This window comes from Mangifera indica, unplaced genomic scaffold (genome assembly GCF_011075055.1).
Source record: "Mangifera indica cultivar Alphonso unplaced genomic scaffold, CATAS_Mindica_2.1 Un_0007, whole genome shotgun sequence".
Lineage (NCBI taxonomy): Eukaryota > Viridiplantae > Streptophyta > Magnoliopsida > Sapindales > Anacardiaceae > Mangifera > Mangifera indica.
Window position 1 is genome coordinate 255,888 of NW_025401099.1, and position 72,089 is coordinate 327,976.

At 33.1% G+C, this 72,089-nt stretch overlaps 3 protein-coding genes across 4 annotated transcripts; 2 read left to right on the forward strand and 1 right to left on the reverse strand.

Annotated features, from left to right (window-relative positions):
• The first annotated feature begins 3,936 nt into the window (after nt 1-3,936).
• Nucleotides 3,937-38,824, forward strand: LOC123205484 (ferredoxin-dependent glutamate synthase, chloroplastic). The gene is made up of 33 exons (XM_044622441.1): nt 3,937-4,445; nt 6,686-6,998; nt 9,309-9,751; nt 9,851-9,982; nt 11,761-11,859; nt 13,124-13,194; nt 13,980-14,076; nt 15,509-15,601; nt 17,205-17,350; nt 22,935-23,094; nt 24,034-24,144; nt 24,270-24,485; nt 25,122-25,279; nt 30,677-30,806; nt 31,460-31,518; nt 31,608-31,713; nt 32,091-32,187; nt 32,808-32,923; nt 33,041-33,238; nt 33,372-33,482; nt 33,773-34,012; nt 34,106-34,204; nt 34,570-34,665; nt 34,753-34,950; nt 35,032-35,106; nt 35,318-35,446; nt 35,546-35,644; nt 36,398-36,540; nt 36,637-36,730; nt 37,000-37,238; nt 37,326-37,404; nt 38,067-38,150; nt 38,227-38,824. The coding sequence occupies exons 1-33, from the start codon at nt 4,176-4,178 to the stop codon at nt 38,386-38,388; spliced, it is 4,863 nt and encodes a 1,620-aa protein (XP_044478376.1). The 5' UTR covers nt 3,937-4,175; the 3' UTR covers nt 38,389-38,824.
• Nucleotides 17,888-19,545, forward strand: LOC123205485. The gene is made up of 2 exons (XM_044622442.1): nt 17,888-19,134; nt 19,432-19,545. Exons 1-2 carry the CDS (start codon nt 18,171-18,173, stop codon nt 19,464-19,466), a joined length of 999 nt encoding a protein of 332 aa, XP_044478377.1. The 5' UTR covers nt 17,888-18,170; the 3' UTR covers nt 19,467-19,545.
• Nucleotides 38,825-52,516: 13,692 nt separating the features above from the next.
• Nucleotides 52,517-53,136, reverse strand: LOC123205469. 2 transcript variants are annotated; one of them, XM_044622418.1, is made up of 2 exons: nt 52,872-53,136; nt 52,517-52,785 (listed from the first exon to the last, which is right to left on the reverse strand). In XM_044622418.1, exon 1 carries the CDS (start codon nt 53,035-53,037, stop codon nt 52,891-52,893), a length of 147 nt encoding a protein of 48 aa, XP_044478353.1. In that variant the 5' UTR covers nt 53,038-53,136; the 3' UTR covers nt 52,517-52,785; nt 52,872-52,890. The 2 variants fall into 2 exon arrangements, with proteins under 2 accessions (XP_044478353.1, XP_044478352.1); XM_044622417.1 differs by having other exon boundaries at nt 52,517-52,792; nt 52,872-53,132.
• Nucleotides 53,137-72,089: the final 18,953 nt, after the last annotated feature.

Below are 72,089 nucleotides of genomic sequence, written 5' to 3' on the forward strand. Positions count from 1 at the left end.
AATAGTCATTTTATATGTTTACGAATGATGTCAAGTGAATTTAAAGTTAACATTTGTATTATAGGGGACACATGTGTATGAGAAGGTCATGTCTATGTGTCGTTGCCATGTCAGCCAAATAAGGTGTTTTCCATGTGAATTTAAATTAAGTGATACGTGACCATGTATATTTGATACACGCCCATGTATGACGTTACACGAATTTAGTTTTAAAAAGACATATAAAATGTGTTTTAAGGATTCCAATCCCTATCCAAATGCACACATATTTCCTTGTGAGACAGTAGGAATTAGAGTTTGACCTATCGACTACATTGTGGTAGCTCCGGTAACCAAGTTTTGGTGGTATGGTGATCAAGAGAGTAGAGAGAAAGAGGTATGTCAATCAACCCCCAAGTCTGCATTTTCACTAAGGTAAGTAAGACATGCTTTTCGTCATCATTTTTATTAAGGTGATTCTAATTATTATATTATCATATGAGGATGTTTGTTAGTGAAAACAAAACGTGATGATCGTGTATGGGTATTGATCATGTTTGTGTAAGTGTATGAATATTGATTGTTGTATGTTATTACCATTGACTGAGATAATGGGAGTAAATCATAGTCTGATTTGTTGATTAATACCTATAGGTATATACTAAAGGATCATTGATTAGGAAACTAAATGCTTATGAGTATGAATAGTTCACCATAGTTCAATATTAGGCCTTGTTTGGTTGATTGATGAACTTTGGATTTATGTGAAACATGATGAAAACATTTGATTACCATGTTGATTGGATCAAAAGTTGTGTTTAAGGAGACCTTATTATTGTTAGATACCCTTAAAAATGGTTGAGAAGGACTACAAATGCGTACATACCATGTTATGATGTGAATTAGGTTGATTATGTTGTCTTGGTTTCAATGGTATGGGACATGCCTATGTACACAAAACCTATAAATCGGAATAGGTTTCTTTAGTGTTTCAACAATCATTGGATGCCATTTATTGATGAGAGTCAACTAAAACATGTGGCCTACCCATGTATAGTTTTAACACTGCTATGTATAGGGTGAAATTGGTAGAATGCCCCTGAGAAGTAGTGTGGACGACAACGGTCATTTTATACTTTTGTAGCACAATTGTGTGTGGGGTGAAATGACTGTGTGATGGTTGCAAGACGAGAGGCAATAAAAAGATATAGAGTTGTGAGGGCATTATGTCATTTTACATTTCTATCAGTTTTTATACTTTTGTTGATTTTTATATATTTGGCTACACATATTATGAATTTTATATTATGTTTTACGTTTGAGACATATTTTGTATGCTTTAACACGTGTTTTAATAAGAGTATTTTCGTAATTTTCAATAATAAATAAATAAGTGTTTATTTAAAGATTTTATTAGTTTTATTATGTGTTTTGTAAAATAGAATAATTTTTCTGGAAAATGATTATTTTTACAGCACACACAACCAACACAAAAACAAATTTGATTTTCTTGTTGTCACTATTCACCTTTAATAATTGCTAATACTTTAAGTAGTAGAGATTTACTTGTAGAAAAAAGAAAAACATACATTAAAATAATTGTTAAATACATATTTATTTCACTCTAAATTAAAGTTAAATTAAGAGTTGGAGGTTAAGTTGCAAATAGAGTTACACGAAGAGGGAAATAGTTAGTAAAGTGGAATGTGATTTGAAAATTGAAAATACCAAATAAAAAAAAATGTTGTGAGATGAGAGTTGACTTTGTGACTTGCTTTAGGGAAATTGAAATTTTTAGTCTTATATTAATCCATGTATACATATATGTCACTCATTTCAAAACTTAAGCAAATATACCATAACAATAATCTACTTTCCTAAAATACCCTTCTTGAAATGACTCATGCAAAAATTCTCTCTTTTTCTCTATAACTTTTTCTCTCTTCTTCCTCAGCTTTCAAATGAAGAAAGAATCCTTGCAGCATGAAAAAAAATAAATTATTAATGGAAGAAGACACGTGATTGAACAATAAAACCCGTGAAAAAACCATTATAAAATATTCAATTTGGACACAAGAGAGGGAGAGATGAAAATTTAATTTTATTGTGATTTCATATTGTTAGATTGTTTAATGTTATTATTTCATATTGTTTTTATTATTTAAAGTTGTTATAATATTGTTTGATGTTATAGTGATGGTTATAAAATACCAAAATGCAAGCTAGGAAAAATTCCAAACGAAGAGGGGGTTGGTGTTAACGCTAAGGGTCGCCAACCTTTAGTGTTAACGTCAACCATTGGCGTTTCCGCCAATCCTTGGTGTTAACACCAACCCCCCGGACCCCAGTGAATTTATTTATTTTTTTCTGTTTTCTTCCATTGCACTCAATTCCTATATTTTTTTATGCTTGCGCATTCTAATCTGGTGCTCGTGTGTGTATTGTTTTCTTTGTCTTGACAGAGAGTTACATAAAAAATTACAAAATTACTACTGTCATTTTCTTCTGTTTTTTATTGCATTAATTTAAATTTGCACCAAATTTCAAATTAATCCAATCAAATCAAATTAATTTAATTTCGAACTAACTTAAAATTTAATTAAAAAAATTTTAAAAAGGGTGGGCGTTCAGACTTTTTAAACAAAAAAAAATTTAAAGAAATTAAAAAAAAATTTAAAAAGGGTTGGCGTTGGCGCACACCAACCCTTTTGCATATAAAAAGGGTTGGCGTGGCGTGACGCCAACCCTTGGTGCCAATTTCCATATAAAAAGGGTTGGCGTCCCCAACTCTTTTTATTTACAATAAGAGTTGACGTTTTTTCCAGTAACTTTTGTTTTTAGTGACGCCAACCTTTGTTTTTAATAATTAGTAATTTTTTTTCTAATTAAACGTCAGTCTTTCATTTCTTCTAATTAAAACCTTACTAAATGATCTTTTTTGATCATCCTAATAGCTAGAGTCTAATTTAAGGTATGAAGTAGATGTGGTCGAGTTTTAGTAGGTTGCTCTTTTTGTTTTATATCTTTACTTCGAAGAATTCTTAATCTGAAATCCATTTCACTTTTCACTTTTTTCCTTCTTTATTTTGTTTTTAAAGCACTGACTCCATTCTAAAGCACTTGTTCTATTTTTTAGAGTACAGTTCCAAAGTTGCAAAGAAAAAGAAAGAGGATCTCTCTACATAGGTCCTCATTTGAAAGCTAAGGAAGAAGAGAGAAAAAGTTACAAAGAAAAAGAGAGAATCTCTGCATGGAAAAACAGATTACTATTATGGTATATTTGTTTAAATTTTGAAATAAGTGATATATATATGTATACACAGATTAAAATAAGACTAAAAATTTTAATTTTCCTAAAATAAAATAATATAAATAGTATAATGACAACATAAGACTTTTCTTACATTGCAATCAAAATCCTTTACATTTTTTTTTTCTAAACTTTTTAATTACCAGGTTGAAACTTTAAACTTCAACAATTTTTTTTTTAATTTTCCCGAATGAACCTGTAGGTATCCACAAGTTTACCTGGCCCACCTATAAAAAACAATATTATAAGGTTATAAGTTCAAAAATCTATAACCCATACCCAGTTTATAGATGGATATCCGCAAATAATATAAGTCACCCGTTAGTTTTACTAGGTCTACTTATGGTTTTTTTTTTTTTATTTATGAATTTTTTAATCATTTATCCTTGCAGAATTAGCTTTTCTTGCTGGCCTACGAAATTAATCCAACGACAAAATCAACGATGAGATACATTCATAGAGGGATACATTGATGGATGTTGATATCGTATATTGTAGATTAGGGAGTATTGAATTTGCATGAGAGGATGACGGCGTTTCAGAATTGGACTGGCTTTGGTAGGTTGTGTATAAGACAAACGTAGTGACTGGAGACTTTCCAGTTTCTGCTTTAGTGACCGATTGCATTACCTCAGCCAAAATTAATAATAATAATAAAAAAATTAGCGAAGACGTGAGTGGTGGTAGTGATGGTAGAGGGGAGAAAATGAAACAAGAGAAGAGAAGAGGCGCGGGTGGCTGAGGTTTTGTGTTGGCGCTACCGGTCCTTTCCGCCCTTCCCATTTTATCTTCTTTCAAATCCACATTTTCTTTCATCCTCACATCTTTCCTTCTTCTTTCCTTTCTCCCTAAATTCACAATCTCTTCTCTTTCTCCTTCTCTTCTAATGGCTTCTTTACAATCTTCATTTTCTCCCATTCCTCATCTCACCACTAATATAAAACAAAAGCCTACCTCTCTCCTTTCCTCCAGCGGAAACCCTTTTTTTGTTGATTTCGTGGGATTGTATTGTAAATCTAAGAGAGTCAGACGAAGAATAGGTGTTTCCTCTAAACAAACTATAATTTCTCCAACCAACTCCTCAGTTGTTAAAGCTGTGCTCGATCTTCAACGTCATCGTTTTCACCAATCATTTCCTCCTCAACAAATCCAGCAGGTCTTTTTTCTTTTCTTTCTTTTTATTTATTTGATTTTGTAGTCTTTGACTTTTGTAATTTCGTTCCTTCTCCGTCACAGTTATGGCGATTTCGTTACTATTTAATTTTTCCTTTTTTGAAAGTCAAATTTGTTTTTTTGATTTTTGCTTTAGTTGTGACATTTTTTTATTTTTCGAAAACACTAAGCCACTGTTTTGTTAACGTTCTTTTCATTTTAAAAGATGGCTTGATGGCTCATGTAGTAAAGAAGTAGGCTAATGAAGGAGATCAAATTCAAGTAATTTTAGCTATTAGCGGCAAACAAGGTTTCAGTTCAAATAAGATTACGTTTCTTTTTTTTTTTCAATTTATGTCTACTCCTTTTTTCCTTGAAGTGGCAGTCAGAATTCTTGACTAGTAAATTAATTATAAATTATCAGAAGACAACTTAGTGTAATTTATCGTATAAATTAATTATAAATTCTCTTCCTGTTTGAAAAGAAAAAAAGCATATGAAGATAACCATAGGCTGATTGAAACGAGGGAATTGAGAATTAACATTCTAAACACAAAATGAAAACAGTTAATTGTTTGATTTGTATGTTAATGGAATGAAGAATCTAGGAACAAACTGTTTTTTGTAAGTCACTTTGGGTAGTTGGTTCATTGTTCTTTTTGGTGTTTTGTGGATCAAAGGAAATAAAAGGAAGTTCAAAGTTAGAATGATTGGTTTTAGAACTAGAAGCTAATAAATATATTATCAATGACTTGCATTTTATGCTTTTTTGTTTCTTTCTTTTTGGGTGTGAGGTGGCTTCTTTTGTATTTGTTTTGTTTACATGAGTTATGTCCCTTGCTACACTGTAGATTTGCTACCCAACAAATTCACTGTAGAAATTGTCATCCAAGGTCTTGCCATTTTTGCCCATTGTAAATCATATTTTGAATCCTTGCACTCTCTCTTCGTTGTATTTTAAAAATGGCTATGGGTATGTAACCTTAATTCAAAAATTTATTTTATAAAAAGTAGATTAGAAATTTGTTCTTTCATAGTATAATTTTTCTAGTGGATAATGTTTCACTAGCTTTGATTGATTGACCTTTTATCAAATTTTTTATCTAGAATTAAATCAGATAATTTGAGAAATAATGGTCCATTTCCTTTCATCAGTGTTGATTGATTGACCTTTAATAATTTTTCTTTCTGTATGGGTTATTGAGAAGCATTGCATTTTTCTTTATTCAGAAGGATTTGGAAGTAGGGGTGGCCTGGTTTTCTTTTCCTGAACTCTTGGTTGCACTAACTGCATTATTATTTTTTTAATTAATACAATTTATTAATTTTTCTATTTAAAAAAAATGATGTAATTGGTAAAAGATGGTTGAAGAAGAAAACATTTTGTTGTGTAATGGTGTTATATTTGTTGCAGAGAAGATTAGGTGGAATTCTGGTTGTTATTTGCCACAGTAGCTAACTCCAAGGACATCTTACTATTTAATTTTTCCTTTTTTGAAAGTCAAATTTGTTTTTTTGATTTTTGCTTTAGATGTGTTGGCAAGTTGTACATAGGATTTATGTGGGATGAGAATTTACATTGCTATTATGTGTTGTTTGTTTGGAGGAGAGAAAAGAAGATAGCATTTGAAGGTTTGAAACAAATTTATATAAATATTTCTTTAGGACATGATTTTCTTGGATGCTATTTACTCCTTTATATTCTTGGATCATGAATATCATTGAATTTTTCTATTATTGGCTTTGACTGTATTGTCTTTTTCTTGCGTTGGGCTTTTATCTGTGTTTCTCTTTAAACAATTTTTGCAACTGCTGTTGTTCCTCTACATTTTTGACATAATTCTAGGTACATTGTTACTTATCAGATCTGAAAGATAAAAAAGTTGCCTACAAGAATCTCTGATGTTTTGCACTTAAAGTTGAACTAATCTTAACTAATGTATGCCAATGTGAAGCTTGATAGCTGATCTATGCTGTTACTTGTGGTTTTTTGCGAATTAATCCTTGACAAATCTTTTTAGTTGATGTAACATTGTGACCTGTTCTGCTGGGTGACAGTTCCGTATTTTTGTTTTTGCAATAAAAAAAATCTTGTAGTCTCAATTGCATATCATTGGCATCCCCTTTCTCCCATCTGCGTTGGAACTATGACATCTTGTCATTTAAATTCATTATCAGTGAATTTATTATAAATGTGAAATGATTTATAGAATGGTCTTTTCATTTGAATTTAATGCTTAGCAGGTTGCTAACTTGGAGGATATAATTTCTGAAAGAGGAGCATGTGGAGTTGGATTCATTGCCAATTTGGAAAATAAAGCATCTCATGAAATTGTTAAGGATGCTCTTTCAGCTCTTGGCTGCATGGAACATCGTGGTGGCTGTGGAGCAGATAATGATTCTGGTGATGGTTCAGGATTGATGACTTCAATTCCATGGGATCTGTTTAATAATTGGGCTGAAGAGCAAGGGATTGCTTCCTTTGATAGGTTGCACACTGGTGTTGGAATGGTTTTTCTCCCCAGAGGTGATGAACTTGTGAAAAAAGCCAAAGAAGGTGATTACTCATGGTTCTTTCTTTCAATTCATTTCAACATTGTTGCTTTGCATTTGCGATGATTAGAGAATGCATGTGTGAAGGGTTATTTGACTCCTCAATTTGTATTATTATCAAGTTTTACTTGATGGTTTATATATTCTGGTTGACATGAGCTTATTTTGATATGTGCATTTTCTATTAACCTAGTTTATGCATGGTTTATTATTTATAGGATGTTAGCATAAGTATCATAATGACATTGGTTTAAAGTTGATTTAAATATCCAGTGTTTGGTACCTTTTGCATGATAAGCAAGCAGTAGTTCTAAGATTGATGAAATGTTAAGCAACTATTGGTGTCAGAAGTTGCAACCTGTGGAGGCACAGTTTAAGTAAGGGGTAATCTTGTATAGGTAATTTTCATTTGTTTGTGTCAAGATAATCAATGTTGCTCCAGAGCTGACCTTAGTGTCAGAATTCCGAAGATCTGGCTCTATCAATTTACCTTGGGGTTGAAATTCTGACAAAGTTGAATGGGGGTTGAAGCAAAGAGATGTAGGACCTAAAGGTCATAGTCCCTTGATGGAGAAACTAATGAAATATTGTATTCCATGAGTGAAAGATGATACATAATTAGGTAAAGCTTTATGTAGGTCATAGATTTCTGTGAGAGATAAACTTGAATCTGGGTGTTGGCTAACGCATATTCTTAAGAGCAAGTGCAAAATGAGATCTATAGGAGAAGTAGAATTCTACAAAAAAGTGTTTACTTGGTTCAGTTTTTGTGTCTTTAACAGGTTGTCTTATTTTTTAATATAGCTTGAGTAATTTTAGATCCTGTTCACCAGATTTAGTTTCTAAATTAATGTTGTGGCTTATGTGTGATTAATTCAGTCACTGCATTAGATTTGGGTTCAAATTGGTTAATCAACATCATTGGTGAGTTGTGGAAGGACTTGGGAAATCCTACTTCTGTCCTCACTCTAAAATCATCTCTTGAAGCTAGGTAAAAGAAGTATAGATGATGTTTAAGGAATGTGTGATGCGAACCTTAGGAGAACTACACCTCAAAAACTAGTTATTGAGATGGGAGAGCCCAAGACTATATAAACCTCACACTAGTTGTCCATACTTTCCAATGTAGGATCCAAGTTCTATACCTTACACTTGAAATCTTAACATTCCACCATGCTTCGCAGTCCCAACATCCATTCAAGTTGGCTATACGCTAGCTCCCTACTAGCCTTAGGTTAACAGTGCAATATCGATATCATCACCTACGTTGCACGATTGCGACCAAGAGATGTGATGGAGACTCTGATATCAAATGATACAAACCTGGAGAAAATCACACTTTAAAAGTTAGCTATTGAGATAGGAGAGCACAAGACCATATAAACCCTATACTAGTTACCCATACTTTTCAATACGGGATCCAAGTCCTATACTTTGCACATGGAATCCTAACAATGTGAAATCCAATGGACATTAATTTTTAGTGGGCTGGTGGTAATTTATAACCTTTTCGGTAGGAGAATAGCTAAGAAAAAGACATCTAAGTTCCAGTTTGGTTCTACTGTTGCCAGGAATACAGAAAAATGGTGAACACACAAATCCATCTGGATGAAGTTGTTCCCAAAGCCTTTTGTAGTGAATTTCTCATTCTTATGGAATTAAAGTAACAGTCAGCATGACAACCCTACAACCTTTTAGCTGGACTTTAGTAAATTCAGTGATGTGCTAAAACCTTTTGTCTGATATTGGGCCAACACTCAGTAGGATATACTTTAGCTAGGAGCAGATGCTTGGAGCTCCTCAACTATTTGTTCTGGTTTTCTGCAACCATATTAGTGCCAGTACTTCGGTATAATGATGTATTGTCCAGTGCTGAAACAATTGATGATGTAAATTGTTTTCTGATGCATGGTTTACTTTGTATGACTGAAGTTGCTTGTAGCTCTTTTTTTTTTTTTGTGTGCTGTGTTGTGTTGGAAACTTGTACCATTATTCTTCAGTCATTTTGTTATTGTAAATCCTTTATTTTTGTTTGGTTAAGGTTGCTCTTTCTTTCTTGTCTTTAGGATATTGAACCTGTTCAGAAACTAGTGGCTGCTATCTTGTAGCTTATCTAAAAATAATTTTCCAGAGAGTTTCTCTTTATGATACTAATTGTAGACAGGGAAGACTGTATCTTAACAGCATAGATCTTTATCTTATCCTTGTGCTTTTATTTACTCTTATGCAATACATTAGGTTACTCCCACTGTGATCTATTATGTTCTTTTTATATTTAACCTCTCTTTTGACCATTAGTTCTTTTTTTCCATAGTCATTTTAAATACTTTTAAACAAGAGGGTCTTGAGGTGCTTGGATGGAGATCAGTTCCTGTAAATATGTCTGTAGTTGGTTACTATGCAAAAGAAACCATGCCAAATGTAGAACAGGTGTTTGTTAAAGTCATTAAAGAAGAGAATATTGAAGATATTGAGCGGGAACTGTACATCTGTCGTAAATTGATAGAAAGAGCAGCAACATTGGAAAATTGGGGAAATGAGCTCTATTTTTGTTCTCTGTCAAATCAAACAATTGTTTACAAGGGCATGCTTCGTTCAGAAGTTCTGGGGTTATTTTATACTGACCTTCAGAGTGACTTTTATAAAACCCCTTTTGCTATTTATCACCGAAGGTATAGCACAAATACTAGCCCCAGATGGCCTCTTGCTCAACCTATGCGGTTACTTGGTCATAATGGAGAGATAAATACCATACAGGTATTATTTGTATAAAGTAACTTGCCTGTATTGATATGATGTTCTTTGCATTTAGTTGCATGTAATCAATATGTACCAGTTGCTGAAATATTTATGCAGGGGAACTTGAACTGGATGCGATCTCGGGAGGCCTCATTGAAGTCTGCTGTTTGGCAAGGTCGTGAAAATGAAATTCGTCCTTTTGGAAACCCAAAGGTGTCAGACTCTGCAAATCTTGATAGTGCAGCAGAAGTATGTCTCACTTTCAATATTTACATGGTTTCCATTGTGTTTTTAGCAGGAGTCTATTTTTATTATTAATAATTTCATTTTTACAGATGATGCATTTGAAATGTATCACAGGAAAGCAAAAGGAAAAAGAAATTGAAATCCTTAATGATTTGAAATCTTTCTTGGCTGGAGTCTTAATTGCGTTCTTGTTGCTATATTAATGCCACATTTGTAAATTATTTCTTATAAAAACACAACAAAAAAGTTAACCCTATTTATATCTGTGAATGACGTTGGCAACGGTTGTTTTGACTTGTATGACTTTTTTATGAGTACTATCGGAGATTTGCAATTTTCTTAAAAAAGATGATTCAGCAAGCTTTCAGAGAGCTTTGATGGCAACTATGTTCTTGCTGCTGTCCTGATGTTTTAGTTCTTTGTCTTGTTTTATAGTTGATCTTTATTCCTATGCATGCATATGCATGTGTCTTAGAAAGATTCTTTTTGTCTTTATCTGCATCCAACTCTCTTATCGCCTGTTTTAGAAATTTCCCCTTTTGAGGACTCGCTTGAGGACTGCAAAGCATTGTTGTGGCCTTGTTAAATAAATTCTTTTGTACATTTTCAAGAACCTTTCTTCAAAGCACCAAGCTCATTAGGGACAAAGTTCTTGGATGGGATGTTTTCATATAGAATATTTAAGAGGTTTTGTGATAATGGTGAAAGAGGAATTTATAGCCTTTTAGTTTAATTTGAATACATCATAGTTTGAGTGTTCTATTGCTGTTTTATGTTTTATTTGCTTATGATTAATATGCGGAAGTTTTAAAGATTTAAATCAATTGGCTGGGTTGGATGTAAAAACAAGTTTATCTAGACATCTTTTTGAAAAGAATACATCATATCGTGAATTTAGACCCTGAATTAAATTTTTTTATGAAGCAACACTTCCATTTCTCTTTTGTTTATGGAGGAGTATTGCAACTCTTTTGCCACTTACTTTTTTTTCTATAATACAGCTCTTAGTTGGCTGTTTAATAAATTCTTGGCTTGAGATAGGTAGATTTGCTGTTTAATTTCATTTTGTGTCTTGTCTTGAAGACTATCAAGGTTTTCGCTATCTGATCAGTTTTGCATTCATATTAGCTTATAAATTAGTTTTCTTATTTTTCTTTGGGGAGGCTGGTATATCTCCTTTTTTTTTTTTTTTCTTTTTTGTTTGGACCAAGAGAGATAAGTTGAAGTGTTATAAAGTTGTAAGAGAATTTGAGAGAGTGCTACCATGGTAGTTGGTAAGGTAGCTGATCTGGTTGAAAGTGTCATGAACTTTAGGTTTTCCTTGTGTTGTAAGTTGAAACTTTGTAAGATATTGTCCCCGCAAGATTTGAAAAGTTTCTTGCATCTTAGAGCAGGACACTTTTATTGATAGAGTAAACAAACTGTTTTGACAAGAGGACTCTCTACTCCAATTTTAATCCTTTTTCAGTTTACAATTCAGTGAAATCAACGTCAAACATAATAAGGAATTTATTTTTCTACTTGAAAATAATTAATGTTCTTATAGGGGCACTTGGGCAGTGGAAATTGCTATGTGGTGGATATCGTAGTTACCACATTATGCTTGTTGGTGGATGACTTTAATTGCAGTCTGTTTTTTTTCATGAGTTATTCTTTTCTTTATGTCCTTTAAGTGAATCCTCTACCAGAAATGTTTCCATGATTCATCGGTTCGCTTGGTCACTTTTCAATCAATAGATTGTTCAGATAATTTGATTAATTTTCTTCCTTACTTTGTCCAGTTGTTACTAAGAAGTGGCCGAACTCCAGAGGAGGCTCTAATGATTCTTGTCCCAGAGGCATACAAAAACCACCCCACTTTGATGATTAAATATCCTGAGGTATTCTGTGTTAACAATTTTGTTGTGAGGAGCTTCTAAGATTTTTGTTTGAAAATTTTCTATTTTGCATATTAATTTCTCCTTCCATTTATCAAGATATATTGATTCTTTCTTCTTATTTTTAGAAGTGACTAATTATGGTGATTACAAATGATTCTGGTTCATTTCATATCTCTTTGTTGCTTCATCCTTGAAAAAACAAAAATTAAAAATAAACTGGTTGAAGTCAGCATACTGATTTTGGTTTCAGTCAATTAAAGTCTTCTGGCTCTATGCACTTTTTGGGTCTTAAATTCTTTTACAGCATAGGCCATTGTATTTGTGTTGTTGCTTTCAATCTATGATTTTCTTTGTTTGCTTTCCTACTTTTTGTTTCCATATAGTTCTTTTAACTTTTAATTAATGTGCACCATTCAATGTATATGATCAACACTCTTCCACTTGTTACTTTTAATGAATTTATTTGATAGATTGTAAATTAAGGTACAACTTAGTCATGAAATGTTAAAAAAAAGAACACAAGTATTTTTGTTCAGTTTGGAGATATTAAGTAGGAACTTGCAATTATGCTTTATAGACAAATTGGTATTATGCATTATATATGTTATAAAAAAATAAGAGCAAAAAATGCTGATATGTATCTTTAAAAAATAGAGAAACATCCTAATTAATAAATGATAAAATCAATATTTTGAAAACTAAAAGATAAAAAACAAAATTACTAAAAAAAAAAAAATTGAAAAGCTGACATCTTTTCTCTTTTTATTTCTATTTATTTGATTTGAATGTTTTTAAATTTATTTAATAAAAATGGTTGTCCTTTCTCTATTTTAAATATGCAATTTTTTGTATTTTTTAACAATTTTAAAAGTGGTTTTCTATTTTAATTTTATTGTATTATTTTATGGTTATTTTTGTTTTTATTGTTATTTTTAATATATAAACATTGAAATCAAACAAGTTTTCTTAATTTCTAACTTCTTTTTTCTTTTTGTTTCTCCAATCTTTTGTGATTTTCCTTAAGTTTTTTTTTTTTTTTTGAAAATTTGAAGATAAAAACCAAATAAATAACTTTGGGTTTTGAAGTATTTTTGTTATTTTCTGTTAAAGTTGACAGTAAATGAAGGCTAAATATCCCTAAATTTATCAAAATGAAACTTGTGTTCATCTTCTGTCATTTTATGAACAGGTTGTACCTAAATTTATTTAATTTAATTGATCATTGTGTGGCCAATACTGAAATTGTTTTTTTTTTTTCAATTAGGTAGTTGATTTTTATGACTATTACAAGGGTCAGATGGAAGCTTGGGATGGGCCTGCCTTACTTTTATTCAGGTAACAATATCAGTAGCATACTAATAGTTTTTTTCTGATATTATAAAATTGCAGAATACCAAAATCTGTGACAAGGATGGGATTTTTGTCATTCTTTTTTGGTAAAAAGTCATATTTGTTGAGAAAAAGGAAACAAAACTGGCCCTAATTGCAATTACAATTTTTGGTTGAGAAGAGCTGGAAAATTTGGAACTTGTGGTGAAAGGTGCCATCAGGATTAGTCAGTGGTTTAAGAGCAATGTAGTTATTGTCTGCTTTGATTAGTAACTAAATTTATTGAATGTACTTTAGTTGCAAAGTGAGACCTTTGGAATTAAGTATTGGCTAATTTTTTTTTTTAAATAATAAAACTATTTTAGAGTTTGACAGATCATGATACTGGCTCTTAGTTTAAGATGGCTGATTGAAATTAAAATAAACAATATTTGCTTTTGTTTATTTAATTTAACTAGTAAAAAAGGCAATATGATGAAACAACAAAATAACTTTATGATGAACTCCTCCTGGTGTGGTGTTATCTTCACATCCATGTGAAGTGAAATTGAATTTGTGGAAAATTGTAGCATGCTTTGGGCTGCCTTTAAGAATTTAAAAGTACATTTTATGTTACAAATAATCTGGAAAGTAGTTCATTCATAAAAGCATTTCTATTTCATATTTTTTGTGTCTCTGTTTCTTTTCTTTTCTCCCTGTTCTGATTATTGTTTTCTTTGAATCCTTGTTACTCCAATCCTTTTCAATTGATATCCTTTCTTCTGATACTTGTCTTTAATTCATCTGCACAGTGATGGAAAAACTGTTGGTGCTTGTCTCGATAGAAATGGACTTCGCCCTGCAAGATATTGGCGAACGATTGACAATGTTGTGTATGTTGCATCTGAGGTGTGTTATTTATCTTTAACTATTTGTTGTAACTCATCTTTAAAAAATCAGCATAGGGTTTTGAATAGTTGATGCACAACTTTCCCAAGCATATTATAACTAATTAATTGACTAAGTGAAACTTTTTTCCCTGACACTTTTGGGCTAATAGCTGAAAATCTCATTGGAAAAAATGCAGAATTGTATCCTCAGACAATCTGAAAACATGAAATTTGGTTGACTACTTAGAGATGGAAAACAAAAAATTATCATATATGAACAGATCAGATGGATCAAATCCCATAAGCTTGTTCAATTCAAGGTCAAGTAATTACATATTTATGGTATACACTACAGGAACAATCAAATATTAATAGGAGAGTCCCAGGACAGCACGATAAGTTTCACTACGGTAAATTTTAAATTATTTAAGTTATAATTTTAATAGCTTCAATCATAAGAGGAAAAAAATTTCTTGTGAAACAAAGCCAAATCAGCAAATTACCCCGGCTTGTTAGTTCATTTCTAAAGCATAAAAGTAGAGAAATGCGGAGAAACAGAAGGGAAGAAGAGAAGTTTGAAAGAGACAAGAACATAAATTAGATAGGAAATAATTAGAAGAAAAAGGAAGCAGCTAGAGAGAGATTGAGAAGAAAATTGTTCAAACATCATGTCATTTCAGTGGGCAATATATTCTCCAAGGGTGGTAAAAGAGACACCCTTTTTTAGTGTTCAAGTCCTGAACAAAAAGGGAATAAAGTCCCCTTCAAATAAGTAAAAATCTCATTAAAATAAGAAAAGTAATAGTTGGGAAACTAAATGTCTTCTAAAGTGGTAATGATCCAATTCAAATAAGTAGGAACCTTAAATCAAAAATTAAAATAATTAGATAGATAAATAATAAGCTTTTGGGTCTACTTTAAGTGGGAAATGGACTATGGAACTATTCAAATCTGGTTGTGGGTAGAGTTGAGAAAATATTGGAGTGTCTAAAGAGAGTCTGTCTGTCTACAGGTGGGAGACTTAGGTTGCATTTACTATATGTTAATTTATTGAAATTTGAAGATAATTGGATGGTTTAAAATCTGAATAAAAGAAAATGACTAGATCTGATATGTTTTTTTTTTTTTTTTTTGGGGGTAGGTTCTAGATCTGATATGTTTATTGTTTAGTTTTGATGATCTGATTAAAATTTAACATTTTGATATGTTCTTATTTCCTATGGGTAAAAAAATTAGTGATCTTTAGGTTTTGGGTTTTGCATTGTTTGTTCTGTACAATTCTAGTAAATTTTTATGTTAGTAGTATTTTTTTTAATCTCCTAATGGATTATTTCTTTATTTAATGTGGTTGATGAGGTTTCTGTATTCATGTCCTGTCTTGAACATCTTGAAGCTGTTGCTGTTCTATGTTTGTTTTGCATTATCTAACAGTAATTCCTTGTGCTATCTAGGTTGGTGTTGTACCAGTTGATGATGCAAAAGTTACCATGAAAGGCCGGCTAGGTCCTGGAATGATGATAGCTGTTGATTTACAGAGTGGTCAGGTTTGTGCAGCTATTTCTCTTGGTGTAACTAAGTGCATACTCTTCTGGGAAAATATTTTATATTCATTAATTTTCAACCATTAATATATCATTTACCTATTATCATTTGTCTTAAAATTATAAATACATATCATATAGGAATAAATTGTTACCATTAATCATGACAGAGAGTTCCTCTGTGTTGTTATGAATAATATTTTCATCATTTACATATTTCATTTTTTTAAAGTAGAAACATACTATATCATTGACTGAATTAATTACGAAAGAGTGAACAAGTTGTCAACAGAAGTAAAGAGCCATCTAAAGGAAACACAAATTAGTTAAAATTCTGTATTGTATAGATTGATCAACTTGAACATTAATGCCTGTAGTATGAAATTAACCCAAAACCCTTTCTAGTCTAAGTTTATAAAGAAAAAAGAAGTATCTTGAAAGTTTTTTGAGACTGATGCCCAAAAGGAAGTATGGCAATTTTATCCCACAAAATAATTTTGTTATTTACACATCCATCTTCAAAGATTGTTTTGTTATTTTCTTGCCAAAGCAGCCAAAAAGTAGCTAAAATAACAGAATTCCACAAGACTTTGGCCGTATCTCCCTATGAAAGTAAAAGTGTGTTACGAAAGAAAATCACTACTAGGGGCTGGAATGACTGACTTAAAATTTTCTGCCTGGAGAAGTTTTACTTGTAATAATTAAGAAAAGGATACAATGCAAAAAGAGTCAAATCAGAAGATGCCATATTCCTTTTGCACAAAACATAATCGGAAGGGAACAGATACCAATTAGGAAACCTTTGAACATCACGTTTAATCATTTTTACAAGAGAGATGGTTTGTCGTAAAAATCTTGACTTACAACGCACTGGGTTCCAAATCATGTGGGCCGGTTGAAAAGGCTGAGAATCTCATCACTGACTAACCGATTGAGGGAGGATTCACATGAAAACATTGTAGAAGGGTTGAGCTTTCAAACTGTTTCCTCTCTCAGCTCAATAAGGGATAATTGGTCCACCAAAGTGAAGAGGCTTATGATTCTTGATTGTCCTTCAATCTGCTCAGTCTTCTATCAGTTACTCATTTTATTCACTAGCTGGTTTGCAAAAATTCTAAAAAAGTTAACCATTCTGATGCAAATTTAATGCTGATTAGGATAGTTGACCTTTGTGGGCCTTTTTCTGTTGGCTTGAAACAAATTTCAGTGGTGTTTAAGTATTGTACATGTACTACCTTTCTTTGAAGTTCAGACAAGGTCTCTTGACTATATCTGAAATTGTCAATATTAACAATCTTTTGTCTATTGGTATGATATTTCGTTTACATTCCTGTTGTGTTTATGAGGTTGTTGTCTGCTTTCAGGATGAAAACAAGATGGAAGTGATTATTTATACATGCTCCTTTGATGTGAATTCTACCTTCTGAAATATACAAATAACAGATCATGTGATATTAGGGGTCTTTTGTTTGACTTTTTTTTGTTGTATTTAAATTCTCTTCTTGACTTCTTTTCTTAAAATGATGTTCTTTAGTTCAGAAAGGATGCAATCACTCCTGCGCTTGCATTAAATTTTTATTTTATGTCTAAAACTTGTTATATGAAGGTTTACGAGAATACTGAGGTTAAAAAGCGAGTAGCTGCATTAAATCCCTATGGAAAGTGGCTCAGTGAAAAGATGCGATCCTTGAAGCCTGTAAACTTCCTTTCAATGACAGTTTTGGACAATGAATCAATCTTAAGACATCAACAGTAAGTATTTTTATTTGTATTGAATTTTAATTGAATGGGTTCTGCGCACTGGTGAATCTGGATGGTTTCTTTCTTTATAATTTTTATTTATTTTTTTTATAAGCAGTAGAAAAGATGAAACATAATAGGAAAGAAGGAAAAAGTTATAAGTTTTGGTGTCCACAGCTTAAGCAAAAAATTTTATTAAGATCAGTATCTTGTTTATGTGAAAATCAATCTACACAATCTGTAACTCTGTGTAGATTGATAATGAGAACACTTTTCTGACTGCTGCAAAAGCAGCTGTCTGGACCTATAGTTTAAGAAACAACCCATTCCCAGTTCAGATGAAGTAAGAAAAATGATGTATCTTGAAACTCTTTAAGACATACTCTAGAAAATTCAGTGTTTTGAAATTAAATTTCAACCCTTTTGACAATGGAAGTCTTAAGATGCACAAATCAAAATTTATTCTACAAGCACTAACAAACTCTCTCTTTTTCTTTTAAAAACATGTTTGTTTTTTCTTATCAACTCATTCAAATGATATCTGTTGAAGAAGATAGTTGACCAGATCTCATGTTTTTAGGAAAAGATATGACAGAAATTTACTTGCTATTTTAGTTCTTTCCATAATAGAATAGATTAGCATAAATTGTGTAATTAGCCTTTTATACACCTAGAAGTTAGGCATCTAGTTTTCTATTTAAACCAGATTGTAAAATGTAAACAGAGTATATACAATTTTACTTTACCTTTCTCCAAGTTAACATGGTATCAGAGCTAGGTTCTCAACTCTGAGATCTAGGCTGTTTGTTCTTTTATTTTTTGAGACCCCACAATGACAACCAACCCAGAAAACCAGTCAAATCAAACCGATCAACATACTGTCCGAATCTCCAATTTAAAACTTAATGGAGACAATTTTCATCGCTGGTCACTATCTGTCCGCTTGTATATTCGCGGAAGGGGAAAGATTGGGTATTTGACCGGTGAAAAGAAGGAACCAGACAGGAAGGATGCAGAATATGCAACTTGGGAGGCAGAAAACTCAATGGTTATGGCGTGGCTTACCAACTCTATGGAGGAAGATATAAGCGCAACCTACTTAGGATATTCAACAGCCAAAGAGTTGTGGGATAACTTGACAGAAATGTACTCAGATCTGGGAAATCAATCTCAGATCTATGAGTTGCAGCTGAAACTTGGAGAATTAAAGCAAGGAAATGAGACTGTGACAAAGTATTTCTCAGCAATGAAGAGGTTATGGCAGGAGCTGGATATTTTTAAAGACTATACTTGGAAGGATCCTTCTGATGCAGCTCATTATCAGAAGGAAGTGGATAATTCTAGAGTATATTCCTTTTTGGCAGGTTTGAATGTAGAGTTTGATGAAGTTAGGAGTCGCATTATAGGCAGACGTCCCTTATCTTCTCTAAATGAGGTGTTTGCAGAAGTTAGAAGGGAGGAGAGTAGACGGTCTGTTATGTTAGGGAAAAAGGAGCCAGTACCTGCTTCTATTGAAACTTCAGCCCTGGTTTCACAAGAAAATACGGCTCTTAAAGCTGCTGCTCGCAAACCAGAAGATAAGAAGAAAGTCTGGTGTGACTACTGTCACCGTCCTCGCCATACAAGAGAGACATGCTGGAAATTAAATGGCAAACCAGAAAATTGGAAGGCGAGGGAGAGGAGTTTCCCTAATGCAAATTCAGCAGAACAAGTGTCTCTCACAAAGGAACAGATAGATCAGCTCCTGAAACTAGTAAACCATTCATCAACTCCTAACTGCTCTCTTGTCCACACAGGTAATTTATCTACCAGTTTTTTGAGTCTCACCGATCACACACCTTGGATCATTGATTCAGGTGCTTCCGATCACATGACAAGCATGTCTTCTCTATTCCACACATACATTCCATGTCCTGGTAACAAAAAGGTCAGACTTGCTGATGGTAGCTTCACTCCTATAGCAGGGAAAGGATCTGTTAAAATCTCTAACGCTATCACCTTAGAATCTGTCTTGTAATTTACTGTCAGTCAGCAAGCTATCAAGAAACTCCAATTGTTTAGTCATTTTCTCACCTCAAAAATGTGTTTTTCAGGACAGGAACTTGGGGAAGGAGATTGGCAGTGCTAGAGAAGATGGTGGGCTCTATTATTTTGGAGGAAAAGATCAAGCAGTAGGGTTATCTTCTGATGTAAACTCTCTCTCAATTAGAGAACAAATAATGACTTGGCATTATAGGTTAGGTCACCCTAGTTTTCCTTATTTAAAGCATTTATTTCCTGTTTTGTTCCAGAAATTAAAAAATCAGTACTTGCATTGTGATATATGTTCATTCTCTAAGAGTACCCGACAGTTATACAACTCAAAACCATATAGGGCTTCAAAACCTTTCTATTTGATTCATAGTGATGTTTGGGGGCCTTGTAACATCACTTCTTTATCTGGCAAAAGGTGGTTTGTGACTTTTATTGATGACCACACTAGACTATGTTGGGTGTATCTAATGAAACAAAAATCAGAAGTTCAACAATTGTTCAAAATATTTTATAATATGGTTGAAACACAATTTCAAACCAAAATTAGTATTCTAAGAACCGATAATGGTAAAGAATACTTCAATCAAATTTTAGGACAATTTTTACTTGAAAAAGGCATTCAACATCAATCTTCATGTGGTCATACACCTCAACAGAATGGGGTTGCAGAAAGAAAAAACAAACACCTTCTTGAGGTTAGTAGGGCCCTCATGCTAGCTATGAATGTTCCACATTATTTATGGGGAGATGCAGTTCTAACAGCTGCATATTTGATTAATAGAGTTCCCTCTAGAGTCCTAAATCATAGAACTCCCTTGAGTTGTTTAAAGGAATTCTATCCAGACAATAGATTGCACTCAAATTTACCTCTAAAAGTTTTTGGTTGTACAGTGTTCGTGCATATTACAGATGTGGGTAGATCAAAACTTGCTCCTAAGGCTGAAAAATGTGTTTTCATAGGCTATGCAACTAACCAAAAAGGATACAAAGTGTTTAATCCTAAAACTAAGAAAATACAGGTTAGTATGGATGTTGTATTTCTTGAACAACAACCATTTTTTGAAAATCATCTTCAGGGGGAGAAGTATAACAGGGTGTTTGAAGATGAAGCTGCACAGATTGGAACAAGAAGTTTCCAGGATCAGACCAGTACTGGTGCTAGCTCACCTGTGCCTTATCTTCCTCATCTCCCTAGTGTTTTGGATAAACCCATAGAAATAAACCCTACAGATCAGACCATTTCTCTGAGTCAAAATTTGCCAACTACAGGGGGAGATACAACATCACAGGTACTAAACGAGGACCCTACAACCGAGATACAGGTTTACACCAGAAGGAGACATCAAAATAATAGAGACCATCCTTCAACTCAAGGCCAAAGTCAATCAGCTAACCCCATGGAACCTAGTCTGGAGCTACACAACACAGGTAATCCCTCTATTACTATTGAACCAAATTTTTCCTCTCAAACTAATTCTGGTCCAACAGTTACAGAGTCAAATACAGAGCACAATACCAGAGTTTTTGACACAGATCTGGACATTCCAATTGCTATTAGGAAAGGTGTTAGATCATGTACTAATCATCCTATAGCCAAATACATGTCATACCACAAACTGTCTAGTGAACATAAAGCATTTACCTCAAAAATTTCTCATCTTTCTATTCCTAGAAACATACAAGAGGCGTTAGAGTGTCCTAAGTGGAAAGAGGCAGTCATGGAGGAAATGAATGCACTAGTGAAGAATAACACATGGGAAAGTGTTGTATTGCCCAGAGAAAAAAAGGCAGTGGGATGCAAGTGGGTATTCACTGTCAAATGTAAAGCTGACGGGTCCATAGAGAGATATAAAGCACGTTTGGTAGCTAAAGGATTTACACAAACACATGGTCTTGATTATCAAGAGACTTTTGCACCTGTGGCTAAGGTAAACTCAATTCGAATCCTATTTTCTTTAGCTGCAAATTTTGGATGGTCATTGCATCAACTAGATGTAAAAAATGCCTTCCTAAATGGTTATCTAGATGAAGAGGTTTTTATGGAACCACCACCAGGTTTTGAGCATTTAGTTGGCAGGGGGAGAGTATGTAAACTAATCAAGTCCATATATGGACTAAAACAATCACCAAGGGCTTGGTTTGAGAGATTTGGAGAAGTAGTAAGAAAACTAGGGTATAGACAAAGTCAGGGAGATCATACCCTATTTGTTAAACACTCTAGTGAGGGAAAACGAGCTGTCTTGATTGTGTATGTTGACGATATTATCCTAACAGGGGATGATGACAGTGAAATAGACAGACTTAAGAAGTTGCTGGCAAAGGAATTTGAAGTTAAAGACTTAGGAGAGGCGAAGTACTTCCTTGGCATGGAAATTACCAGATCAGAACATGGGATTTCAGTATGCCAAAGGAAATATGTACTAGATCTTTTGGGTGAAACAGGAATGCTTGGTTGTAGGGCTGCTGAAACTCCTATGGAACCTAATCTGAAAGTGGAAGCATCTACACCTGAGGAACTAGTTGATAAGGAGCAATATCAAAAGTTGGTAGGGAAACTCATATACCTAGCTCATACACGACCTGACATTACCTTTGCTGTTGGAGTGGTAAGTCAGTTCATGCATTCACCAGGTCAGAAACACCATGAGGCAGTAGTGAGAATTTTGAGATACCTAAAGGGGACACCTGGTAAGGGTCTATTCTTTGCTAACAATGGACATTTTCAGGTTGACATCTACACAGATGCAGATTGGGCAGGAGACATAACAGATAGGAGATCAACATCTGGGTATTGCACCTTTGTGTGTGGGAATTTAGTTACATGGAGAAGCAAAAAACAGAATGTGGTGGCTAGGAGCAGTGCTGAAGCAGAATATAGAGCAGTAGCCCTAGGCATTTGTGAAGGTCTTTGGATGAGGCAGATATTAGAAGACCTAAATATCAAGTTAACTTCTCCAATTAAGCTATACTGCGACAACAAGTCTGCCATCGCTATAGCTCACAATCCAGTCCTGCATGACAGGACCAAACATGTGGAGATTGACAAGCACTTTATCAAGGAAAAAATTGACAAAGGGCAGATATGCATGACTTATTTGCCTACTGCACAACAAGTAGCAGACATTCTTACGAAGAGCCTTCCAAGAAGACAATTTGATGAGTTGGTGTCCAAGCTGGAAATGAGAGATATTTTCAAACCAGCTTGAGGGGGAGTGTTGAAGAAGATAGTTGACCAGATCTCATGTTTTTAGGAAAAGATATGACAGAAATTTACTTGCTATTTTAGTTCTTTCCATAATAGAATAGATTAGCATAAATTGTGTAATTAGCCTTTTATACACCTAGAAGTTAGACATCTAGTTTTCTATTTAAACCAGATTGTAAAATGTAAACAGAGTATATACAATTTTACTTTACCTTTCTCCAAGTTAACAATATCCAAGAATAATTACTTCCACCATGAGATGTGTTTCATTCATTTTTGCCTTGATGTACAAATTTGGTTTTGTTCTATTGAACTATCACATCTTGGTTCTCATTGTATGGAATATTGATGGATCAGGGCTTTTGGCTATTCTAGTGAGGATGTTCAAATGGTTATAGAGACTATGGCTTCCCAAGGGAAGGAGCCTACATTTTGCATGGGAGATGACATTCCATTGGCAGTGTTGTCTCAGAGGCCACATATGCTTTACGATTACTTTAAGCAACGATTTGCACAGGTTTGTTGAAATTATATTATCTTAAATGAAATTTTAGTGGATGTTATAATATTGGGCCTGGTTTTAAGTGGCATTATTTGAGTTTTGTTTGATTTTACTGGGTGCTTGATTTCCGCATTTTTTGAACTTTTACCTGTAATACCTTACATGACATTTTTTTCTTGCTTTGATTTCTGCACTCACTACTCTCTGATATAGTTAGTTACTGTGAAATGATGACAAGATCTAGGGTTGTGGAAGTCATAGTACTTAAACCTTTCCTAGTTTTCTTACTGAAAATGCCTCCTAACAAATAATGTGTCTGCAGAGTATACATGATTAATATGTAATTATTTATTTACTACTTATTTTAGTTATTATAGTTTGTAATGACTAAAGTTTACATTGACGTGCATTGTGTTATATGATATTGATAAACAATTCCTTGCAAGTCAACAAACTTAAATTTAATATCATTGGTATTATGTAGAATATAGGCACTACCGAGTTGTGCTAGCAAGTGAAACTTTGTTCTTCAACTCATGAGTTGCTTGCTTGGAAGCCCATTCCTAAATTTGCTTTGATAGGCTCCACTTAAGTGTCATTCAGTAATGAGATCATTGCATACAATACACTTGGCATCCTATGATCTGGAAAGACCAATAGCAATGTGAGATACATAAAATATGTGAAGCACTGGAGGTTGGATGTAGTAAGATTGCTTATGTATTAGCATTAGTGGACAATTAGATTTCCTTATGTTCTTCCAACAGGATATGCATTTGTTTGTGTACCTGCTGATTAGCAAGAAGACTTAATGAGTGAATTCTTTCAGAAAACTAGGTTGTGTTATTTGGGTGTTGTTATACTTTGAGAAAACTAGGTTGTGTTATTTGCTATTTCTTTTGTTTTATGAATAGGCTTGTTTTTTTTTAATGCCCATGCACTATGTGTGTTCAGGTTACAAATCCAGCCATTGACCCGCTTAGAGAAGGATTAGTTATGTCTCTTGAAGTTAATATTGGGAAACGAGGAAACATTTTGGAGGTTGGACCTGATAATGTTTGCCAGGTTCAATAGCATCTTCCTTTTCCTCTCAATCACATTTTCTGTTTATCATGCTTCTGATTGAAATCAATTAATGTCGTAGTTGGAATTATGTAATATTTATGGTTGCATTTCTTTAATCAAATCAGGTTAGTTTGTCTAGTCCCGTGCTAAATGAAGGAGAGCTTGAGTCGTTGCTGAAGGATCCTTTCTTGAAACCACGAGTCTTACCTATATTTTTTGATATACGAAAAGGAGTTGAGAATTCTTTGGTAAGGACACTCCACAGGCTTTGTGAAGCTGCTGATGAAGCTGTTCGAAACGGTTCCCAACTGCTTGTTCTGTCTGACCGTTCTGATGAGTTGGTAAGCTTCCTCTTAGTTTCTCAATATATTCATGTGGATTTTTTATGACATTCACTACTGAAACCTATTTAGAAATTGCTAATACTGTAAAAAGTAAGTTGCCTAGTTTTTGATTTCATAATCATAAAATGTCTCAGCGTTTGCTGCTGCATTTTTCATTACAACAAAATTTCTGTTTCCCGATCATTTTGCTGTATTAAGCTTTTTTCTGTCTTATTTCTAGTCAGTAGATTTGAGGATTTTGCTTTTATGTTCTTTTCTTGCATGTTGCTCCAAAAATTCAAATTAAATTGGTTAAATTTTTTAAATGTTAAATTTTATACTATTTTGAATGTGGTTAACATGCATCATTGTATAATTAAATCTGCTGCAGTAAATATATAAGCCTTACAAATGAAAGTTATAGTTTGGCTTAGTTCTTATTTCCACTCAAGTAGTGGCTTGTTGTTACACTTCTGGTTGCATTGATGGCTGCATACTTTAATTCTTCCTGTACAGGATGGAGTAAACAATTGTCCTTTTTACTTCCTTGGAAGCATGTGGATGATTGTTGAATTAAATTCTTGTACTCATATGTTCTTGAGGATGAACGTCTTGTTTCTCTGCTATTTCTTATTTATATTGTTTCTCTACCAGGAACCAACTCGACCTGCAATCCCTATTCTTCTTGCCGTAGGAGCTGTCCACCAGCATCTTATTCAGAATGGCCTGCGAATGTCAGCTTCGATTGTGGCAGACACTGCTCAGTGCTTCAGCACACATCAGTTTGCCTGTTTGATCGGATATGGGGCAAGGTTATTTCTTCATTCTAAAACTAATTAAACATTTGTTTCTCTTTGTTTGTTTTTATTCAAATTACCTCAAGTATTTAAATCATGCAGTGTGATCTTTATATCTCAAAATTTTGTATTAGGGTAATTTCATGTGACCTTCCATGAGGTTGGGGAAAGTTTTAATTAGATTCAAAAGTTTTTAAATTGGAAGGAGCCTCTCCTTAAATTCATTAAATAAGAAGTATTGGCATATATTATAGGAGTAACAATGTTATTAAGGATGAAAATTTTATATTATTAATGGCCTTGTGGGGAGGTCTCCTTGCTGTTTAAGTGGTTGTTTGTGAGAACCTAAAAAATCGGTATTAAAGTGCTCACGATTTTGAGGATGGAAAGAGTCGATAATGAAGGATGATCGTGGATTGTGGAGGTTCGTCCGACGATTGTGAAAGCAAGGAAGACTCAAACAATGACTATGAATGGAAGTCATAGATTGTTCTTATGGTGGAGAAAGATGATTTGGATGATAATGACATCCTAATCGTATTCGAAGAGGAAATAGAGGGTTGAGATAGAAAATTTCGATGACAAGGAGAAGAATAAATCAGATGTGTTTGACATTTAATTGACAAAAATGAAGATTGGTCTATACTGGACAAGAGAATGAGACGAGAAAGAAGAAGATTCAGAAACCCATTTACCTAATTCCAAGCCTAACTCATTAAACCCAAATATATTACAATTAAACCCACCACAAATATTATGCCCCTATCTAAACAACTGCTAACTCACTCTTTCTCATCTATTCAAGACAACCCAAACTCAATTAAATCCAATAATACCCACATTCAATCAAATCAACCCATACAATAATAATTCAAGCCCAAGCTAGAACCAAAACCCAATTGACTCACACCAGCCCACATATCACATACAACCACCCAAACCAATATCAACCCATCCCCCTTATCCCTAACTAGACCTATCCTAACCCGAACCCATACAATTCAACCCAACCTCATTACATAATTAACTCCAACCAAGCTAACCAAGCCCAACCCAAACACTTATTACCCAATACGACCCAAATTCAATTCAATTCAAGTCAAACCCAACTCACACTTACTTCGTTCAATTATTCTGAAATACTAGTTCAATACTCAAGCTTTCACTACTTCACCTCCACTCTCCACTCTGGTGGACAAGAAGGGAACATATTTAATTGGGATAGGAGTTTTTGACAAAAACGTAGTAGATTTTGATGATCAAAACGGGGACATTGGCCATGAGTCGACAACTTCTGATGATTCTATAAATTAGTTGGTACGCCAAAAGGGTGAATTGATAGAATTTGGTGACAATGAACTGCCAAAAATTATTTAGTCAACACAAATGATGAAAATTGAGATGATCATTGGAGGGGACCTTGGTGTGTTTCTTTTGTTGTGAGAAAAATGAGAAAAAAAATTAAATTAGGATTGAGTGCAATAGAAGCCGAAGGAAAAAATGGGAATATTTATGAGACCAAACTTGATTAGGAAACTCGACCCAATTAGAATTAGGAATGCAATTTTTTTTTACACCCTAGTCCATCTAAACACACCCTTTTTATTTCAAACAATTTGCCCACAAACCAAATAATTCATTCATCCAACCCAATTCACTCAAACAAACCCTAACCCAACAACCCAACCCAAATTTGAGTTTCTAAGCCCAATTTTTTTTTTTGAACATTCCAAACTAAAGCAGCCTAACTCAAATTCAATTAAATAAAACTCACTTGACCTAATTCACACACAAACCTGCATAGGCCAATTCCATAAACAAATCTAACCCATATTCCTTGAATCTCACATAACCTAGTTACAAAAATGATTCAAACTCACATTTACCTACCCAAACTGTTGAGTTGTATATAGTTATTGTTGAATTGTATACAACTATAAAAGGATTAAAATCAAACTATACTAAGATTAGAATCTGTAAAATAGGAAATTAGTTTATTGTGCTTCCAATTATAGCTTATTGTAACAGTGTATTAGGATGTATTCTATTAACTATCAAATATACAAGAATTATTCAAACCAATATTTCACATGGTATCAAAGCTAGAAAGTCAAAAACCCTAATTCTTTTTCGGCAAAGCTCAAACAAACCAAGCAAAATCATCCAAATAATTCTAATCCAACCTAGTCCAACACCTCAAATCATTTTAACTCAAATTGTTGGGTCTCGGGTTTATATTCCATGCAAGAGGAAGGCCTAAATGAACAACGAAAAGGGAGACAAGGAAATGAGTAAACCTAGCAGCTTGAAACTCAAATAGGTGGCAAGTTTACAAGAATCAGTACAGCCAACTATAGTGAAGCAATAAGACACTTTTGTGAGAGGTTTGTTAGTTGAGAGCAACAAAAAGGAGGAAACGTAGACTAAGGAGTCAGGTGAATTTTGGAAGAAAATAGAGCAGGTTAGAAGGGAGAGAAAGGGCCTCTCGAAGAGCTTAGGAACTGCTGCTGTGAGTTGTGTTGTTTTGGTGTACGATAGCTTTATCTGTTTTGGATATTACTGTGCAATTGTTGAATTTGAACTTTTGCAATTAGCTTCTACAGTGGTATGAACTTGTAAAGATGTAACTTTTGTAATATGATGAATGAATGAAGCCTTTTGTTGATATGTACTGATTGTTAATTCATAGTTAAACTTGGAAATGTTTGAATGAGTCGTGGAGAACGAAGAATAATGCAATAGCAGAAGATATACAATATTAAAAGTAAAACTTTGTTGCAGAAAGTTTGTTTACATTATCTTAGGATTGCAATACATTTACTGGAATCTTCATCATTTTAGAGAGCTGTTGCCGGATTCTACCCAGGTACCTAACACAAATCCCTTTGTGTACAATCCGTTTCCTTCTCCAAATCAACCGATTTTCTTTGCACTACTTAGGCAACCCTCACATCATTCTACCACGTCAGTCAAGTCCACATTCAAATCCTCAAAATCCCATAAACTCACCACCCCTCTCCATCACACTATCCTGAACAAACATCTATTTTCTTATCAACAACAATCATAATAGTTCCCAAAATTTTATTGTAACCTTAATGACAATCTAGACAAGCCATCACACAATGGTTGAAGGTCTTGTACTTTGGGGAGTCATACATATCCATATTGGCAAAATTGTCATTGCCTCATGTAACAATTTCAACATCTTGTGGTACTTCACTAAGGAAGAGACAACTTATTATGGCCCATGTCTTCGTCTTTTTGAACACCCACATTTGGATATCAGCTCCCGATCGGAATTTCATGAGTTCTACCCTTTTTGGAAAGAGAATATCCTTCCACACAAGGTTCTTTTGGTTGAACCAAAGTTTTCAAAAGCTGGTGGTCTTTGTTTGTATCGATTAAATCAAAATCAAGGCGAATCTTGTTATGGGTGACTTTAAGCATGAAGGTTATCCATTTTAGATTCTTGTCTTTGAGGAAGACAAAAGTTGGCAAGGTGCAACTTTAAAAAAGTTGGAGGATGAAAATGGTATAATTGTGTGATTTGTTATAGAAGCAGTGCAAATTATGGAAACATTTCAGACTCGGAGATTGACAATGAAAAGAGGTAGCATAATGACTTCATTGCTTTTGATGGTCATGTGGAGACACCAGGAATGCATCCAAGAAAGATAAAATCTTTCTATGTGCATTCTTTGGAGATTTTGAATGCTGAGTTTTATGTTAAGGTCATTGATGATGTATATGTTAACATTGTTGCCCTCGAAGCTATGTTTTCTTTGCAATTGCTGAACCTCATGTTTATATTGGATGCATGAAACCTAGTGAAGTCTTTTCTGAACCATTTAATTTTTTTAAGTTCAATTTTCTTAATATTGGTTATGCAAAATATCCAATTATTGTTAGGGGTTTAGTTGAAATTAGAAATAGTTAGTTTGACTTACTTATGGAATGGTGGGATGGTTGTTTGATGAGTTGCTATAATTCTCCTATTTTCACTTTGAGGACAAGGTGAAACTGAATGGGGAGGGTATCTATAGAACCTTGATCATTAGGATTTGGAATAGAGGGATCTAACCAACAAAGTGTGATAGAAAGGAGATGATTCAGGAAGATTTTAATGAGCACCTATAAGGGCCACATGGCTTTTGATTATTAGGGAAGTATGGCAAATAGTTAGAGGGAAGAGAGAATGAAAGGGAGAGAGTGTGTGGAGGGAAAAAGAAGGATTTTTGTGAAGGATATTTTGGGAGAAGGCTTCTGCTTTTTTGTGAGCGTACTAGCACTCTCAAATTAGCTAGATTATTGTTCTTAGTTTCCTCTCTTGTAATTTTATATCATTATCTTAGTTGAGTGCAAGGTTTGTTTGTGAGTAACAAAGAATTGTTTGAATATAACCTTGCAGTTTGTTCCTTTAGAGAAGATCTTAGACTAGGCTAACTGGTTGTTTGCGAGAACCTAACAAATATCTTACCAATAAAAAAAATAAGGAAACAGAGTTGAAAAGTAGGGTTGGATTTGAACCGAGTCGAGCATGCCTTAAAAGTGTTTAAACTTGGCTCATTTGAGAGGAACCGAACTCGAGTTCAAGCTTGAATCGAGTTTTAAGCTTGACTCAGTTCTGAAACGTTGTCATTTGAATACTTATTGATCAAAATGATATTGTTTTAGGCTATTTGTATCGAATTTTTCTGACTAGCGAGCTTGGTGGGTTGAACATCCCTAAAGTTCGAGTTTGAAAATATTTAACTATTGGGCTCGAACTTGGTCAAGCCGAACTCGTTCGAACTTGAACAAAATCTGCTCAAATCCAACCTTATGGGAAACAATATGTATTTTTTTTCTTGTTAATGTTTTAAGATCAGAGAGAAATACAAGCAATGTAACTGTTGGTATGGAAAAATATTTGGCCATGCAATAATTTAGCAACCTTTTTATGGAAAGAAAGTCATGCTTGAGGTACATGTAAAAGTGAAATGATTAACTTAAAACCTGGATAAATTGGCAACCTCTAACATGCATGATCAGAATTTTGAATAAACTTGCCAATTCGATCAGAATTTTTTCCTAGAGTAGATTACATTTATATAAGAGTTGGTGAGAAAATCCTTTTTGAATCACTGTTCCTCCTTTTTTTTTTTTTCAAAAAGAAATGCCATTTTATGCAAGTTGTGGAGCTTCATGTATGCCTATATTTTAATCAGTTTCAAACATGTTCAAAGCTACTCTATGGAATTGCCTTAGGAGGACATAGTGCCTAAACTGTGCCTATGTTCTTTCATTGTTTCCCGATTATAAATAACGTTGCTTCCTCTTCTACCCCAAGTTCTAATACATTTTAAAATTGTTCTTGTCTTTGTTATTCTAAATATGCATTGATTATATTTGCTGAAATCATCTCTCCAGTGCTGTATGTCCATACTTGGCACTGGAGACTTGCCGACAATGGCGTTTGAGTACTAAGACGGTGAATTTGATGCGGAACGGAAAGATGCCTACTGTGACTATTGAACAGGCACAAACCAACTTTTGCAAGGTCAGTTTGCCTGTGATAGAAACCCTTTATTTTTGGCTATCAACATTGACCTTTCGTGGTTTTATTGTCTTTGATTAATTGCAGTTAAGGAATATTTACTCTGTATATCTTTAGCTTATTTATTTCTTTTTCTAGGCAATATACAGGCTTAGTTTATTTATTTTCTAATATTGTAAATGCCTTGGTCTTCACTACTTATGGTCTTACCTTTCTAAGCCATGCAATTACCATATGAACAGCCTTCTAGAAAGGTAGCAATTTGACTGTCTCTTTTTTTTTTTCCCCTTGAAGATTCTAAAAATCAATTTGAAGCCACAATGCTATAACTGAGATGCAACTGAACGCTGTTACTATAAGAAAAGTGGTCTGAAAATATTCTGAAGTGTGTAAATGACATCAATGCGCAGAGGAGGTCGATAGAAAATGTTGAGAAGAATAAGAATGTTATTGTTAAACTTGTGAAAAGGATTATGCACACTCTAATGGCAGTTCTTTTATGCTTTCTTTCCAAAGCGTAGTCCCTATTTTTTTTTTCCTTTGATAAGTACAAAGCCTAGTTCACCTGCAACTTATCATTACTTCAATTGAATATGTTTTTGCTGATTATTCAATATATTTAAAGTAACTAAAATTTGTTCTTGTTTTACTTCCAGGCTGTTAAATCTGGTCTTCTCAAAATTCTTTCTAAGATGGGGATTTCATTGCTTTCCAGGTGTAAATTTAAACTAAATATGATTTGCTAAGTTTTGTATGCCATGTGAGTTACATTGACATATTGATTTACTTGCATTTTGTGTTTAGTTACTGTGGTGCACAGATATTTGAGATTTATGGATTGGGGAAAGAGGTTGTCAATCTTGCATTTACTGGGAGTGTATCAACTATTGGCGGATTAACTTTCGATGAGGTTAGAGCACAGCAGAATTAGCAATCTTTGTCTCTACGTTGAACAATTTCTAAGATATTATGCATGATATGCAAACTTTCATATGTAGAAATTTCTTATGCTGTTGCATATAAACTCATTGATGTCTGGTTAATTTAAGATATCATGAAAAGTTTGTGATTAATATGTTTAATTGCTTCATAGTTGGAAAAACTATGTAAACATTGGGACTGTTGTGCTAATTTTATCAACAGAATATTAATGAGCCTAGCTTAGACAAGTTACTTCCAAGTTTGTTGAACTAATATTTTATCTTAATCTTGAAGTTGTCACAACTCTTTACTCTTTTGATTTCATTGTTCTTTGACTTTGTTTTCTGAAATATTTATTTCCTTCAGCTGGCAAGGGAAACATTGTCTTTCTGGGTGAAGGCTTTTTCAGAGGATACAGCTAAAAGACTAGAAAACTATGGGTTTATACAGTTTAGACCTGGAGGTATTCATTTTTTTTTTTTTATTAACATGTGTACATTTTATGCCACTTATAACTTACAATAACATAACTATGTTTAGATGCTTTTACGAGTTAATTCCTAAAATAATGGGAATAATATCTTGTAAAAGATAAAAACTTTAGGAAAATTTATCAAACAGAAACTGGGTCAGCATTTGTGATACTATTGGTACGAACAGTAAATGATACTGCTGTGGAATAGAACTTATACTCTTGCTTCTTTGTGAACATGAGGGTGTAAATAATTTCAAGTTATTTTATTTATTTATTTTTTGCCTATTCAGAGAAAACTGTAAAGTTTTAGTGGCTTTATTTTCTATTTATTTTTGTTATTTTGATGGACCTCTGGTTTTGTCTAACTTTCCTGTATTTTATTTATTGATTTAATTTTCTTCTGTTTCATACATTAATAATGTTTTAAAAGAAAACTATCTATAGCTTAACTAAAATGTGTATAATCCAAATGAACCTTTGAATTTCTTCTATTGTTAACAATGTTTGGTTTAACTGTTTATTTGGTACTTTGTCCTATTTCATAACATTATGAGCAACATTTCATTTGTTTTTCCATTTTTTTATATGTTTTTCAATGTTCTTTGAAGGTGAGTATCATGGAAACAACCCAGAGATGTCAAAGTTGCTCCACAAAGCTGTTCGCCAAAAGAGTGAAAGTGCATTCTCAATTTATCAACAGCATCTGGCTAACCGGCCGGTAAATGTGAGTTCTGAAGTTACATTATGCATTGATCCTTTTATATTTGGCCAATCTAATTATCAACTATGAAAACATTTGTGATTTGCATTGTACTTTTTTGTTTTAAACTGTTAACTATAGGTTCTTCGTGACCTTCTTGAGTTTAAAAGTGATCGTGCTCCAATTCCGGTTGGGAAGGTTGAACCTGCTACAGCTATTGTTGAAAGGTTTTGCACTGGTGGCATGTCCCTTGGTGCAATTTCTAGAGAAACTCATGAAGCAATTGCCATTGCCATGAATAGATTAGGAGGAAAATCTAATTCAGGAGAAGGTGGTGAGGTAGTGTGTTCACTTTCTAGTAAATTGTGATGCAGAGCAATCTTTAAACCATCTTTCTTTTGTGATACAAAAGTTGTAGAATTTTTATCGTGAATCAAAATAATCTTGGATTTTAATATTACTTTGAATCCAGGACCCTATTCGCTGGAACCCACTTACAGATGTTGTTGATGGGTATTCTCCAACATTGCCACATCTCAAAGGTCTTCAAAATGGGGATACTGCTACAAGTGCTATTAAGCAGGTCATGTTACTCTGCTATTCTATGAAATGAGTATATTTAGTGTCCTAATTGATCTTTATAGGCTTTTGCTTTAGCTCTAAGAACCAGAACCTATTTGCTTGTTGTAAAATGTCCTTGTTACTCTCATGAAAGTGAATGCCTAAAAATTGAGGCCATTAACAGGAAGAAGTCTCTGGGTTGTTTTTTTTTTTTAAGTATAAGAAAAAAGTAATAGAGACATGGTCTTTGCTCATGTATTTATTAGATGCAAGCTTTATTGAAAGACTCCTACTCCAATGCACATTCTTCAGGTTGCATCTGGTCGGTTTGGTGTAACCCCAACATTTTTGGTCAATGCTGATCAGTTAGAAATTAAAATTGCGCAAGGTGCAAAGCCTGGTGAAGGTGGTCAATTGCCTGGGAAGAAAGTGAGTGCATACATTGCAAGGTTGAGAAATTCTAAACCGGGTGTTCCCCTTATATCTCCTCCACCACATCATGACATTTATTCTATAGAGGATCTTGCCCAGTTGATCTTTGACCTTCACCAGGTAGTCATCTGCTCCATCAGGAATCTCCTTAAATATTATCTGTATTTCCAGTGTATTGATAAGAATGACATCTGACATCTGTCTGACAAATAGGTCAATCCTAAAGCTAAGGTCTCAGTAAAGCTTGTAGCTGAAGCAGGTATCGGAACAGTTGCTTCTGGGGTTTCAAAGGGTAATGCTGATATCATACAGGTATTTAAACATGAATTTGTTTTATGTATGTCAAGTGTTGCAGTATCATCACCTTTTTGGCTATTTGGTGACACTTTCTCCGTTATTTGTCAATGTTTACACCCCTCTCAAGCAATAACTTTCGCCAGAAAATTTAGCTACAAATCTTTTGAATCATATGAATAATTGGACAATAATGTTACTGCATATAATTAGTGAATCCTTAAGCAAATAAATCATGGAAGGCTTTCTCTTCATTTATCCAGGATTCTCATTAATGTGTTCTTTCAACCATAGCAGTCTACTTTTTAATGCTCCGGTGATTTTATGTACTCCACTCTTGAGGAAGAACTCAAAGTTATTGAACAATATATCTAATTTTGTAGATATCAGGACATGATGGTGGAACTGGAGCCAGCCCTATAAGTTCTATAAAACATGCTGGTGGTCCTTGGGAACTTGGACTTACAGAAACGCACCAGGTGGTTATTCCTACAAATTGTATCACCACTATTTCTTCTGATTTTGATACACTCTAGTAGCTATTGGTTAACGAAATTCTTTTGCAGACTCTCATTGAAAATGGACTTAGAGAACGGGTCATTCTCAGAGTTGATGGTGGCTTCAAAAGTGGAGTTGATGTGTTAATGGCAGCAGCAATGGGTGCTGATGAATATGGGTTTGGTTCTGTGGCAATGATAGCTACTGGATGCATTATGGCCCGCATTTGCCACACTAACAATTGTCCTGTTGGTGTTGCCAGTCAAGTATGAAACGAAACCACATTGTTATTTAATATTCACATTTTCTTGAACCTTCTAAATGATTCCCAATTCATTTTCCTACAGAGAGAAGAACTGCGAGCGCGGTTTCCTGGTGTTCCTGGGGATCTTGTGAACTTTTTTCTATATGTAGCTGAGGAGGTAATTCTATCTCCGAGAAGATTTTGGGGATTTTGCATTCATGTTCTCTCCCTAAGTTTTTATGTCGACTTTAGTATCCATGTTTGCGGCCAACTTTTCCTTTTCAATTTCTGTGCATTTGCTCCTGTCCTATTACCTTAATGATTTGAGGCACCACTGTAGTTCATGTTTGCTATTTTCTCAAATGCCTTTCTCTATTATGTTTGCCTAGGTTAGAGGCATGTTGGCACAAATGGGTTACGAGAAGCTAGATGATATAATTGGAAGAACAGATTTATTGAGACCACGAGATATCTCACTAGTGAAAACTCAGCATCTTGATCTCAGTTTTATTCTCTCAGTATGTACAAACTACACTTATTTTCCTATCCTCTGTAATTCTATTATGGACATACCTATTTAATTTGCTTACATGTAACATCATTCCTACTTCTTTCAGAATGCTGGTTTACCAAAATGGAGCAGTACAGAAATCAGGAATCAGGATGTTCATACAAATGGTGCTGTTCTGGATGACGTTTTGCTTGCAGATCCAGAGGTAACAAATAACTGATTTATAATGCCCCTTGGCTTGTGTTTGTCTGCATTGAAGTTGTTTGCGTGAATTTTATAATGTTGATCCACTGCTATATGTTTTGCTTCCTTCCTTTATACATGTTTTGCTTGGATTGCTCTGCCAGCTGTTATGATTTCAACTTATATGTGGCTATGCCAATGAACATTTTGTTCTTTGGCTAGGATATTTGAACATGGTTTATCAGGTTCTAGATGAGAAGTTCCCAAAGTCCTGTCTTTTATTACATCTTTGTTCAGTTGAGTATACAAATAGCATGTGCTTAGGGCAACAGTGACTAGCTCCAATAATTTTAGGCATATGGTATTTTTATTTCTGGTGTTCCCACTTGTGTTGGCAGTAAGAAGGATAATACCTTTTCTGAGGGGAGCACAGGAGTGATCAGCTTCATAAAAAACTATGGAATCCAACAGGGCCTTGAATAGACTAGAAAAACGAAAATCTTATAGGCTGAATCATCTATCAATCCATCTTCCTCTGTGGTTTAGATAGGAAACATAGATTCTAAAACTGACCTTACTTGCTACAATACCTTAAAGGGACCTTTTACCTTTGAGAATTTAAAATGAAAATTTTTTTAGTGAAGCATTATTTGTTGAATTTGATGGTAATGTGAAAAATGTCACAAAATCATAATCAGTTTATGGTACTAATTTTTCAAAGATCTGTCAAGCATTGTTCCTGATGGCAACTCTTTTACGGACAATATAATTCCAGATATTTGATGCAATAGAGAATGAGAAAGTGGTCCGGAAAACAATTAAGATATACAATGTGGATCGTGCTGTTTGTGGGCGAGTAGCAGGTGTGGTTGCAAAGAAATATGGTGACACTGGTTTTGCTGGGCAACTAAATATAACGTAAGATGTGCTGGGCATGTTAATAATGCAGTTTAAAAGATGCATATCTTGATATCTATTTAATCTATTGAGGCTAAATACTTTTCTTCCTGACAGTTTTACTGGGAGTGCCGGCCAGTCATTTGCTTGCTTTTTAACTCCTGGGATGAACATTCGGCTAATTGGAGAGGCTAATGATTATGTGGGAAAGGTATTCTAGTAAAATTTGTAGATGTTTATATTGTTCAAAAATTAGACTTGACAGGTTTTAAAAAATTGTCAGCGTATTAGTGGAGCATGACTCTCTTGAGCTTTCAGATTGTTAACTTGTGCAATATCAATAACTTATTTCATTCTAAGTCATATTAATATGGGAGAATATTTCTCAACTTTATGTTGAATTTTTTAATTGAATTGGTATGACTTTTACATTTGTTTATGCTTGGTAAAATGTGAAATGAGTGATATAAATTTGACAAGGGTATGGCTGGAGGTGAGTTGGTTGTGACTCCTGTTGAGAGCACTGGGTTTTGCCCAGAGGATGCAACTATAGTAGGGAATACATGTCTGTATGGAGCAACAGGTGGTCAAATCTTTGTAAGAGGGAAAGCTGGAGAGCGATTTGCTGTGAGAAACTCACTTGCTGAAGCTGTTGTCGAAGGCACTGGAGATCATTGTTGTGAATACATGACTGGTGGATGTGTGGTTGTACTTGGAAAGTGAGTACAAGCCTGTTACTTATATTTTTCATAAATCTTACTTAGAGGAAATTAATGTTTGGGTAACTTCACTGCTGATTTTAACAGAGTGGGTAGAAACGTCGCTGCTGGAATGACTGGAGGTTTGGCATACATTATTGATGAGGACGGCACTCTCATTCCCAAGGTTATTTCTGTTGCACCATACCTCTCTTTTCATTACTTATTTTAATAAAGTTTATGCAGTGGAAATAACTACTAGTGAACTGTGCATTCTTGACATGTATACATAATTCAAGCACATTGTATACTTGTGTGCTTTCCAGTATTAAACAATTTAGCTGTCATCTTTTGGCCAGAGTTGTAAGCAAGCTGTTACCTACGCCTTGATTCAAAATTAAACCTGACAAAATCTGAATTTCCTGTGTTGTATTGGAAGTTGTCTTCTCCTTTCTTTTTGGAGAATTACCTCCCATGGGTTTATTTGCTCATTAAACATTGGACGTATGGTTGTTAATGTTACATTTAACAAGTAGGGATGGGCAAAAATGGAATTTACTAATAAAAATCACCATTTTATTTCTTTGTTTTTGCTTAGTTTCATTTTTCATTCAAGTTTTTATAATGCTATAAATTGGCTTAGGTGTAAATGGACCTGAACTCTTAGTTCCTAATAGCATGGAGAGTATTCTCACTGATGCGACAAAGATTTATGATTGTTTGTGCATCGTAAAAAATTTTCATCAAAATAAATCACTTCCTGTTGATGTTATGCTTTCCTTTCTTTTAAATTAATGTATCTGTTCTCACTCAGGAACTTCAAAGTATAACGTGTAAATCATTGAGCAGGTCAATAAGGAGATAGTGAAGATTCAAAGAGTGACTGCTCCAGTTGGACAGATGCAGTTAAAGAGCCTTATTGAAGCCCATGTTGTAAGTATGCATGCATGGACATAATATCACAGCTTTTTAACAATTTCTTCTTACTCTCAATACTCTTCTGGTGAAGGAAAAAACTGGCAGCAGTAAAGGTCAGACAATTCTTAAGGAGTGGGACACATACCTCCCACTGTTCTGGCAGTTGGTTCCACCTAGTGAAGAAGACACACCGGAGGCTTGTGCTGAGTATGAGAGAACAGCGACTGGGGAGGTAACATTGCAATCAGCGTAGGACAACTGAACAGGAACAAGGCAGGCAGAAAGTTCAACCCACCTTTGTACAGGTCAGACTTAAAGATTTGGGCTTTAATAAGCTGGAAATCTGCATAGAAGGGAAGGATTTTGAACGATTATGACACAAGGCAAGTGATCTTTGTTACTGAAGGAGAACCCTCAACTGTGAATCAATAAGCATTCATCTTAATAAGTGCTACAGTGTAGATCTTTGTTGCTGAAGGAGAACCCTCAACTGTCAATCAATAAGCATTCATCTTAATTAGTGCTACAGTGTAGTTGTACAGTGAAATATCACCAGATACTGTAAATTAAAGTTTTTTGCTTTTGCATTCTGTCAAGGTTTGTATGTTTACTAACAGTTGTAGTTATACACCTTCATGGCTAGCTATTGCTGGTGATTTCGTATTATTTATCTAATTGGTTTTCATCAATTGAAATTCCATCTTTGTTTTAGCCGTCGCTCTACTTCGACTGATGCGGACGCGGTTCCCTCGTCGTGAATGTTAGGTTTCAGGTTGTAATTTTTCAAATACACACTATTAAAATAACCTATGAATATTTAAGTCAACTCATCTCATATTAAAAAAATAAAGGACAGTTGGACTGACCACAATTGACTTAATCTAAATGTAATTAACTAATTTTTTTAGTGTTAAGACATATATGATCAAGTCATGACACTTTGATGAAAATGCACATATATAAACAAGTTCTAATTTTTTTTTTTTCGACTTTGAAATCACGTTTTGTCACCCCATGTATTCGCACTCACCATGCATCATTGTTTATCGAAACAAAGATTCGGCTATTTCACTCATTTTCCAACTATGAAAATGATATAAAAATGTTAGTAAGCAATTCCTCATTATGTATAAAAGTTTATAGTGTAGATATTCGAGCATTTAGTCATCTTAAATTTAATATTAAGTGCCACTTTAAGGTGTAAATGATGCCATGAGGCCATCAAGACAATATGGTGAATATCTAGTCAGCCTTGACAAATCAATAGAAAGAAATTTTCAAGATAACATCTTTTGGACATTTTTCTCCAGTTATAGGATATTCAATTCAACGGAGTATTGGTACACTTTATTCTACAAGAGGTGGTAAGGGCAAACTCCTGTGAGGAGTTTTGGTTTAGGATTAATAAAGTTTGACATTTGATTCATCCTATATAAGTTTGCCATGGTGATAGGCTTACAATTGAGCAGGTGATTTGATATGCATCAATATCTTTCAATTGTGATCAGCTATAGGATACAAGAGACATACTTTGTTCGTAAGACATTGATAATAGATGCTGATATCTTGTGAGTCTTCAACTAGAAGTTATGGGCGGATGACAACTCTGATGTAGGGAAGTCAACGCTACTTTACCATCTTCATTTCAGTTTATTGGGGGTCGATAATATAAAGTGATCCTCAATGAGGTCCTCTATTTAGCAGATCACGTGGATAGATTCAATGTATACTTATGACGAGTATGTGTATGATAGATGATGTACTGATCAACACAAGTGCATTGGTTGGCTATGCACGAAGTCTAGACTGATTACGAAAAAGACCCTCTATGTGACAATATAGTACTATGGGGTTCCTCTTAGCTTTCTTGATAAGTATATTGTATAATCTTATTAACTAGTAATTCATGTTAATTATTAATTTGTAAATAACACATTTAAATTTATATTATAGTTGTTTATATATGAGACACTCAACACCTTGCTGAGTAAGGTGGTCCACACGTCATTCTCGACATGTTTACAAATGTTGAGGTGGTAGATGAAAGACATCTTGGGAGGATGATGTCAAATTTATTTTTTACGAAGATGAGGCCAAAATATCTTAATATCAATTGTTATTTATTATATATATAAGTTATTATGTGTTAGATATATTTTGATTTAAAAGTCTTAACTAAGTGGTACTTATGGCTAATGGTGCAAGTTGTTAATTGTCTTGTTCTATTTGAGTGACGGTGTTGTTTGTGTTGGTTTTCTGTGGGCTATCTTGGTTGTGGTATGTGAGGAGTTGGTGTTAGAAAGGTACTATTTGTGAGGAGTGGTGGGTGGCCTTAAAGCTTATTGTGTTACCTATTGTTTGGCTTTTGTTGGTTCCTATGTGTGAGTTGTCTTGTTCGACTAGTAAAAGTTTCCCTCTAGCTTTGAATTGGGTATCGTGGCAAGGTTATGGTGTTGTATTTCTTTGCTTTTAAGCGACTTGCCAGTTTCTCCACTAGTTTTTCTTGGCGTCGTGGCAAAGTCATATTCCTTCAATGGACTTTTAGTAATTTCAGATGGCTTTTATTTTAGGAGTATGTATGCATGCAATGTCCTATATCTTCCTCCCCTATTCTAGCTTCCTTTGGGCTTTCTCCTCTATTTTATGGTTAGTATACTTTTGCTTAAGACTAGTGGTTATCTTTCTTTGTAGTTGCTTTCTCTCTTAAGTTTTGCCATGTTTATCCTTGGTAATTTTCTAGGTGGGCGATTTTCTAGATAGGTGGGTGGCCAAGTGGAACGATTGTTTTGTGTTTTTCTCAACTTGACTCAATGTTCGCTTTTTAAAGTCCTATTGTGGGTTAAACTTTATGGTGTGCCACCAAAATTATGGGCCTTGAAGGGTCTTAGCCATGGTGCTAACGCTTTTGTTAAACCTCTTTATATGGATAAAATTACGGAAGAAGGGAGTAGAATTGGTTTCATTGAAGTGTTTATTGAATTTGATGCAAAGAATGGTTTCCTGAATGACTTTGATTTGGCCAAATGTTGAGACTATAATGGTGAAGGTGGAATATCATTTAAAGCCTATTATGTGCTCCTGGTGTAAAGCTTTTAGTCATAAGAGAATGAATTGCCTATCATCCCTGGTTGAAGGAAAAGACCTTTGTACGGTGAGTATCCCTGTCGAATAACCTAGATTTATAAGTGTTGAGGATAGGTGGTAAGAGGTGACTAAAGAGAAAGCTAGGAGGTTTAGTATGCAAAAGGCATCAAAGAAGGAAAAAATGTGGTGCAAACCTTATCTTTGAGGGAGAACATGAATAGCATTTTGTATTTTTAAGGATAAGGTTGATAGAGGTTCAATTCTTCTCTCCACAATTTCAGGGGATTCTTTAGAAGAACAAAAGTTTGATAGCTTAGAATTAAAGGTAGAGCCTAATTTTGGCAAGGATATTGAAAAGAGGACTAACGACATGGTAGTCAAATCGCGTATTGTATCATGTATCAAAAACTTAATTTTTCATATTATATATTAAGTTTTATACCGTATCATATTGTATGATACAATTTTTAAAAAATAAAATAGTAAAATAATAATAAAAAATAAAATAGATAGGTAATAATTTTAAAAAATATCACAAACATCTTCAAAAATCTATATACACCTCTATTATATTATCATTTTCTACAAAAAGTGTACCGATCTATATTAGTAATATGTATCATATCACATGATACGTATCGTATTGTATAATACATTCATTATATTGTATTAATTCAGTATACTTCATGATAGTATTTCTTTTCACCTATATTGTATTGTATTGTAGGATACTAATAACTATGACTAGGGGTGGTGAAATAAAGGAGGCAGGTACCTTAAAAAAAACTTCTAATGTGATAAAGGTGGCCATTTCTTTAGAGACTAGTGAACATGACAACTCAAGGGATGTTATTTAACACCCTCAGGTGCATTTCACGAGTATTTTTGTCATTTTTCTAGATTTTGTTTCAAATCCAAAATGAGTAAAGTTGAAATTAAAATTAGAATTTTTATTTTGACTTGATATACCACTATGCATAATGAATATATGCTTGTACATTGACTGCCATACAAACAGTTTGCATTGGCAAAAAGTGGGAAGATGTACGGTTGTACATCATGTTATTATACAAATCCTATTAAAGGACTTATTTTAGAGAGGAGAAGTTTTGAGTGATATATAAAGATCACACCTATCACAAATAAACCCTAATTTTACCCCATTTATAGAAATAGGGAGAAAACAAGTGTTTGAGAAAGAACCAGGAGCAATCCTTATTGATTGGCATCCAAGTAAGTGGGAAATGATTTTTCTACTTGGATTATTGATCTTGATGCAATTTATAAATGTGTGATCTGTTCATATGCTTAGTTTGCATAATTCTCGAATTGGAATAAGTATGTGAAAAAAAGAACTTAATGGAAATATGTGATAGAGATATGATCAACATTCTGTAGGAATACTAGATATGATCAACATACTCTTCTTAATATACCACAAAATAATAGTATGTGTGAATAAAAGAATAGGACATTGAGGGAAATGATCATGTCTATGATGAGTTTCACAGATTTATCTTGTCATTCTAGGGTTATACCTTAGAAACAACAATTCATACACTTAACCATGTCTCATATAAATTTGTGGACAAAACTCCTTATGAGTTATGGATTGGACGAAAGCCTAATCTAGATTACTTAAAGATCTGGGTTTATGAAATCTGAAAAATGTATCTTTGTAAAGTATCTGAAGGAAATTAAGAGATACTATTTTTACTTCCCAGAAGAGCAAAAGATATTTGTTGCTCAAACTAGTGTTTTCTTTGAGAAATAATTTATTCTCAAAGGAAATAGCAAGGGGAAAGTAGAATTTAATAAAGTTCTAAATCTACAAGATACCAAAAATGATAGATGGGACGATATGCCATCACAAATAGTTAAACATAGTAAGGAGGTCATTCAACCTTAGGTGGAATCGAGTGATCTAATGTAACATATACAAAAACTACGTAAGTGTAGTTGTGTATGTCACAAGCCAAAGAGAATCAATTTTCTCATGACTTAATATGGTGACGTATTGGTTATTTGTGATGTTTCAAGTCTAAACTCCGAAAGATGGCTTAAAGCTATGAAATTTAAAACAAACTCTATGTATTAAAACAAAGTATGGACTTTGGTTGATACACCTGAAAGTGTAAAACCTCTATGATGAGAATAGATTTTCAAAAGCAAAACCGATATAAAAGGTAACATACATATAAAGCACGACTAGTAGTTAAAGGTTTCACCCAAAAGCATGACATTCACTATAATGAAACTTTTTTGTCAGTTGTTATGCTTGACTCTAGCAAGATTATACTTACTATAACTATATGTCACGACTATGAAATTTGATAGATGGATGCCAAGATTGTTATCTTGAATAGTAACCTTGTAGAGGATGTGTATATGACACAACCTAATGGTTACATTCTTGTTGGATAGGCTGGCTAGGTATATAAGCTGTAAAAGTTCATTTATGGACTAAAACAGACTTTAAAAAATTAGAACATTTGTTTTGATCAAGTTGTACACTAGTTTGACTTCATAAAAAATGAAGATGAACTATATGTATACAAGAATGTCAATCAGAGTATCATTGCAGTATATTGTATGTTAATGACATATTAATTATTAGAAATGATGTACCGAACTTGCAATTGATAAAAAGTTGATTATCCAAACGCTTCTCAATGAAAGATTTAAAAGAAACAATCTATATCCTTGACATTAAGATCAACCATGATAAATCCCACATGTTGCTTGGCTTAAATCAAAACATGTAGATAAACAATATGCTAACAAGATTTAACATGGAAGAGTCCATGAAATGATTCTTATCCATGACACATGGTGTTTATCTTTCAAAAGACATGTCCTCAAACACAATCTAAGAGGAAAATATGAGTTGGTTTTCATACGTATTCGTTATAAAATTTATCATATACGTCATGCTATATATAAGGATTGATGTCTTATACGCTTTAAGTGTTTGCAGTAGCTATAAATCTAATCCAGGTGAAAAACAATGGATAGTTGTCAAGAACATCCTCAAGTACTTGAAAAGGACTAAGGTAATTTTTTGGTTTATAGAAGAGAGATTAAGCTTATTGTACAAGGATGTAGTGTGCTAGTTTTTAGACTAATTGAGATGGTTTTAAATCTCAGTTAGGGATTTGTGTTTTGTTTGAATAACGATGCAATTAGCTAGAAAAGCTTTAAGCAAAGTATAGTTGTTGATTCTACAATAGAGTCCAAGTATATTGCTTTTTTCGAAACGACAAAGAAAGTTGTTTGGATAAAAAAGTTTATCATTGAACTTTGAGTGGTTTCTAGTATTGTCAAGCCCATCGAGCTATATTGTGACAACAATAGAGTTATTGCCCAAACAAAGGAACCAAGGTCTTACCAAAAGTCTAAACATATACTCAGATGATATCATCTTGTTAGAGAGATTGTTCAACATGGACACAAATGATAATTCGACAGGCCTGTTAGCCTAACCTTTGTTACAATAGAAACATGATAGACATGTAGCTACATATGACATTAAACATATGAGAGATTGGTTGTTGTGCAAGCAGGAGATTGTTAAAGTAATGTCCTATAGTCGATCAATTTGTACATGTGTCTCTATGTTATTTATTTATTTATTAATAAATGGTATTTTATTATTCATGCATTTAACATCATATATTTGAACAAATAATATGTCCTTAGAATGGTAGAATCATGACAAAGAGATTAGACAATCGATCATGACAACCCTATAGATGCATTAGATAGTCATTTTAGAAACATCTATAATTTCAATATTACTATGACTAGGGCATGAAAAATAAGATAATATTATCATAATATTGAGTGACTCCATCGAAAAGTGATGATAATTTTCATATGTCGAAACAATTAGTTAACATTAGTGTAACATATGATTGCATATTGTAGATGTGTTTATTAGAATGACCCGATTTTAGTATATAATCCTCTAACTCACAAGTACACATGATTCTTAGACTTGACGTCACTAGACTGTCTCGTAGAAGGATCTATAAAGGTAATGACTAACCATATCAAGATTTGTATGGAGGCTAAGGTGGATCAATATATTATTTGCCACTCATTCAACATAGAAGGTGATATCTCACATGAGAAAACTAAAAATATTATTATCATTAAAATATGTGGCTACAGTGGGATTGTCTCAACCTCAAGAGATAACGATTGATGAAATGATTGAAATGTATGTAACCATGTAATTGACAAAGTTGAAAGTAGTTTGCTGACACTCTATTAGTTGAGTGGCCATGATACCTTTCTAAAAGTCAATCTTAGTCTATGTTCAAATTCGACCCAATCCAGACATTACTATTTCGATAGAAAGCTTATAGGTTATAAGCATATAAGAGTTGATTTGGACTTTGAGGCATATGATTATTTGGTAATAATTTAATGTATATGGGATGAGATGAACGATCAATCATGGATCATGAACACTCGTTCATGATAAGTAAGGTGAATGACTGTTCATGTGATTAATGAACAACCCTTCATGGTATTTACTATTTATATAAGTGTGATTTTAGAATTCAATAAGCGTTCTTCACAAACCTTAACTGTCAAGTGCAATTCCTTATACACAAATACTTTATTCATAAAGGCTTAGCAACCTCTAGTGATTATTTTTAGCGTCTTCAAGTTCATGCTCCACATGAAAACCAAGGCACCACCTTACTGTAGGTTGGATAAAGGTTCTAATAGCCATGTAAAAATTTGGAGGAGCCGTCTAATATAGGTATTGATTTCTAAACACCCTTTGATTGTATTTGTCATGTTCATGAAATTATAATCCTAAAAGGTGATCCTCAATGGGTTTTTGGGTTTTTCTCTGACTTTTGTCATTTATACGACTACGTTATTTGTATTTGATGATCCCAAAAACCCAACAACCATTACTCTAACACATGACAAGTTGAGGGGAGGTAATAGGATGAGGAAAGGGCTTTAGTGCATCTCTATATCCCATATACTCCAACACTTCTATAAACCAAAAAGTGGGAAAAGGACAATTTTCCACCTAAGTTTTGTTGAAATGACAAATATATACCTATAGCAGATTAAAAACTCAAATATCCACTCAAAGTTTACTTTATTAAGACACACCCACAGGTTTTTTGTTAGGGTTAAGAGGCAAATTCATCATTTTAACAGTAATATTAAAATAATTAAAATTTTATCTTATTTTTCCCCTTAATTTAGAAAACTACTGAATTAAGTTTTAAAAAATTTACTTTTCCCTCTGCAATCCAACCACTTTCTCTTGTGACGATCGACCAATGGTGAAAGAGTCTTCATCTAGAGGTCATCCTCTGGACGACGATTGTCGTCTAAATTTGGACAACGAGGGTCATCCAAAATGGATGATGCTCTTTGTTTAACCTCTAGCCATATCAGTCACCGTTGACTAGACGAAAGAGGTTTAGGGTGAAGAAAAAATTAGGGATTTGGGGAGGGGGGTGGAAGGGGAAGTCACTTTTTAAAGCTCAGGTATATAGGTTAAATGTTGAGGGAAAATGAGATAAAATTATATATATTTTTTAATATTATTATTAAATAACAGTTTTACCCTTGTATTTAATAGAAAAATTTATAGCAGTTTAGAAATGGGTGGATGTTTGAATTTTTCATCAATCATGGGTATGGAAGTCACTTTTTAAAGCTCAAGTATGGAGGTTAAATGTTAGAGGAAAATGAGATAAAATTATATATTTTTTAATATTATTATTAAATGATAGTTTTACCTTTGTATTTAACAAAAAATTTTACGACAATTTAGAAATAGGTGGGTGTTTAAATTTTTCATCTGTCATGGACATATTTTTTAGATTGAACTAAAAATTGGGTGGGAAATAGTCCTTTGCCCCCAAAAAGTTTCTCCCTTTGTACTCATGGGAAGCAAAACTGGAGTAAGAACATCCTAACTAATTTATAAATATTCCAAAAACTATAAACAACACAAAATTTAATATAAATTAAATGAAATAATTTGATCATTACATATCAATGAAGCCCCAAAAATGACATTGTCATCTTCCAAGCTGGAGATGTTAGCGATCCTCTATTTTAACATGCAAGGGGACCATATCGAATCTCAAACAATCTATAAATTTTCTTAGATTACCTAGGGTTTCATATATCCATAACTACATCCATATAAAATTTTATCTAGTTAGCATTTTATTTCTAATAAAGATGAATACTTAATCTAATTAAATCCATATATCATATACAATTACTTAAAATGCTATGTATATAGTTAATGGTAAGGGTATATCCATAAAAGGTGGATATAAGTGGCTAACATCTTCATATCTCTTTTGAATAACCCGCTTGTAACACCTTCAATACACTTTAAGGGCATTATGGTCATTTTACTAAACTTGTTTTCAAAACCAAATTGAATAAGAATATAATTGAAATTGAATTTTTTATTTTGGCCTGAAGTATAGTCGTGCATGACAAATGAATGTCTATATATCAATCATTACGTAGTTTACACACCCAACTTGTCACGTTGGTAAGAAATTATTATGGATTGTGACATTCATTAAGACAAATAATATATTCATATTTTGTTAGGATTATTTTTTTTATTAGGATTAGTTTTCTTTTAAAATTAAGTTTTGAATAATTTTAGTTTTTTCCAAAAGTAGTTATCACATTCCTTGTCAAAATTAAAAGATGATTTTATTCCAAAAAATTAAGTTTAATCAAAGTCAAAATCCTAATAGAGTTACTTTTCTACCCTGTCATAGAATCCTAATGTATTTAAAGATTCTGATTTGGTTGGAAAAATGTTTAGGAGTTCTAATGAGTTTTGAAAGTTGTGTTAAAGTTAGTTTCCTTAAAGACAAGTATCCTAGAGATTCAATCCTAGTCAAATTAGAATTTTCTAATTCTAGTAGAGTTAGTTTTCTTTAATAGTTTTCTTTATGTGTCTTTGTTAATGTTATTCAATTCAATTGATTATCAATAAAAATTAGAATTGAAGTTTCTTCAAGAATCGCTTCAAAAGTTAGGATTTAATTCCTATTATCTCTTCATCTTGTTGAATGATATCAACATCCTTACTTCTTAGTGAACAAGATCACAACCTATCCAACATTTGCTTTACATCATATGAAGTTAACTAAGGTTAATGAATCCACAAGTAAATAAGAGGTTACCCAATATTTAGGGGGTTTTGTTACAGAGTGAACTGATCATACGTATAGTTGTCAAACCTTGTACGCATCATCATCACATATTCCTCCCAAGTCTCTATGGCATCATTTCTGGACTTCATAAACCCTTTGTGCCACTAGATTGCACGATTCTCTAAGTGTAGAGCAACCACCTTCACTTTGTCTTCATTTAGAGTTCTACTGACATCAAAATAATATTCAACCTTTGTTATCCAGCTATTGAAATGATCACTATTAAATCACCAAAATTTGAGTCACATCACCTTCTTCCATGACAATCTCACTTCTAGAAGTCTTTTCGAACTATTGTTTTCGTCCTTTCGATTAACTGATTGCGACTGTGACATACCTCAATTTGTTGGAAACATAATCCTCCGATTATTTTTCGAATCTCATCGATCAAGTGCTTTACAAATTCTCGTTGTTGTTTCTCAGATTTTGATACCAGATATGTAGCCATTTGTGTGAGCCATTGCTATGGTCGCATCTCTTGCATACGCGTTGTATCAGCCATTGCTAGGTCGAGCTTTGATAGCAATTATGCAAGCCGTCAAGAAATTACAAAGAAAATGTAGAATTAACTAGACGCAAAGGAGAAAAAAATTTAAATTTCTTGCATTGCTTCTTCCTAGCTACATCAACTGAACTTCGTGCCAAATAAATTCACTCTGTAACAATTTACTGATTTTATTTTCAAGGAATAAGTGGTTTTGGTTTGATGGATGACTTGGTAGGTTGATGACTTAGGATATAGGGTTGGCGAGTTGTTTAGAAAGGTGTGGCTACGAAGTGTGGAGGGACGACTATTTCTAATGGTTTTTCTTTTTCATAAGTTCATTGATTCAAATTAGGGCATGTTATTTGAAATCAGTGGAGTGTTTCTCTTGGCATTTAAAGCTGAGTTCCTACATCATATACTTGGTTTTCAATTCTATTCTTGTATGGTTAAAGATAAATATAAGCGTATGGATCATGGAGTGCACTTTTCTTAACATCCACTCAAAGGCATAAGCATTTTCTGCCTAATTAGATAAGATTGCATTAAACCTAGGGCATTTTTTTTTCTTGCTTGGATGGTTGAAGGTAAACATGTGATGATGGATCTCAAGGTGATTCGAAATTTGATTAGCCATGGTGGACTCTTTTGGGTATTCTCTTTGGATTCGTCATATCGCCTAGACAAGATGTATAATGATAGGTGCTAAATATTTAATATTTTTTTTTCCTCCATATTTAGTTTTATGGTATATTTTGTGATTAAATGAGCTTATTAATTTATTTTGTGAATTAGGAGTGGATTGGGGGCATCAAATTGAAAGTGGAACACAATGTGCAATTTTCAGACTTTAGCAATTTCGACTTTTGGAGGTTCAATAAAGGTTTTGATGTCCTTAGAGTTCCAAAATAAGAAAAACGCCTCCTTGGCGTTTGAAGTAAATCTCTTGAGCTTTCTAAATTGGTCTTACATGTTCAAATCCAAGTTCATTTGGGTTGTCAAACTTTGGATCTGAGTTAAAAGATCCAATCCCATCATTGTTTGGACAAGGTTCAGTAATCAAGCCATAACGTGAGTTGTAAAAGTCTGATTGGGATGATCAAGATGCATTGAAAACTTTACATCTAAGGCTACTACTTTCGTGAAGCGCCCAAACTCAAATTCAGTTCTATCAGATCCAAACTTTGCTCATAAAGTTTAGTAGAAAATATGTCACCTTGAAAAAAGAAGAGATTCGAATGCCTACAAATTAGGAAGTTGAGTTGTGCACGAGAGAGAGGTTTTTTTTAAGGCTTTCATGTTCTGAAAAATTGAGAGGAGGGATAGGAAAAAGAATTAGTTTTTTTTTTTTTTTAAGGCTAGCATGTCTAGCTAAGTTTTTCTCTTCAGTTCGAGGGCATTTCAAACCCAAAACACAAGTTGATGATGCAATCAATTCAGTAACATTATTTCTTCAGTCTTCTTAAAAAATTAATTCATGTTATTTTTTTTTAATAATATTTGATGTTTGGTTTGTTTTATTTGAATAAGGCTTGTTGAATAAATTATATCAACATCAATTCCTAGACTTAGGAAAGGGGTTACGTAATTGGTTTTTTTTTCTTAATCATTAGGTGGTAAATAGTGATACAAGATTGTGGGAAAACTTACTTTTTATTGCTATGAATAATATGATTTAGGTTAAACATCCGGACTTGCAAGATTGTTACTTAAATCAATCCAATTCCCTAGTTGTTATTGCTGCCATTTTATTAAATCTAAAGATCTTGTTTTAGGTTGTCCAATGGTTAAATTCTAATGAAAGTTTGTTTATTAGAAAAGGAATTAAGGGGAATTTTAGGATAATAGAGCTTGTTATTGCCAAGAATTGACAATTTCTGAAAAAGGTGAAATAATGTTGCTATTGATTTAATCCATGAGTTGTGAGGACAAGATTGAACTAAGAGCTAAATTTTAATATATTGATTTCGTTTTGATTTAACTTTATTGTTCAAAGTTTTTATTAGATCAATTTAAAATTCAAGTTCCCTTATTTTAAGGCTCTGTTTTTAGTCAATTTAGAAGTTAACAACAGGATTAAAATTAACTGCACTTCTTTATGAGATCGACCTCTATTTGCCTTAACTACTGTCTTGTAAAAAGTTAAAATAAAGTAACTAATTTTTGTTGTATTTGACAACCATCATATACGTTGAGTCTATCTCTTTGTTATTTATGAATTATGCATTTGTTTTGGTACTAGGTGACGTTTGGTTCTCTTGCTTCCTATCTTCATTAGATGCTTCATAGATAGTCAAACAAGAGGAGTTAGGGATGACATAGAGTTGCATCAACTTAGATGTCATTATTTTTTGGATCCTTAACCTTGGCATGCCTTGAGGTAGGGCATGACTGATTTAGGCATTTGTATATTTCTTTTTTATACAAATTTACAGAAAAAAAAAACCCATACAATATTATACTGATGTAATATTAGATGTTATCTATTCTTCAAAATAAAATCATATTCATTACAGAAAATCCTACAAAATATAATCAAATAAAGCTCATTGCTCATGTAAAACCATTGACAAAGGCAAAGCACATACTTTGTGCGTCTTACTACAGCCAATGACTTATTCCTAGAACTTAAAAAAATAAAAGAAATAAATTGGGTTTTTCTTGAGAATAAAACCTATATACAACTTTTGTTTTCAGGTGAAACATAATGTTAATAATATCACTCAATAAACACTCAAATGATCACCAAAACTGCAACCGCAATGTCTATAGATTTATTATAGTTCAGTCCATATCCAACTGGCTGATCACTAAGCTAGGCAGATAAGGCAACAATTCAGGGTACATCAAATGTGGGTTGATTGAAGAAGCAATAAAATTGTTTTATAGGGCTTATTCTCAGAAGAATTTTGCTATGTGGACAACAGTGATGAGTGAAAATGTGAGGTGCAATCCGATGTTTGAAACAGAGCAGTTGTCCGAAAAAATTCCGATAAAAGAAGTGTGGTTGCTTGGAATAACATGATGGATGTTTAAACACAGAAGGGGATGATTAATAAGGCTATGATTACGGTGCTGGCAAATTGTGGGAAAATAGAAGAAGCTTAAACAACTGTTTGATATATATTCTAAGAGAGATGTAAAATTTCGGAAGACAGGCGAAATTTTGGACAGCAATGACTAACAGGTTGGCAAGGAATAAGCTACTGGTATTTAATAGAATTCCAGAGTGGAATTTGGTTTCATGGAATGCAGTAATTACTGGTTAACCACAGAATGTGAGGTTTGATGAGCTTTTGACTAGTCTGAGAGGATGCCAAATAGGGATTCACCCTCATGGAACATGATAATCAAAGGGTTTATTCAGAACGAGGAATTGACTATGACAAGGGCACTAGATCAATTCATGAGTTCAAAGATGAAAAAATGGTTACAAAACACAGTGAATCAGTGAAGGAAGAACATAGCTAAGCATAAACAGTGTCTGCATCAATTTCATGGGATTGGACAATGGATAAAGCAGCGGAAAGTTTGGGGTTGTAGGCCCTGGTGCGCTCAACTAAAGCAGCTCAGCCTAATTTTATTATGCAGACGGCACCAAATATATATATATCCACCCATAGCAAAGATACATAGACATGCAACGATTGTTTAAACACAAAGAAACAATGGTTTTTTTTTCAATAATTAAAAACAAACTTGAGAATAATTTCTAGTTATATAAATGTTGCAAACTACTATGCAAGTAATATCGCTAGACAACAGCCGTTGACTGAAAAGTTGAATTTGGAACTTTCCCCTTCATATTCCACTCTTCTGGTCTGAATTTATAGTTTTCCTTGATGGTCTACCAACTTCAAAGGAAGCAATTAAAGCAAAAGTCTTTTAAATGATAGAAATATTAAATTTGTGGATCAGGATAGAGAGACAAACCGAATTGAATTTGAATGAATCAACCAACATGGAAAGGGCCAATATCGCCGGTTCTTAAAGAAGCAGCAAGTTCATCAGCAACAGTCAAGCAAGAAGAAACCCAACCACTCAAAGCCCTCCACACCATCTTCGCCATCCACACTGTCACCCCCAATGGTATTCCCATTTTTCCTTCTGATTTAGTGTTGTTCCTCTTTTCTCTTCACCCCTTTTATCATTTTAGCTGACTTGTTATTGTTACGCGGACTTTATTTTAAAGATTCAATAATGTATTGCCACGCTGCGTCAAGGACCCACTCTTGCTACATGTGGTTGGTTAGAGTTATACCGAGAGCGAATAATTAAATTCTTGATCATCCTCTTTAACCAAAAAGGACCGCAAATTTTTAATTTTATTTAAGGAATTTTGTTTCCAGATAATTTATTTTTTATTTATTTATTGTGTATCATTTGTCAAGTAAATAAAAATTTTATATTTTTTATTATTAAAGACAATATAAAAGATAATAATGCTAATATAATTTGACCTCAATATTAAAAAATTATTATACTAATCATATATTTATCTTTATAAATTTTAGAATAAAAATAGTCTTATTTTCATTAAAACAATAAATAATATAAAAAATATTTATAAAATTATTTTTTGGCAAAAAATTGAAAAAATTAATTAATTAATTTCATAACTTGACAATGTGAAAAAATTTCTAATATATTATAAAAATGAAGAGTATTTTAGAAACACTCAAAACAAATATTTAACATATGACATGTTTGTTTAACACAATACTAATTTAAATTCAATCTCTTTTAAAATATATTTAAATAAAATAATATTTTAATATTATTTTATTGATGTCGGTCAAATATAATAATTATATATAAAGAGAGAATATCCACCCTTTTCTTTTTAAGTCATGTCTTGGTTCATCCCTTGATCATTTCCTGAGTGAGTCTTTGTTCTATTTGTTGTGCTACCCTTGTGTTCCTTGCGACCTCATGTCCTAGGTCTACTCTTGGTCGATGATGTTAGGGTTAGTGCCCTAGAACCAATCGTATTTGATATTTGTAGATGTAATATTATATTAATAATTAATAAAAAAATTTATTGTTATTCAATTCATATACTGTTTATTTATATGATTGTATGAATAATATGTCCTTATAATAATAGAACTGTGATGAGGGGATTAGACGACTGATCTTGAGAATCTTATGCATTTTTTAAGTAACTATTGTAGAAACGTTTGTAATCTCGATATTACATTGAATAAAGGCACATGTGATGATAATGAGATTATCATAGTGTTAAATGAACTCATTGAAATGTGGTGACATTTCTCACGTGTCGAAGTTATTTGTAGACAATTTGGTGCAACACATAGGTGCACATTGTAGATATGTTCACTAGACTAACCCAAGGATATCCATATGGATGGTTGCTTTAGTGTTTAGATAATAAATCCTCTGAACACCATGGTTGCTAGATTGTTTTGTTTAAGGATTGATATGGTTTGACGTTGTCCAATATGTGGTTGTAACTAAGGTAACTATAACGATAATGATTGACCATATCGTGAGATACATGAAAGCTATAGTTGATCAATAAAGGATTCGTCACTCTTGAGCACAAAAGAAGATATTTCACATGAAAATACTAAATGATATCCATCACAATTTGAATATATGGTCATAGTGGGATAGGGTTGTAACCTAATCCTTATTGGTGATTGATGTATATCAGTTCATATCAATGAACCATTGAGATAGTCACACTTCTATGTCTTATCCTCAAGAGATATTGGTTAACAAAATGTTTGAATTGCATGTAACTGTAATGTTGTAAAAGCTTAAGAGATGTTTACTGAACTCTATTGTTCAGATGGCCATGATGCCTAGCTAGAGATTAATCTTGGTCTGTCTCGAAATTTAACTCGAATATGGACACTTTAGGCTTGATAGAGAGCTTGTAGGTCACGCGCACAAAAAAGTTAAATTGAACACAGAGAAGAGGATTGTTTGTTGACGATCTTATTGTTTAGAGACCAAAGGAAGATTATGAAAGGATTGGGTTTGCCCATTTGGGTTGCAAAGACCTAGTTTGACCACACTTGAACCAAATGCACAACCATGCATAAAGCATGCCAATTGTGCATTGGGAATAGGTGCCAACCATGCACGTGCATGATATCAGCTAGCACCATGAAAAAATACTTTGTCGATTAACATACATATGTGGTCCAAGTCATGCAAGGGTTTTAATGCACGTCGATTGTGCATGTGTGTATTGAGGAATGTCATGCATGATTGAACTTCCAGTTGTGCATGGATACCTGCACATATAAATTAAAGTGTGCGTTTTTGGTCAAATAAACACAACAACAATACAAAAAAAGTGAAAAACCTTAGCCATATTCTATTACTTTCTCTTCTTTCCGTAAGCATAAGAACTCCAGTCAAGAGCCCTAGTAACCTTTTTGCTTGGATTTGCTTCTTTTTATATTTGTGCTTTGTATAGATATGGATACCAAGGTGTCGCTTTTCGAGGGTTGGATAGTGTACTGTCTTAAGCCATATAAAGTTTCGAAGAAGCTATCAATGCAAGTATAACTCTAAAGCACTCTAAGAGTGTATTTCCATGTTTATGAATTTGTCTAAAATGGGTATCTTGTTTAGGGTTTTTCAAGTTTTCTTTTTTTATTTTAAAAATTTTAAATTCTACTATGCTATTGGTTATTAGCACCTTAAAAATCCTATAGTGGTATCAGAGCCACTATTTAGAATATTTTTCATGAAAAATTATACATGTAGTTAGTTTTATTAATTTTTTACATCGATTGCATGTACTTGAGATTAATCAAAATTGAATAAAATTGGTAAAGATAATTTGCGATTGTGTTATTACATGATTTTTTGAGTATTATGTATGGTGTAAACTATGTTAAATTATTGAGTGATGGTTTTCTAAATTTTGTGTGAGTTTTATTGATATAGGCAAGTTCAAAGTAGGTTGAATGTTATAGATTTCATATTGTTGCATGAAATCACCCTTGAATTATGTTGTCATATGATCCAGGGTTGTTGCTAGAGTGACTACAGTTTACGCATCATATTCCTTCACCCCGGTGAATTGATTTACTTGAAAATGGGAGATTTTTGGATTTTTCATCATTGAAAATTCTGAAAATTTGAAGTCTAGAAAAACCTCCATGCACAGCTGGGACCAAGCCGTGCATGGTAGGTGTTAAGTGCACACTTCTCGACATCATGTCGTGATGCACGACTAGACATCCCTTGTCTAGCTATGCCCTTGCAGGGTGCTAATTGTGCACCTTGGTTGGTTTTCAACCATGCCCCATCTCTTCTTACTGTGCCTTCCAACCATACATGCTTCTAGAAATTTATTTCCAGATGCATGACTGGACAGTTCACTTGTACACCTTGTAAAATTGAAAAATATTAGTTTAGCCCTGTTTTGTTAAATTATGATTGAATTGAGATTTTGTTGAGCTTTGAAGTTGAATTGCAATTTTGCAAAATTTCAAGGACCAAAAGGAATTTGACATTTGGGATAATAGTATTTAAAAATTAAATTTTTAATCAATATGTATATGTATGAATATATGTATGCATGGTGTCTAGTACACAACCAATAGACCTATGTGGATGTTTATTTTATTTAATTAGTTTTGGGCTACAATTCTTAAATTGCATATGCATGCCCTGCCTTTATCCTATTTCTTCTTTAAATTAGGTTATTTTAATTTTCAAAGAAATCTATAACTAGGAAACAAAGTCACGCAATTATTGAAGATTGTAGATGAAAGTACAACCGTGAAGACTTAACGATGAAGATTCACCTAGGTCGACTAGTCAAACTTCTCTTGCCTCAAGAGGTTTGACATTAGATATGGGTGTGTACTGGCATGTTTTATTTTTACATTATAGAATGTATGTGTAGGTTTTAGTTTGTAAATATCACCTAACATGCAGCTTAAAATCTGATGAGACTAATTAATAAAACCTTTAATTTAAATATTAAGTCTAAGATTTAATTGGTGTCTTAATTAAGTCTCTGTTCATTGGAACATTGTTTACCAAAGTGAAGGGTACACTTCTACAAGGTGAAAAATTAGTAGTTGATTATATTGGGTTTGATTTAACTAATGTACTTTACTTGTTCGCCAAAGCGAAGGTGAAGTATATTACAGACTTAAGTAGGAATGCATTTGTCGATGTGAGAAGATATATAGTATCCACCTTATTGATATCAAGAGTCACATTTGAGGTCACATGATTTGTTAGGATAACATCTGACTTGAGATCATGGGCTTATGGTGCTAATTTGAAATTTACCTATTTAATTAATCTAAACTTGATTTTCAAAGCGAAGGGGAAAATTAATGTGATTAGATCTTGGTCCATTAGGAAGTTCCTAAGTATAAACATAGTGAGAACTATTGGTTTGAGGAAAATTTTAATTAATTTAATCCTAATTAAAATTAATATTAATAATTAAATAAAATTACTGATTCTTTTATCTATAAATTGTAGATCACATAATCACCATGTCAAAGCCAATGTATCGATCCATTCTTGAAAAGAAAAATAGGCTCATTGAAAACAACTTCTCTTATTGGTACAAAAAACTTAAAATTATTCTATGTCAAGAGACAAGACTGTATTCCCTTGAGGGGTTATTGCCCCCTAAGTGTGGTCTCAATGCCACCCAGAAGGAAAATGATATTTTTAATAAGTATCTTAATGACTTCATGGAAGTTTAATGCCTCATGCTGACTTTCATGCCACCTAAGCTTCAAAAACAACAAGAGGAAATGGATTTGGAATCCATACTTACATACCTTCAAGAATTATAAGTCACTCATATGAGCATTGAATGATATGAGATGTTAAGTGCACTATTTGATTGTAAACACTCTGAGAGAGGCCAAGTTAGCCCTCATATAGTCAAAATGATTGGTTATATTGAGTGGTTTGCGAGCTTGGGTTCTATCATGGACAATAAGTTTGCTATTGACCTGATGCTGAAATCTCTGTCTAAATTGTCAGCTAATTTTATTATGAATTTTGACCTAAACGAAAAAGAAAAAACCTTTGAAGAGTTGTTATAAATGCTCAGACAAGTTGAACAAAGGTACGAAAAGTAGCTTTAACTTATATACTTGTGGTTGAAGCCCAAACACCTAAGGTCAAGGCCAAGGACAAAGGCAAGGCCAAGGCTAAGCCCAAACCCAAAATAAAAAAAATAACTTGATACTACTACTCAGCCTATAGGTGGTATAAGGAAAGGAAAAGTTGTTTACTTTTATTTTGGTAAGGTAGGCAACTAGATGAGACATTGCAAGCCATTTCTAAAGAACAAGAAGAAGATGGCAGTTAAAGCCTCTACTTCAGGAATGTTTGTCATTAAGATGAACTATTCTTTTTGCTCATCCTAGGTTGTAGACAAAGGACGTGGTTCTCATATTTGTTCTGATATAAAGGGATTGAGACATAGTAGATTACTTACTAAATAAGAGGTTGACTTATGTGTTGGAAATAGAACACATGTTATTGTATTAGTCATAAGAGGTTTATTATCTTAAGGTGACTACTAGGTTAGTTTTAGAATAAAAAAATTGTCATTTTATTTCTTCTATTTTTAAAAACTTAGTTTTCGTGTTTGTTTTAGACAAAATAAGATATTTATTTTCAAATACTGGTGGTACTATAACCATAAACTTAAATAATATTTTCTATGGAACAACTAAATTGTATAATGGTTTATATATTCTAAAATTTGATAATGAAATTTTTAGTGTGCACAATAATAAATGATTAAAATCAAACAATTTGAATACCACATATCTGTGGTATAACAGGCCAGGCCATATAGGATCGAAATGTATATCAAAACTTTTAAAATAAAAAATCTTGCAATTATTTGACTTTTAGTCATATGATGAATGTAAATAGTGTCTATTGGGTAAGATGACCAAAAATAACGATTGAACTATTAGAGATCATACACAACGATGTGTATGAGCTTATGATAGTGCATAATAGATATGGGAAAACCTATATCATCATATTTACTAATGACTTTAGTAGATATAACTATATTTTTTTAATGAAACACAAGTATAAATGCTTTGATAAATTTAAGAACGAGGTAGAAAAACATTGGGAGATGTATACCAAAATGTTAAATTTAGAGAATACCTAAAGGAAAATGGGATAATATCTTAACTCACTCCTCTTGGTACACCACAACACAATTGTGTATTTGAATAGAGGAATAGGACTTTGATGGAAATAGTTAGTTCTATGATGAGTTTCTCTAATCTATCCATGTCCCATCTAAAGCTATGGATAAAACTCTATACGAGTTATGGACTAAGCGAAAGCCTAATCTAGATTACTCGAGGATTTGGGGTTGTAAAACTTATATCAAGAAATTAACTTCAAACAAGTTGAATCTAAGTCTAAAAAATGTATCTTTTGTGGGGTACCTAAAGGTTATTAAGGGATATTACTTTTGCCACTCGAATAAGCAAAAGGTTATTGTTGCTTGCATCGATGTGTTCCTTGAAAAAAAATTATTCTCAAAAGAACCAATGAGAAGAAGGTAGAACTCGGTGAGGTTCTTGTACCACAAGATACCACATATATTAGACAGGATGATATGTTATCACAGATGGTTGATTATGATGAAAGAGTTCCTCCACTTTAAGTCGAATAACCTTAGCACACACAAGAGTCACATAGGTTCATATGAGTATGTCATGAGCCAGAGAGATTTGATTTTCTCCTAACTCAGCATAATGATGTACTGGTCATCCACAACGACGAACCAAAGACCTATGATGAGGCTATTTCGAGTCTAGATTCCAACAAATAGTTGGATGCCATGAAATCTAAAATAGACTTTATGTACCAAAACCAAGTATGAACTCTAGTGGGTGCACCTAAACAGGTAAAACCCGTAGGGTGCAAATGAGTTTTCGAAAAGAAAATTGACATGAAAGGTAATGTGCATCCCTATAATGCATGATTGGTTACCAAAGGCTTCACTCAAAAGTATGACATTGACTATCATTAAACATTTTCACCAATCACTATGTTTAAGTATATTAGGATTATACTTACTATAGCTATATACTATAACTATGAAATCTTTCAGATGGATGTCAACACTGCTTTCTTGAACGGTAACCTTGTAAAGAATGTCTATATGGCATAACCTGATGATTTTGTTCTTACTGGATAGTTAGACAAGGTATGCAGGCTACAAAAGTCTATTTGTGGACTTAAGTAGACTACAGTGATGCTGATTTTCAAAATTATTGGATGATTATAAAGCCTAATTAGAATTTGTGTATTATTTGAATGGTGGTACAATTAGATGGAAAAGCTTTAAGCAAAATGCAATGGTTGATTCTACAACGGAGTTCAAGTATATTGTCCTCTCAAAAGTGACAAAAGAAGCAATGTGGATTAAAAAGTTTGTGACCAAACTTGAAGTAGTTCTAAGTATTACCAAGCCAATTGAGCTCTATTGCGAAAATAATGGAACAATTGCTTAGTCAAAGGAGTTGCAATCTCATTAGAGGTCCAAACATATACTCAGACAATATTATTTGATTTGAAAGATTATTCAATAAGATGACATTTACATATAGAGAATTAAAACAAATGACAATTTGGCTAACCCATTGACATAGCTTATGCTGTAATAGAAACATGATAGACATGAAGGATTGAATGGCTTAAAAGGAGGGTAAATTAGGCAATTTAAAATAGTTTTTACCAAATTAAAGAATTAAACTAATTTATGCAACTTAATAAAAGATGGCTATTTTTAATGCAATTTGTGAAAATGTCAAGATATATTCCAAATAATTAACACAATCAAAACAACATACAATACAAAAATATGAGTTTAAAGGGGGAGGAAATCAAACAAGTGATATATAGTGGTTCGACATAACTCGACCTATGTTTATTGCTTCAAGCTATCTCCCTTCTAGTATTATGCTAATCATTGATTGACAAAACCCCAACCAAGCTTCTCCTTACAATACAAATAACTTCCAAGGTGCCATTAACTTTTACAAGTGCTAGAGTCTACTTTCTCTCTCTAGACATCTTTAACATCACTAAGAGTGAATCTCACTATTTTATAATATGAATTAATAAGAAGATAAGGCTCAAAAAACTCCCTCAAAGAGTATATATCAAAGTTTTAACTCAATACAACCCAATACAAGAAATCAAGAAGGTGTATAAGCAAGAATGTTGATTAAAGAAGAGGATTTGCTAAAATGAATAGCTCAAAATTGATTTGCTTTTAAATATATGAAAGTTTTTAGTGGCAAAAAATCTATCCCATATGGATTTGATTGGGTTTATATAGGGAAAATGAGGAAAATTACTATTGTACACAAAAACTAGCCATTTTAATTTTCCAGAAAACATAAAATTTAGTTGACTAGATATAATTTGATCAACCAGATGTGATGTGGCAAGTCCGTGGCATTTACTTGACACTAGCTATTAGAAAATTCATAGCATAATTCGATCAATTGAAATGAATTCAGTTAATCAAACTTCTAAAAACCAAAATACATGGCTTCTAGATAATTTGAAAGATGTCATCGAAAAATTCAATTGGTCAAATTTGGTCAATCAAATTTTATTACTTTTTACCCCCTAAATTTTGAAAATTTGTAATTTTTCTCCTAAATCTTTGAAAAATGACAATTTAACCTATTTATGAAAACTCTTTGAAAGCCAACTTTGAGATATGAAAATGTAATTCACAAAACTTTATCATTTTAAGTGAGTTAATGAATTTTAATAAAAATTTGGTTTAACCCAATTAGTTTGAAAAACAACATTTTACCCTAAAATATGAAAGATATGAGAATAAGTTTTTAGTAAGCTTTCACATGCAAATAAATATTATAATCAAGACTAACGCTTCAAAATTACAAAATCATCTACCTAGACTTGAGTTTTTCTTCAAATCTTTAAGAATTCTTTATTCGAGTCTTATTTTTGATTTCCATCTTGATACTCCTTCAAATGCATTTGATGAATTCTTGCAATTTAAATTCACACTCAAGTAAAATCATTTGTCAGTTTGATTTGGGAAATATTAGTTTATTATTATCAAAATAAGATTATAATGACTTCTTGAGTCAACAATCTCTACCTTTTTGATGATGAAAAACATATATGCACTTCAAGGAATTTTATAAAGTATGTAAATGAATTTATTTCCTTGAAGTTAGGAAACACTTGATTTTTAACAAAATTTTGCAAGAGTTTGCCTTACAAAATCAAGTTTCCTTCCCCTGAATATATGCACCATAGGCAAATAATAATACAATTTATATTAATATTATATGTCTAACATCAACCACATCAAAATATCCTTAATATCAATCAAATATCACATCTATAGTCATAGTCAAATATATCCATAATCCTTCATAATCGAATATATCCATATTCAAAAATATAACTTTTATAACTTCATCCCTTTTGTTATAAAAAAGAGTTGGGCAAACAATATAGGCAATGAGATAGAAGAAGAGCGACATGCATGAACAATATGTAGAAATGATTACCAAAATGGCCAAAAATAGGTACAGTCCATGAATACAATGTCAAAATAAGCATGATAAAAAAAATAAGAGTACTAACATCAAGGTATGAGGAAAATCCATACACATTAAAGATTTAATGAAAAACAAAGATAAACTAAGAAGGAGGTGGAGGAAAATGATGAAGAAGCTCATCTATGCCACTTATGAGCTCAGCTTGAAAATCAGGAATACTAGCACAATCATCAGCAAAATTAGTGCAAACTTTAGCACAAAGACTCACAAGCTCAGCAGATAAAATAGAGATAAGATCAGTGGTTGAGATGGTAGTCGACTCAATAGACGAACTCGCTTTAGTAGCCATTTTAAGTCTCTTGCCAAAAATGTAAGCTTGTGACTCGAATGAATCCTAGTCCTCATTGTCATCAATATTAACATAAACATCAACACCACTAGCATTAACATTATTAGTTGGGGCATCAAGAGCTTGGGGCTTATCATCAATATCAATATCGGAGGCCAAACCACTGACAACATCACCTCTACTAGGTATTATCTTTGAAATGTGCCACCATACACCATTTTGTTGATGGAAGCCTCTATCATAGAGCTTTGAAGCAGTATATGGATTAGTAGTAGGTTCAAAATTTAGCTCATCAAGGAAAGGAATCCCTCATCTCTGAAAGAATCAATGTGATTATATGTGCATAAAGTAAAAGATAGGTACGATGAGAAAGGGTTTATAAGGGACCCTCGGATGAGTTGCAAGAAGAGATAGAAGTTAACCATTCTAATTCATTGAAATAACCTAATTTGGTGCAAGAGTATAACCAATAATGTTATAAAGGAGATGACTAGATAGAGTAAGATACCTTTGTGGTCAACGAATAACTATATCATGGTTAGGATTGCTTGTCATAGCTCAAAGGGCATCAAGATATAAGGGATCAGTGAAATGCCACCCACGAGGTGGAAGAAAAAGATCGCGAACAATTGGAAGACCCAAGGTAACACAAAGGCTGGCAAGAGAGAGATGAATATCACAACCTTTAACAAAAAAGATGGTTTCATCATGAAGCTGATCAAACTCCATGTTCGCAAAAAATTCACGAATAAGAATAGGACAAATATAACCACCTAAGGTGATATAATGAGCCTAACTTAATCTATCAAAAAGAATTCTAAGGTTGAATTGCACAAATAAATTAAAGTCAACTTGGCAGGCTTTACCTAGAGCACGAAAACTATAGTGGTCAACATAAGTTATAATGGCTCAAGCAGAACAAAAGCAAGAGTGATCAAAGGGAGCCTCTGAAGGCTCGACTTGATAAATAGGAGTTTAAGATCTATTAATGACATTTCAAGATAACCTAGGGGCAAGTCTAGAACTACTACAATAAGTATTAACCATAATTGCTAAAGATGATGATTTACGAGTAAATCTAACAACTTAAGCTAACAAAGTACAAATTGAAAATTTTTAAAAAATAAAACGAAGAGCAAGAGAGTAAATACCACACAAAATGCTATAGAATGTGATGAAGTGCAAAACAACATCAAATGTACGTACTAGGGCAAAATCATAACTTATCGTGAACGAACATGAATTTGAAAACTAAGTGCACACCCCAGTTGAAAATGATGAGAGGAAGATAGTGGTATGATCGGAAGTTAAAACGGTCGATCGTAAGGAATATTTTTGCTTACAAAACCTAAAATGGGTTATGTAATTTTGGGGATTTTTGATGTTAGGCTAAAATTCAAAAATTGATATTTGGAACTTGTAAGAATGATGTTGGGAATAGGATTTTGTGTTCAATTTGATGCAAAATCAACGAAAATAGGATGATTTTGAATGAAATTTAAAAGGCTAAGGTTTAGGGTTGTAATAGGATTTGGAATGATTTTAGGGAAAATATGGTGTTTTTGAAAAGGTTTTTTGTGTAGAACAAGTAGAAACGAAGTTTGTAGTTGATTTAATGCAAAAAATTTAAGTTTGAAGTAGATTAGGGTGAACTTGAAGCAATCAACTTGAGAGAAAAACAGAAGAAAGGCTAAAAAGTTTTAAAAAATGAAGGTTGAGCTGCTCTTATACCTTGGAATTTGATAGATTCAATTGACCGATTTATTCAAAATTTGATCGATCGGATTTTGCTAAATATTCGTTCAGCCGAATTTTGCATTCTAGCAACTAAAATTGCATGGTCCATGTTATTTTTTTATGCATTTTGTTATTTCAATTTGAGCATGGAAGAGCCCAAATGATCTAACTTTGCATTTTTTTTTTTATTCAAAAGCATGGAATGCAATGTATTTTGATGCAATATACAACGAGAAGGATATCAAATACATAAGCCATCAATGTATACATAAGTCATGGGAGATGTTCAATCAAATATAGTTCAATTATGTAATTATGTATTAAACAAATATTGACATTTTAAATTCAACCAAATCACCATAACCCCAATGATATGTAAGTGCAAATGCTAATATGGTGATACCATGATCCCAAGCTCACCTTTAATTTTGCAAAAACGTTTTTCCCTAATTGATTTTGTAAAAATATCTACAAGTTGATTTTCTAAAAATATCTACAAGTTGATTTTCGATCGATACAAAGTCAAGATAAATATCACTCTTTTAAACATGGTCTTGAATAAAATAATATCTAATTTCAATATGCTTAGTTTGACAGTGTCGAATGAGATTTTTGGATAAGCTAATAGCACTTGTGTTATCATATAAGATTGGAGTTTTAGATAGGTTAACTCCATAGTCTTTAAGGGTTTGTTATATCTATAAGGCTTGAGCACAACAACTATTAACAATAGTATATTCCGCTTCCATGGTTGATAAAGCTACAGAATTTTGTTTTCTTAAAAACCATGAAACTAATGTATGACTTAGAAAATGACAAGTATTGCTAGTATTTTTTCTATCAACTTAGCTCTCGATAAAGTCAACATCCGAATAACAAACTAGGTCAAAAGAAACTTCTCTGGGATACCACAAGCCTAAAAATCTAGTGCCATGTAAATATTTGAAAATTCTTTTAATGACTTTTAAATGAGGTTCCTTTGGACATTATTGGAATCGAGCACACAATTATACACTAAACATAATATCGAGTCTACTAGTGGTTAAAATTAAATGCATGCTTAAAGTAGGTAAAGGGTGTTACAAGTTGGTATCAGAGCATGGTTTTGGTACCCAAAAGATGTTTTCAAATAATATGTGTAGTCAATTAAGCAAGAATGTAAATCCCTTACACCACGCTGACTGTACAACATTAACTTTCTGTCTATTGGCCTATTGAAGAGGTTAATGACTACAATAAGTGAATAGCCCAATCCTGTCTTGAGGTTACAGCCTGAGTTAAGCAACTAGTAGGGGGAGCTATTTCCAAAGTGTTTACTATCATTATACTAAGGCCAAACTAGTAGCTGCTGCTAGTAAGATTTTTTTCCCTGGTACTTTTATTTACATTTTGGTTTATTGTGGTGCTATATATTTAATAGAAAGGGTAGGGGTACAACCAATTAGGATGGCCTATAGAGTTAAGATAAAGTTACCATATAGTGGGTCAATGGGCAATGATAAGATGATGATAAGACAGGTTATTGATATACAATGTAGACAACTTATAGTTGACCTAATAGTGTTTGAGATGCCAAATTTTTACATTATTTTGAGGATGGATTTCCTAGGGAGGAATAAAGCTAAGACTGACTGCCAATGTAAGAAAGTTTGATTTCGTCTTAAGAATGGGGACTAGTTTGAGTTTGATAAGGGGTGTATCAGAAGTTTAATGATCAGTACTTTGAAGGTAGAGTCAGACCCAAGCATTGATAAGATGTTAGCAGTTCATGAGTTTTTAGTTGTTTCCCTGGAAGAGTTGTTAGAACTCTTGAGCGAGATGTTGAGTTTAGTATAGAAATGACATCTGGCATAACACCTATTCGAGTCACAAAGGTTAAAAAAGCAACTCCAAAAATTGTTAGAGAATGGCTTTATCAAATGAGTCACTCCCCTCGGGGAACACCTATCCTATTTGTTAAAAAGAAATATTGGTCTATAAAGATGTACATAAATTACAAAGAACTAAACAAAATAATAGTGAAAAACAAGTACTCGTTACTTAGAATAAATAATCTATTTGATTAGTTGAAAGGATCAGTTGTGTTTTCTAAGATTGATCTAAGATCAGGTTACCATCAAGAAAAGGTAACAAAACAAGATATACCAAAAACAGCTTTCTAAATGAGGTATGGCCATTTTGAGTTTTTAGTGATGTTGTTTAGATTAACTAATGCCCTATAGTATTTATGGATTTGATGAATAAGGTATTTTATGACTGCCTAAATAAGTTTATAGTAGTCTTCATAATAACATATTGGCGTATTCTATGAGTCATGAGGAGTATAAACAACATTTAAGACTTACTTTGTAGATATTAAGGGAAAAAAAACTATATGCAAAGTTCTCCAAGTATGAATTTTGGTTTGATAAAGTAACCTTCTTGGAGCATATGGTTTCGGTAGAGGGTATATTAATAGACCTGAGTAAAATTGAGGTAGTTCTAGATTTATAAAGGTTGAAAACAATCAAGGAGGTTTATAGGTTTCTATATTTGGTTGGGTACTATCTAAGGTTCATTGAGAGGTTTGTCAAGCTAGTAAGACCTCTTACAGCTCTACTAACAAAGAAATTGAGTTTCAAATATGATTTATACACTGATGCTTCTTTGGTGGCTTGGGAGTAATGTTAATGCAGTGAGGCAAAGTTATAGCATATGCCTCTAGATGGATGAAAGATTTCAATACTAGATACCTTACTCATGATTTGTAGCTAACAACAAAAGTATTTGACCTCAAGATTTGGAGGCACTATTTATTTGGGATAAGATGCAATATCTACACCAATCACAAAAGCCTTAGATACTTATTCACTTAGAAAGAGCTTAACATAAGACAAAAGAGATGGCTCGAACTAGTGAAGGGTTATGATTGTGACATTAAGTATCATATGAGTAAAGTTAATATAGTCACATATGTCCTTAGTAGAAAAGTGTTCTTGTCATAGTCGACGGTTCAAAGAGAGATTTAGTCAGATTTGGATCGAACGTAGATTTATTTTGTAATTAAAGAGATCAAGATAACTCATCTTCAGGATGATTGGTGTAAACAAAGGATTCAAAGAATTCATAATAGACTTGAGATAGACTTTCAGGAGATAGATAGTATTCTCAAGTTCAAAGGGAGAGTTTATATTCCTCTAGTGAATGAGTTAAGGTAGAGAATTCTTTCAAAGACTCACAATTCTTTTTACATAGCCCACCCTAAGGATTTAAAGATGTATTAAGATTTGAAGAGAAGTTTCTAGTGGTCTAACATATAGAAAGACATATGTGAGTTCATGGCTAAGTGTCTCACCCATCAATGGATTAAGGCCAAACACTTGACACCGTCAAGATTGTTTCAACCTCTAAGTGTACCAGAATGGTAGTGAAAGTATAATCCCATAAACATCATTATAGGACTCCCAAGAGTTTAGAGTGGAATTAATATGATTTAGGTAATAATAGACATATTGACCAAGTGAATACATTTCATACCCATTAAGGACACTACTTATATAGATCGGTTGGGAAAGTTATATATCCATGAAATTATCAGATTACATGGAGTGCCTAAGGCTATTATATTAGATAGAAGTATGAGTTTTGTGTCAACCTTTTAAAAGAGTTTACATAGATCATTAGGCACTAATCTAGCATTCAGTATAACTTATCACCTATAGACAGATGGTCAAACTGAGAGGACCAACCTAATGTTAGAAGATATGTTGAAAGCTTACTATTTGAAACATATGGTGAGTTAGGTTAAAATGCTACCTCTAGTGGAGTTTGCCTACAATGATGGTTGTCAGACAACAATTTAGATGGCACCTTATAAGGTACTTTACAATAAGAGGTGTCGTTTTCCTCTACATTAAGCTGAATTAGGTGAAAAAGACACCTTAGCCAAATCCTTTGGGAAAGAGTTAACCCAAAAGATGATTGAAAATGTACAATTGATCAAACAAAGATAGAAATAGGCCTAAGATCAATAAAAAAAGCTATATTGATCATATTTTAGATAAAAGGGTAAAGTAGCTAAGGAATTGGTAAATTCTTTTAGTCAAGGTGTTTTAGAGGATTTACAAGATTGAAGAGGCAACTTAGAAGATAGAGTAGCCTATGAGAGATAAGCATCCTAAGTTGTTTCCAACAAATTCTAAAAATAGAATTCCATTAAGAAAGAGAATCGTAACACCCATAAGTACGTCTCAAAGGTAACAAAATCTTTTTGCCTCAGTTGGCATGATTTGAAAGTAAAAAATATGGATTTGAAGTGACATATGATCATGTATAGTAAGATCATACTTGTGTGACAATGCCACGTCAGATGGATAAGTTGAATCCTCATAAAATTAAAATTTAAGTGATACATGCCTATGTGTATTGAACGCGAAATCAAATTTTATATAAGACACTTTGCTACATTTTAAGGATCATTATTATTTATCCCTAAACACACAAACCCAAAAAAAAGAAAGAGCAAGAGAGATTTAAGTCTAATCTTCCAACTTCCATGCAGTAACTTCAATGGCCTAATTCTGATAGCCTGATTCTAGTAATGTTGTGATAATGAGAGAAGAGAAAGTAGAGCTTGCTTGCATGCTCAATTTCTATAAAGTTAAAGTAAGTAGGATCTTTGTATCCCTATTGTTATGCATTAAAGTTTAGTTTTAGGAGTTTTCTTTTGCCGAGATTGTGTGGATAAGAAGGAATTGAATTGGATGCGATTTTAGGCTAAGAAAGTTATTGATCAAGTCATGTTGTTATATACTCAATGATGTTAGTGATTATTTTGTGTGAATGCTTATATGGATTTTGATATATGATAATGACAACGAATAATTGGTTAATATCCATATCTATTAATTGCAATTAAGATACATTATATTGTGTTTATATCAGAGAAAGAGTAATGGCATGATGAACCCTAGATATTTCATTGCTTATGAGTTTGTTAATAAGTTGAGCTTTTGTTAATGATTGTTAAAGCATGATATTAGTGACCACAATTAAGATATGGTATTGGTAGAAGAGTTGTATTATGCTAAATCTAAGAAAGTTTGAGTAGGATGTGCAAGAACTAGCTTAAAGAGCGATCAAGGTCTGATTTTTAGGTTTACCATACCGTTATGTGGTAGGGGACAAATGCTTGTGTGCTCGAGCCTCATAATTTATATCAAGTTTTCCTGGTGTTTTGATGACCGTTGGATGTCACTGACCGGTTAGTGGTCAACTAAAGCATGTGGACATCTTGTGTATAGTTTTAACACGATCATGTGTGGGGTGCAATGACCAAAATAAGCCTAAGAAGTAGTGCGGTCAAAAGGAGAATAAAAAAGGAAAGTGAGTTAAATACCCAAAAGGGTACATGTTTGTAGTAGATAGATGCACATGCTCGTGTGTTTATAAATAGTTGAAAAACCCCTAATGGCAAATTAATCATAGAAAGAAGTGAATAAAATTATTAAAAAATTAAACACCAAATTTACCAAATGAGATTTTTCTCAAAATTTTACCAATAATAATCAAATGTATTTAAACAACTAACATGAAGTTTTCACTCAAATTACTTCTGGATTACATTAGTTAAATCGGGATTATACCTTTTTACAATAATAATACGGGATTTCACCCAAATGTAACTAGAAAGAAGATTTACAAGTACAATTTAATGGGCTGATTTTACTAATTTGTAAAAGTGTTTATCTTAAATTTATGAGTTTTTGGTTTTTAGAGAGACATTAAGAGCTTAGAGATTAAGTTAAAAATTCTTGAATGTTTTTGATATATTCACTAACTTTTTTGACTTTAATCTAACTTGTTTATCTAGCTTTAAGACTTGAAAGATTCATTGAATTCATTTAATAACTATTGACTTGGGAAAATAACGCTTTGGCCCTGAAAAAGTAGCAAGACAAGTGTCTTATATTGAAGAATAAGTGTTCTCTTGCACATTCATACATTGGCAGCTTTGAAATAGACATCCAATGGTCAAATTCTTGAAACATGCCACTTGAGTTATGGGTGTTCTTTTTTCCGAGACAGGCATCATTTCTTACACCATAAAATTCCAGAAAGCTTCAAACATTTGAGTACAGGTAAGGTACAAATAAAAGGATGGGTGTCCTACTATGTTGTCATTGTTAACCATCTTAAATTTGCTTCTGAATGAATTGGAAAGAGGACAAGCATCACATGGTCATCTTCCAATAGAGGATGGGAGTCTCTTAACTGAGGACAATCACTTTTGTTTATTTCAAAAAAATTAACAAAATGGCAATAACATATACATAGGGTGTTTTTTCAATATAACTATATAGATAACTCCTTCATCCTTCGTTAATGGCAAGATATTGTGAAGTCATTCTAAAAAATAAAGAATAGGCCTACACTTTTGTATCAACATGAAGCAAAAACTCTAATAAAGGTTGAAACCATTCTCAGGGTTTGCTAGAACCTGAGAATGATTATGTTTAGGGGAAAAGTGCACAAGAACTTCTTTGCATACAACTAAAGTTTGTATCTATAACATGAGAAAATGAATGAAAGGATGTGTATTTATACATAACCAAAGGAGCTTACCTAGTTTTAGTGCAAAGCTCAAACAGGTATTTGGTTGTACACTTGGTCTTTAAACCAAGACTAGGTGTACTTCCCTTTCTCTTCACGTTCACATCTGGGTTATAATTTTAGTCATGCCTAGGTAAGCTTGTCCCACCTAGTTTTTAATGTTTGGATCGAGTGGTCCTCTTTAATTCTAAATTCCATGATTTTGGCAATAACCAAAATCATGGGCTAGATAAAGATCAATCAAATCTTTATCCTATTACATAGTAAATGTATGGAATTAAGCAAACTAGACTTGGGTTTATCCAACTGAATAAATCTAATTCCATATTATCTCACATACCACCCTAACTTTTAGGATATTTTACTTAGGTCCCTAAGTTCCATAAAGTGTACTTTCAAGCCTAAAATCCATTTCTAAGCCCTTAAATTCTCAATCCAAAATTCAAACCAAATTCAATTTGGATAATCCTTTGCCTTCAACTTTTTTTGTGCATGACTTATAAGTTCTTCATTAGGTCAATAATGACTAAATTTGTGTCAGGCTTCCAACCTGGCATCTGTTTAGATATAGAACAAGATTGGTTTCTAGCAAGACATTATGTCATTTGATTAGTAGAGTATCATTATTTGAATTCTAACCAGTCAGTGATATGGTTACTTATATAATTCGATCCTTTTTTTATAAGATATCTCTTCAAGACTGAGGTATAGATAAAGTGTCTCCTAAAGGTATTATTGATTTATATAGATTGACTTTTGTCAATAGCTAAATGATATCAATTTTTAGCATCAATTCAATCCTCATATGACCATAAATTTAATTGGTCGTTATCATTCATTAGAAGACTCTAACTAAGTATAAACTCCCTTATTGGGAGTGATGAATCCTATGTTAACCTATCATAGCCTTCGTAC

Coding starts and splice junctions, on each gene's coding strand:
- LOC123205484 (XM_044622441.1), top strand. CDS start 4,176: ATGGCTTCTTTACAATCTTCATTTTCTCCCATTCCTCATCTCACCACT. Junction 37,239..37,325: donor TGTGTGGTTGTACTTGGAAA/GTGAGTACAAGC, acceptor TGATTTTAACAG/AGTGGGTAGAAACGTCGCTG. Junction 38,151..38,226: donor GCCTTATTGAAGCCCATGTT/GTAAGTATGCAT, acceptor CTTCTGGTGAAG/GAAAAAACTGGCAGCAGTAA.
- LOC123205485 (XM_044622442.1), top strand. CDS start 18,171: ATGACAACCAACCCAGAAAACCAGTCAAATCAAACCGATCAACATACT. Junction 19,135..19,431: donor CTGCTCTCTTGTCCACACAG/GTAATTTATCTA, acceptor TGTGTTTTTCAG/GACAGGAACTTGGGGAAGGA.
- LOC123205469 (XM_044622418.1), bottom strand. CDS start 53,037: ATGGGAATACCATTGGGGGTGACAGTGTGGATGGCGAAGATGGTGTGG.